Source organism: Gossypium hirsutum, chromosome A09, assembly GCF_007990345.1.
Source record: "Gossypium hirsutum isolate 1008001.06 chromosome A09, Gossypium_hirsutum_v2.1, whole genome shotgun sequence".
NCBI classification, from domain to species: domain Eukaryota; kingdom Viridiplantae; phylum Streptophyta; class Magnoliopsida; order Malvales; family Malvaceae; genus Gossypium; species Gossypium hirsutum.
The window spans coordinates 70,129,640-70,201,728 of NC_053432.1; the positions used below are offsets into that span (position 1 = coordinate 70,129,640).

Genomic DNA, 72,089 nt, shown 5'->3' on the forward strand with positions numbered 1-72,089 from the left:
GGAAGTTCAAGCGAGTCATATCAAGAAGCTCACAAAGGGCCTTTAATCAAAAAGCTAATGGAAGAGCCTTTAAACAGGAAGCTCAACTCATAAAGAGCTGCGGTGTGTCTAGAACACATGCAGGATCACAACTGATCGAGATGCTCCGAAGAGCTATTAATGGGAAGCTCGCAAGAACCATATAATGGGAAGCTCAAGAGGGTTAATAACAGGATACTCTTTCGAGTTGTGGTGTGTCCTCAACATATGCAGGACCACAACCAATATGAAAACCCTATATCCAATCGAATTTCATTTATTCAAACGGGATTTAATACTTTTCGATCATTTTCGGACATGTAACCAATTTCATATGCATGAAAATTACATAATTCTCATACACAACATTCAATTCAAGCATATAAAATGTATAAATTTAGTTACACAAACTTACCTTGACAAATTTTGTGTTCGTAGGCTACTAACCCGATACATTTTGTTTTCGTTGATTCACTTCCGAACTAGGTCTATCCGAATCTATACGAGTAAATTTTACTCAATTTAATACAATTCACATTCAATTCCATTCAATTCACATCTCAGGCAAACTTTTGATTAATTACAATTTCATCCCTAAGCTCGGAAAATGAAATTCATACAATTTAATCATTATTCCAAGCCTAGCCGATTTTTACATATAACATTTACAACCCATGTATTTCACAAAATTTAGAATTTTTCCATGAATTTTAAATCTTTTCAATTTAGTCCCTAAATCATGTTTTCATCAAAATTTCCTTTACAAAAGTTGTTTATCTATCAACAACCTTTTATTTTATACCACAAATTTCATAATTCATCTATATTCATCCATGGAAAAACCCTAGTACCTTGATAACTTTACAAATTAATTCCCAAGATAGCTAAATCAAGCTTTTTACGATATTGGAAACATAAAAATAACTAAAAACGAGACTTGAATACTCACCTAATTGAGCCAAATAAGTTTGCTACCTTCAAGCTCTTCTAACTAGGGTTTCCATGCAAAAATAATTTGGGAAAGATGATAATATAATGATATTTTCTTATTTTATTAATTTATCATCTTTTCATCTTTTTCTTTCCAATTTAGTAAATTCTTTATTAGATTTTCCATGGATGAATCATCATACTTATTTACTAACTCCACTTAATGGTGTAATTTCCATAAAAAGACCTCTAATTTTGAATTCCGTAGCTATTTTATCCCTTTAGCTACTAGAACTCTACTTTTGTATTTTATGCAATTTGGTCCTTTTTATCGAATTAGACATAAAATCAGTAAAATTTCTTTATGAAATTTTAATGTAATGTTTTAATCATAATTCAGATCATGAAATAATATTAAAATAAAATTTCTTCTTTACTCGGATTTGAGGTCCCGAAACCACTGTTTCGATTTCACTAAAAACGGGTTGTTACACGTGAGGGCTTGGCCCTTGGCAACATCGACAATATAGAAGAATGAAAAATTGTATTCGTCAGCTGGTTGCTCGGATCGACAAGCTCATTGATGGTTCTTATATAGAGTTTAATGTCGATATGTTGAAAATTTCTCGTATCAAGCTGGGGCATTTTTATGCTAAAGAGGAAAGCTACTGGGCTCAAATATCGCTTATTCAATGTCTTAAAGAGGGTGATAGAAATACACGATTTTTTCGTGTTCGGGAAACTAGCAAGTTAAAGAAAAATAAAATTGCGGGGTTCAAGGATTCAAATGGTAATTGGGTGAGTGATACGAATAACATTTGTAAGGTTGTTTGGAACTATTTTCACAATCTTTTTAAATCGGAGGCTTCCAATCATGATGATAATTACTTGAATTACATTCAAAGCAGTGTCACTCAGAATGTTAACAACATTCTAGCTAGGCAAATTATGGATGATGAGATCCTTGAAGCCTTCAATCAAATGGACCCCCGTAAAGCTCCTGGTATTGACGGGCTTCGGGTACTTTTTTTAAAGAAAACTGGGATGTGGTAGGTAAAGACGTTCTTACTCTTTGTCGTGATTTTTTAGACAATAATAAGGACATTTCAAGTCTTAATGATACGATGATCGTCCTCATTTCTAGGATAAAGGACCCTAATGATATGACTAACTTTTGACTTATTAGCTTGTGCAGGGTAATTTACAAAATTATTTCTAAGGTTTTAGCAAATCGACTAAAGGTTGTTCTTCCCTTTTTTTAATAATGTTTTTATATTTATTGTATTTTTAAAAAATTATCAATGTATTCTTCTAAATTTTTTTATGTTTTAGAATTAAGATTAAACTGAGACAATATATAAATATTAAAGATTTATATTAATTAAGTATAATTAAACTGACATAACATATAAATATTAAAGTTAAATTTATTATTATATTAAAATAATAAAAAAATTGATGGGTTTTAATAAAATTGTAAAAAAAGTCAAACCATAATTAATTAAATAATATTTTGTAATTTATTATAGCTGAATCCATGTAATTTATTTTTAAAAAAATAGAAAAGATGTCCAGCGTCTCATCATTAAGGGGTAATGAAAGTTGGAGGCAAAGGGTACGATTGGGCGATACATTGTACAGGTAAACAACAGCTAGGGATCGCGCGATTTTGAAACGGCTATAGTTAAAAGTTGAACACGACATTGATGATGTCAATCCACGCATTTTGTCCATACAACGGGACTGAATTCAACTACTCTGCTCTGCTGGAGTGACTGAAATCAAGGATTTATATTTTAACAAACAATAATTTATATTCCAATCAACCTACTTATCGCCATCCCCATTCATGTCTTCTTTTCTTCTACCCATTAATTTTTTTTATAAAAATTAATTTAGGTTTGAATCATATAGCAGTGAGATTTAAAATTATCAAAATATGATTTATGATAATTTGAACTAAATTAAAAAAATGCAAAAAGTTTTGTTTTCATATTTAAAATGATGAAAAGTTAATAAAATAAATCTTAAAATTTTATATGAATTTTAATTTAATTTATAATTGTATGCGTGAAATTTTAATTATATTTAATAGTTCTCACATTTATCCTAAAGTTAAATCGTGATAAGTTGAACTAAATTGGGGATTGGAAAAATGGTGTGGTTAAAGTTAAAAAGAATGAAATATGGGTGTTAACGGCACATGCAAAATCATTGATTCCAAAGTGGCGGTCAAACCGAAAAGGACGGCCATGAAGTGTTGGCACCCAAAAGCGCGTCGATGGCGCGACTATTTCTTAATCCTCGCGCTACCTAAATATATATATATCGCGCGGAGCTATTAGTGGTAAATGTAATCGCTTTTTTGGCTTTTTAATCCACTCGCTTTGGATTGAGAGTCTGATTGACATTAGCCGCCATTCTTTGGTGGTTAACAAGCCACCAATGAATCGTTGAAGAAAGCATAGAAGTGGGTGGATTGTTTGCCTTTGGACTTGCGGTTCAGGTCTATTGATTTTGTGAATCGTCCCATCCTTAGTGTTGGTTTTGATTTCATATCTTTTTTAAATTTTGTCCATAGCCGCCCTATGATTTAGTGTGTTCATATTTACTAATTTCGTCATATTATCATTTCATAATATAATTAAAATAATAGCCATTATATTACATCAATATAAAATTAAAATTTATTTTCAGAATATAACTGAAAATTATTAAAATTTAAAGCATTATATCAATACAAATAAATAAGTAACATTTCTTTATTTTATTTTTCTATATGCATTTAAATTTGAATTATTTAAAATCTTGAAAATTATAATAAAATAATTTTAAAACTTATATTAGTTTATTTCTAACTTAATTTTTAACATAAATATATATTTTCAATTAGACATTATACAAATTATGATATTTATATAAATATATGCTCTCTTTTTTTACCTTAGTTAATAAGTTGTATAATAATTTTACAATTTTAATTATAAAAGTTTCAACTATATTTTATTATCAATTATTTACTTTTATGTTTTTACTTTATTTATTATTTTATGCATAATATTTTCCACTTATATTATATATATTATTTAGTATAAAGTATAGAAATGTTCACTAAACTATGGTTCGTATTCTATTTTGGCCATTGAACTTTTAATTTTTTTATTTAGTCACTAAATTATTTGAAATTATTTTTTTTTGCCACTAAATGTTAACTACCGTTTGAAATTTAACAGAAGTGTTGATGTGAGTTTTTTTTTATTGATCTAATAACAATTTTAACTCTTTAGTGTTTGCACATTTTATAAATTTGATCCTAAATATAAAAATAATTTTGATATATATAAATTTATTATAAAATCATATTATAAATATTTTTTCATTTACAATAAAATATTATCTTTTTATTCATCGTTTTTAGTATTTAACATATAATGTTGATGGTGTAGACTAAATCATTATAAGCATTGAATTAAATAATTAATTAATTGAGGGAGAACCCACACATTTATTGTTATGGCCCAAAATTGCCCAGCCCAAGACCCACAAGCAAATAAACAAAAATAAAGACCAAAACGGTTTGCACGGGCCTAATCCCAAAACCAAAAAAAACTCTAAGCCCAATAACCCAAACCACCAAGCAAGTCCCAACAGCCCAAAAAAAAATAATAAGACTCTAGCAGCAACTCTAGCGCCGCAAGCCAACCCCGAGCGCCGCACGTCGCGCAGCCCTTCGCGCTATGCGCTGTGCCACTCGCGCCTCCACGTCAGAGTCCACGCCCACCACGCACCTGCAAACAAGCGCAAAAAGAGCAGCAAAGAAGTTTTTTAGTTTTTTTGTTCGGCTATAAAACCGAATCAAACCAAGTGTAAAAAGGCCCCTTTTTTTTGGATAGATACGAATACAAGAGAAAAACACAAAGAAAATAAATAGAAATCAAAGATCAGATTCAAAGCTTAAAAGGTTGTTTTCCATTTTTTTTCATTTTCACAGTTATTTCCTTATTACTTCTTTTCGTTTTTTTTACAAACGGTTTTAAATAACACAAGAGAGAGAGAGAGAGGAGACTTACCGAGGTCGAGCTCGCATCGTCGGTGGCCTGGGCATGCCGGATCTCCAATGAATGCGACGCCGACCAAATAGGGGAGGAAAGGAGAAAGCACTTTTAAGTTTTAGGGCTTTTGTTTTTAAAACAAGGGTTAAAATTTGGGTTTTCTAAAATTTGCGCGTCCAGTCCTTCCTGTTTTGCGCCATCTTCAATTTAACTTGTTATGCTTTTTCAATTTCTCCCTGAACTTTGCGCGATATTTCAATTCAGTCCGCGCTTGTGCAGTGTGTTTTGTGATTTGGAACATTTGCATTTTCAATCCCTGTGTATTCGCACGCATCGCGATTTAGCCTTTAGTTTTGTTGTAATGTTTTATTTTATCCATTTTAGTTTAATTCTATATCAATTAAGTTTGTTTTTTCCATTTCAATGGTTAATTTTTTTTCCGTTTCTTTTAAAATTATTTAAATATATATTTTGGGTTATTCTAATTATTTTTACCTCATTTCAACGTGGTGTTTTATTGGTATTTATTTATTTTTAATTATATAGTTATTATTTTAAAAAGATTCTTTTATGTCATATTGTTTTAAAGTTACCCTTATATTATTCGTATATATATAGTCTATGTTAAAATTGTTTTGTTTTATCTACATTATTGTTTTCATATTATTTTTTGTAAATATTTTCTTTTATATTTGTTATATATATACATATATTTTTCCCTTAAGCTTATTATATATTTCCCCCTTTTTTAAATTTATTTTCGCATAATTTCTTTTAAGGATCCTATTTTTCTTTATCGTACATTTTGATTATTTTATTTTCATATAGTAATATCTTTGTATATACATTATTCACATTATTTTTTTGTTTGCATATATATATCGTTAGACAAATTAATTGGTTTTATTTGAAATTATGTTATATGTTATTTATTTCGAATTTCTTCTTGCATAGTATATAATTTAATAATCGTTTATATATTATCAGTTTTATGTAGGTATTTCGAATTCTAGCGTGTGTTATTCCTTTGTGGAATTTTTTCATATAGGTTTTATATTTTTTTGCATTATGTCGGTTCCAAATTTTCATATTACTTTATGTATTATGTGTCATTTTTTATTTTCATATTATAGCAACCTATTATTGTTTCATGCAAGTAATCCTGCTTGTATTTCTTGCTAATGCATCATGATTATGATTCTCATATTCTCTAAATGTTTATTGTCTTTTATTTCCAAACAAACCAAACAAGTATATTTTGACACGATTTTTATAACTGTTAACTTGAGCCCCCTCAACATAAGGAAATATTTCATGTTTGGGAGTTTGAGAGATCATGCCCAATCGTGCTGGGTTTCGATTTTTTTGCATTCGACTAAAATACAAAATATCCTTTTGAAATTTCGTCTATGCTTTCTTAAATTAAAACAAGGCAATATTTCGAATTTGGGGAGTTTGAGAGATCATGCCCAATCGTGCTGGGTTTCGATTTTTCATTCGATTAAAGTGCGGAATATTCCTTTTGAAATTTCATTCATGTTTTCCTAAATTAAAATGAGGCAATATTCAGTATTTGGAAGTTCGATAAATCGTGCGCAATCGTGCTGGGTTTCGATTTACCGTTTGGCCAAATAGCCAAATATCCTTTTTGAAATTTCAAATGCATGAATTTTGGAAATTATAAGACGATCTTGTATTGAGGGTTTGAAATGTTATGTCCTATCGTGCTGGATATGATATTTTATTCCTTCTAAGCGAGAGAATCTCAATATCCAATTCAAGTTATCCAAACGTTTTAGAGGAATTGTGTTTTAAAATCTTTTTCAACTTTTCAATATTAGGACGTTAATTGATCAATACGGTACCAATTTTGGGCGTTGCGAGGGTGCTAATCCTTCATCGCGCGTAACTGACTCCTGAATCTGTTTTTTAGTTTTTCGTAGACCAAAAATGTTGTTTTAATAAACCTAAATGCTTTATTAAAATGATCTATCACAAGGTGACCCGATCACACCTAAACAAAAAGGATCGGTGGCGACTCCATTTTCGTTTTAAAGTCGACCTCTGTTTTTCAAAATAAAAATGGTTTCGATAGCTTGACGACTCCACTGGGACATTATAAGAGAGTCAAGCCGTAAAATTGATTATTTTCTGTCCTTTTGTAAAAAATTAAAAGTTTGGTTTTTTAAACATACATTCCTTTTATTGCATGTCATGGGTTTTATGGTCTTTGTCATTTTACTCGTGTTTTGCATTGTTTTTTTATATATCCCTTCGCATCATCTTGCATGACCGTTGTGGTCGCACCTTTTTAAGTGGGAGTGAGAAACTATGCTTTTGTGAGGTTTTCACCTTCGCATGGGCTAGTGGACTGCTTCCGGAATACATTCGTACCTATGTCTTCGTGAGGTTTTCACCTCCGCACGGCCATAGGGAAATATATTCCCCTGAACTGAACTCGATCCGCATGAGCCTATAATGGGTGAGGGTTGAGGAATCTGTTGGTTTAGGTACCCTTTTCTTAGAACCGAGCCACATATAGTGAACTATAAGAGCCCACTTTAGATAGAGCTATGTTGAACCCTAGTGATTACTTAGATTGATGTTTGATTATTTTCTTTATTTCTTTCATTTTATTATTTGATACTGACTTGTTCTGTTTTATCGTTGCTTTAATTGCATGTCATTTCATATTAAAGAGGTGTCATTTTCTATTCGATTACTAAATTAGAAAGTTTGTCATTGAGAACGAATTCATTGATAAAGTAGAAGATAATGCGGCTGTCCCTATATGGTCAGAGAAGATGCAATACGAGAAAGGGGATAGCTTGGCTGAGGGATATACGTCAAAATTGTGGGACTTCACCTGTATCGGCGTGACGCAGAATGAGCTCCAGAAATTAAGGGATATATGGGCCAGTTGGGGTGATGAGATTAAGCAACTGTTTTATCAAAATTTCGGTGACCTACCCTACCTGCTCGACATCAAGGTAGATAAGAACTTGTTCTGGGGCATAACTCAGTTTTGGAATCCCGCATATAGTTGTTTCACTTTTGGCAAGGTGGACTTGGTGCCTACTGTGGAGGAGTATACAGCTTTGCTTCATTGTCCAAATGTTCAAGTCGATAGAGTTTATTCTAAGGAAGCTAATGCTCCACCTTTTGTAAAGAAATTAATGAGTATCACCGGGATGAGTGAACAATGGGTTACAGCCCGAATTCAGCAAAAGAGTGATGGTAAATGTATTCCTTGGGTGAGTTTAAGGGATCTGATCATTGCACATCTAGATATGAAGAAGAAAGTTGACCTTTTCGCCTTGAGTATCTATGGTTTGGTAATTTTCCCTAAAGCTCTAAGGCATATAGATGAAGCGGTTGCCGATTTATTTGATCGACTTAACAAGGGAGCCACACCGGTGCCAGTAATTTTGGCTGAGACATTCAGATCCTTGAGTGCATGTCGGAAAGTAAGAGAAAGCAGATTTATAGGGTGCGCACAGTTATTGTTAGTTTGGTTTCATAGCTACTTCTAGAAGGTGGAAAAAGTTTCTTATCGGGTTTTCTCTAAGAATTACTCCCCGCTAAAGGAAATAACAGCTACGTCCAAGAGAGATGACATATCATAAGAGAATTGGATTGCAATCCTTCGAAATCTTCAAGAGGAGGATGTTGAGTTGGGAGTTCCTTGGTGGATTCCCGATGAGATCCTCTATGGGTGTGGGAGTTTTGATTGGATAACTCTGCCTTAAATTTGGGGAGCCGTTGGATATGCTCCCATTGTGTTGAGGCAATACAGATCAAGACAGTTTATATAGATAATGCATGGGTTAGCTCAGAGTAAGTTCTCGTATAGGGGGACCATTATAAGAAGAGAGTTCGAGAGATTGCTGATGCCTGGAGATAGATACACCGGATGAAGAGATTGGCTATAGGATCAATGACGACTCCTGAATACAGGGGGTGGTTGAGTAAAAGGATCAATGATAATGTCCCTGGGCCGAATTTAAAGGGTATTCAATAGATGGAAGAATACTTGCAAGTAATCCCCTCCGAGCTAGAAATCATCAAACAAGACTTTGAAAAGTGAAATTCGAAGTTAGGAAAGAAGATGGAGCAATTGGAAGAGGAAAAGATGCATTTGAGGTTGGATGCTGATGTTCAGAAACTCGAGGCCGAGAAGCTAAGGAAGGGAAAGAGGAAAGCCGAAGAAGAATTGGACAGTTTGAAGGCTAATTACAAGAGGTTGCGCGTGTCAATGAAAATAGCTAGATCGGGGAAAACTTCGGAGCAGTGGCAACAAGAAGTCCAGAAGGAAAAAGCTAGAGTTAATCAGTGGGAGAAGAGGTTCCATGAAGCTCGAGCACGGGAAAACGCCTTAAAGAAGAGCTTGGTTAAGGGCCAAGATGAGAAGGAAATGTTAGTAGCTCGAGTAGCGCAGCTAGAGAAGGCACTACATCAGCACCGTGGGTGCAACTCCAACATTGAATTATAAGCCAGCCTGAGCAGGATCGAGGATTTGAAAGGAAAGGTAGAAGAGCTCGAGTCTCCATTACAGAACTGTGAATTTCGAATCAAATTCATTGAGTCAAATAATGAATAGTGGAAGGAACAGCTCTGTTGATCGCAAGACCAGGTCAGAGATAGAGATCATATGCTAGGAAGAGCGACAAAGAGTTTCATGAACATAATGATGTCCGGTGAAATGGTAGAAATTGTGATAAGGTGTAGAAAGATAGAGGCTGATGAGAGCGCTAAGAGGTTAGCCCCGAAGAAGAGAGAAAATGAGGTAGGCAATGTGAATATGGGTCATTTAAAACCAATCACAGTTAATCAACCAAGAACGACGGTCACGGGCCAGCAAGCTTCGTCAAGACAGGAGTCTAATACAAAACAAAACACGGAGAAACTCTGGTTTACTCTTATTCTAATAACATACCGGGAGTTGTGCAAAAGTTTATTTGATGCACAAGTCGTATCCCCTGTCTTCTTAAAGTCGTTGCAGCCCCCATATCCCAAATGGTATGATGCAAGTACTCAATGTGAATACCATGTGGGAATGGTGGAACACTTGATAGAGAATTGCCTTTCTTTAGTCGAAAGACTCGTTGACGTGAGAGTTGTGAAGTTTGACGATGCACTTAGAGTAGGAAATCTGTTACCTAATCATACTGATAATAAGGTAAACGCAATAACTGATAGTGAGGAGAAAAAAATTAAGTTGGATGTGGCAGAAGTGGGAACCTTGATGAGGGAGGTTTTGAAGAAGATGATGGAGAGAGGTTTAATCATACGAGACTTTGGGAGCAAATCCCGAGAAGTAGGGAACTATTGTAAGTTTCAAAGAGACGAAAACCATGAGATTGAAACATGCGATGAATTCAGAGCTCTGGTACAGGGTCTAATGGACAATAAAGAGCTAGAGTTCTTTGAGTTTGCTGAGGAGGAAGATGTATGCACCTCAGAGAAGGGGCTGATAGAGAGAGTCTATGATAGCAATCACCCAATGGTGATCATTTCACGACCAAGAATCAATGAAGCTGGAGCAAGAATGACGCTAAGAGTTGTGATTTAAAAAACCGTGGCTTTTCCTTACAAGGATAGCAAAAGGGTGCCTTGGAGTTATAATTGTAATGTGACATCATCAGAAGAGGGGAGTTTGGTCAACACGCAAGATACAAAAGCCGAGCCTGTAAAAGGGAAATCTTTGATGTTTGAACAGGAGGAAGAGAGGGCAAAACTACTGGTTAATGAACCGGTAACTGAGGATGAAGCTAAAGAATTTTTAAGATTCCTAAAACACAGTGAGTATAGTGTTTTGGAACAGTTACACAAGCAGCCAGCAAGCACATTGGTACTAGCTTTGCTTCAAAATTTAGAGGTACACCGTAATGCGTTGATAAAGGTGTTGAATGAAATATATGTCGCTGAAGACATTTCGGTGAACAAGCTAGACCGTCTTTTCAGCAATATAAGTGCCAATAACTTCATTTCTTTCAGCGATGATGAGATACCGTTAGGAAGCATGGGGTCCACCAAGGCTCTACACATCACTACCCGGTGCAAAGGGTATACACTATCGGGGGTATTAATTGACAATGAGTCGGCACTGAATGTCTTGTCCTTTTCTACATTGAACAAGTTACCTATAGATAGCTCTCATATGAAGACATGCCAGAACATAGAAAGAGCGTTCGATGGCACCGTGGGTAGGATTGAGATCCTCCTTCTAATCAGACCCAACATGTATGAGGTAGACTTTCTCGTGATGGACATCAGGCCCTCTTATAATTGTTTACTAGAGAGGCATTGGATTCACTCAGCGAGAGCGGTACCATTATCATTGCACCAGAAGTTGAAGTTGGTAACGGAGGGTCGGCTGATAACCATAAATGCAGAGAAGGACATTATCGTATCTGTTACTAGTAACGTGTCGTACATCGAGAACGATAATGAAGTAATTGAGTGTTCTTTTTAGTCATTGGAATTTGTTAATGCGTCTTTCATTATCGAAGAAGGCAAAATCCCAATGCCAGAAATATCCGAAGCTACAAGGATGGGCTTATGACTGATGTAAGAAAAAGGGCATTGTTTGGAAGGGGACTCAAAAAATACCTCTACGGACGGGTCGAAGTGCCAAGTTTAACTAGCAAGCGGGATCATTTTGGTATAGGGTATAGGCCAAACACCAGACAAATGAAGGAAGAGTTAGAGAGGAATCAGGATAGATGAAGAGCATGATTGAGTGGGGCAGAGATCAAGTGGGAGTCGATGACCTTTCCCTACATATCTAATATATTCGTGTTAAGAGAAATTATTAATCTTGAATCAGAGATGACAAAAGAAGGGACAACTGAAGATGTGATGGGCAATTTGAGCATCAACGCCCTATCTGAGGAGGGAGTGATGGAAGAAGACTTATCAGGCATTCGCCCTTATGAGACTGGCAGTGTTCTAAACAATTAGACCATGGAAGAAATTCCTGTATTTCTTAGAGCTAATACAGAGTAACGTTCAGAACACACTTATTGTTTTAAGTCTAGAAACAATAAGAATCTTTTGTGAAATAGACTCATGTTCAAACATCTTTATTTTTAATAAGAAATGCATTTTTGAATCACATTTTGGGCAAATATTCCTTCATAGTCTCATTACATTCATAATTATGCCGTACAAATAAGCTACTCTTAGATTTATTCTTTGGATATTTCTTTCGTGTTACAATAGGTCCCCAGATAGCAATGACACGAGTGACGCTGTTATGGACCGAGAATCTTCTTTTGAGCATGATATATGTCTAGAGGGATCTCAGAATTTCGAAGATGACGAAGATTATGGGTTATCTCCAGATTTGTTAAGGATGGTAGAACGGGAAGAGAAACAGATTCTACCCTATAAAGAGACAACCGAGAATGTTACTTTGGAAGAAGGGAAAGAAGTGAAAATCGGAACTTGTATAATCCAGGAGGCAAAGCGAGACCTCATTAAACTACTACAAGAGTTCAAAGATGTCTTCGCGTGGTCATATCAGGATATGCCGGGCTAAGCGCTGACATTGCAGTACATCGAGTCCTTGTAAAAAAAAGTGCAAGCCTGTTCAACAGAAGCTTTGAAGGATGAGACCTGATGTTGCAATAAAAATAAGGGAAGAAGTCAGGAAACAATTTGACGTTGGGTTCTTACAAGTGGTGAATTATTCGGAATGGGTAGCCAATGTTGTCCCCGTCCCTAAGAAAGATGGAAAAGTGCGGATGTGTATGGATTATAGAGACCTAAACAAGGCCAGCCCAAAGGATAACTTCCCGCTGCCCCATATCGATACGCTGGTGGATAACACGGCGGGTTACTAATTGTTCTCTTTTATGGATGGTTTTTCTGGATACAATCAGATAAAGATGCACCTACAGACATGGAAAAGACTATATTCATAACCTTGTGGGGAACATTTTGCTATAAGGTGATTCTATTCGAGTTAAAAATTACGGGAGCAACGTATCAAAAAGCTATGTTAACCTTATTTCACGACATGATGCACAAGGAGATTGAGGTTTACGTTGACGATATGATCGCAAAATTCTGAACAGAAAAAGAACACATACAGGTCTTGAGGAAATTGTTCTTGAGGCTGAGAAAATTCCAGCTAAGGCTCAATCCAACAAAATGTACTTTTGGGGCTAGATCAGGAAAACTGCTTGGTTTTGTCGTCAGTGAAAAAGGAATCGAGGTCGACCCTGACAAAGTTAAAGCTATACAACAGTTGCCTCCGCCACACACTCAGACGGAAGTTTGAGGTTTTATGGGAAGACTAAATTACATTGCCGGTTTATCTCACAACTGATTGAGAAATGTGATCTCATATTTCGTCTTCTCAAGAAACACAACCCAGGTGTGTGGGATGGTGAATGTCAGAAAACCTTCGATAAGGTAAAAAAATATTTGTCCAATCCCCCAGTGTTAACGCCACCTAGCCCAGACAGACCATTGGTATTGTATTTGACAGTATTTGACCATTCAATAGGATGTGTGCTTGGTCAATACGACGAGACAAGAAAGAAAGTTAGATGATATACTACCTCAGTAAGAAATTCACTGAGTGTGAGATGAGATATTCGCTAATTGAGAAGATATGTTATGCTTTGGTTTGGACAACTCGAAGATTGAGGCAGTACATGTTGTATTATACGACTTGGTTAATCTCAAAATTAGACCCTCTTAAGTACATGATGGAGTCAGCCGCTCTGAGTAGAAGGATGGCCCGATGGCAAATTTTGCTTTCCGAGTTTGACATAGTTTATGTGAACCAGAAAGCTGTAAAAGGGAGTGCAATAGCAGGTTTTCTAGCCAGTAGAGATTTAGAAGATCACGAGCCTTTGAACTTTGATTTCCCCAATGAAAATCTAATGTATGTGGCAACTACCCAAGAAGACACTCTAGAGAATCATCCTTGGAAAGTGAATTTCGACGGAGCATCAAACATAGTTGGTAATGGAATTGGGGCAGTCCTGATATCCCCAAGTGGAGATCATTATCCATTCACTTGCAAATTGGATTTTAATTGCACAAATAATATGGCAGAGTACGAAGCATGTATCATACGTATCCGTGCAGCCGTAGAGCGCAAAATCAAGGTGTTAGAAGTGTATGAGGATTCTATACTAGTGATCTATCAGCTCAAAGGTAAATAGGAAACAAAAGAACCAAAGTTGATCAACTACTGAGAGTTGGTTCTGGATTTAATCAAGGTCTTTGATGATATCACTTTTCATTACTCTCACGTGATGAAAATCAGATGGCTGATGCCCTGGCTACATTAGCTTCCATGATCAGAGTAAATAAATAAGAGGAAATAAAGCCGATCTAGATGAGTATTTGTGATGCCCCAACTCATTGCTGTAATATCGACGAAGAGGAGGAGATGGATGATCATCCTTGATTTCAGGACATTCTACGATATGTGAAAAATCGTGTATATCTTGATCAGGCAACTGAAAATGATAAAAGAACGTTGAGGAGGCTGGCCGGTGACTATGTCTTAGACGGGGAAATCCTGTATAAAAGAAAGAAAGACCAAGTGCTGCTAAGATGTGTTAACGCTATTGAAGCAAAGAAAATCCTAGAAGAAGTCCATGAAGGTGTCGGCGGGACGCATGCAAATAGGTTCACAATGGCCAGACAAATCATGAGATTCGGGTATTATTGGTCTACAAGGGAAGGAGATTGCATCAACTATGCCAAGAAATACCATAAGTACCAAATTTATGGAGACCAGATCCATGTGCCTCTTCATCTCTTCATGTTTTGACTTCTCCATGGCCTTTCTCAATGTAGGGCATGGACGTCATTGGGCCGATTTCACCGAAGGCTTCTAACGGACATCGTTTCATCTTTGTGGTCATTGATTATTTCACTAAGTGGGTGGAGGCTGCTTTATACGCCAACGTCACGAAGTCGGCGGTCAGCAGGTTCTTGAAAAAAGAAATCATATGTCGTTATGGCATGCCAGAGAGGATCATATCTGACAACGCGATAAATTTAAATAACAGCATGATTGTGGAGGTCTACAGTCAATTCAAATTAAACACCACAACCCGTCACCATATCGCCCGAAAATGAATGAGGCAGTTGAGGCGGCTAATAAAAATATAAAAAGGATTGTGGGGAAAATGGCTGAGACCTACAAGGATTGGCATGAAAAGTTACCATTTGCCCTTTATGCTTATCGAACATCGGTCAGAACTTCTACTGGGGCAACACCTTTCTCGTTAGTTTATGGGATGGAGGCAGTTTTGCCTATTGAAGTCGAGATTCCTTCTCTCTGGGTTTTATTAGAATTGAAGCTGGACGAAGCAGAATGGGTCCAATCCCGGTACGATCAACTAAACTTGATAGAAGAAAAGAGGCTGAAGGCTATCCGTCATGGTCAAATGTACCAGAAGCGAATGATGCAAGCTTTCAACAAAAAAGTTCGCCCAAGAGTTTTCCAGGAAGGGGACTTGGTATTGAAAAAGATTTTCCCTATGTAAAAAGATTTCAGAGGGAAATGGATGCCAAACTGGGAATGACCTTATGTAGTGAAGAAGGCTTTTTCTGGAGGGGCACTGATATTAGCAAAAATGGATGGTAAAAGCCTTCCCAACCCGGTAAATTCAGATTCGGTCAAGAAATACTTCACCTGAAAAAGAAGAAGCCAAGGCGAAAACCCGCAAAGGACGCTCTGAAAAAAAAATAGAGAGGCCAAGGTGAAAACCCGCAAAGGGCGCCTTGAGACCAAAGGGGTTTTGAGTTGAAAACCCAAGAAAGGGCAGCTCAAATTTTGATCAAATGTAGGGCATGTTATGGTCTTGTTCTACTAGAATTAACAAGAAGGAGGAACATTACATCTTGGGGCATCAACGAAATACCTCGGACCTCCTAAACACATATCTGGCTCCCAATGGTTTTCGAACAGTCCGAATAAAGAAGCTCATGCTACGATATCCGGGGCACCTATTTTTCATTTTATACATCTTTTGTACCTTAGCAAAATCTATTATCTTAATTAATTTTCTACCTAGAGCTTCGTTCTCAATAAAGTTTCATCTTGTCCATTTTGATAATCTTTCTCAAGCATTTCCTATTGAAATATTGATTAATGGACTAATAACACTTTCATAAAAGGAGTTCTGCCTAATACTCTAGAAGCTTCTAAGTAGTGCAAGAACCCGAAACAGGTCAATTATTCAGAACCCGCCAAGCTTAAGGGTTAGAGTTACTTGATAAGTAAGAAGTTTAAGTTAAGACAATTGCTTCAGATGTCTATTAAAGATATCAGTTGAACGAAAAGAAATACATCAATAACAAACAACAAGCAATAACAACCTAAACATTAAAAAGGGCATTCTCACGACAATCAACATTCATACAAATGTCATTCATGATACATCTAGTTAGGGGCATTTGATTCATTTCGATCATAGCATCCTAATTATTTGACATAAGCATTACATCTAGTTAGGAGCATTTGATTCATTGCGATTATAGCATCCTAGTTATTTGGCATAAGCATAGATACAGCAAACCAATTTTACAGATCACGTTCCTCAGAGGATAGTGTAGTGGCATCGGTGAATTCACAAGCCTTAACCCCCCAAGCAGTAGGGTAATAGGCTGGAAAATACAGATCTCCCCTAAACAGTAGTGGAGCAAATCGAAGACAGCAAGCCTTAACCCCCTAAGCAGTAGGGTAACAGGCTGGAAAATACAGATCTCCCCTAAATAGTAGTGGAACAGATCGAATACAGCAAGCCTTAACCCCCTAAGCAGTAGGGTAGCAGGATGGAAAATACAGATCTCCCCTAAACAGTAGTGGAGCAGATCAAAGACATCAAGCCTTAACCCCCTAAGCAGTAGGGTAACAGGCTGGAAAATACATATCTCCCCTAAACAGTAGTGGAACAGATCGAAGACGGGTTCCTATACCCCTGAAGATGCAGTGGGTTAAAGTGAGGTTACATGAAGAAATGGAGCATCACAAAGTCAAACCTTGGCAAGACCGGGCAAAATTGACCCATTTGAAGTTTTTTCTCTGTTCTTGTTACACGACAACGAACAAAGAAGGGTAGCTGTTATGGCCCAAAATTGCCCGGCCCAAGACCCAGAAGCAAATAAACAAAAATAAAGACCAAAATGGTCTGCATGGGCCTAATCCCAAAACCAAAAAAAAACTCTAAGCCCAATAACCTAAACCCCCAAGCAAGTCCCAACAGCAAAAAAAAAGACTCTAGCAGCAACCTTAGTGCCGCAAGCTAACCCTGAGTGCCGCACGTCAAGCAGCCCTCTGCGCCATGGGCCGTGCCACTCGCGCCTCCACATCAGAGTCTACTCCTACCACGCACCTGCAAACAAGCGCAAAAAGAGCAGCAAAGAAATTTTTTAGTTTTTTTATTCGGCTATAAAATTGAATCAAACCGAGTGTAAAAATGCCCCTTTTTTGGATAGATACAAATATAAGAGAAAAACACAAAGAAAATCAATAGAAATCAGAGATCAGATTCAAAGCTTAAAAGGTTGTTTTTTATTTTTTTTCATTTTCACAGTTATTTCCTTATTACTTCTTTTCGTTTTTTTACAAACAGTTTTAAATAACACAAGAGAGAGAGAGGAGACTTACCGGGGTCGAACTTGCATCGTCGGTGGCCTGGGCGTGCCGAATCTCTGATGAAGGCGACGCCGGCCGAATAGGGGAGGAAAGGAGAAAGCACTTTTAAGTTTTAGGGCTTTTGTTTTTAAAACAAGGGTTAAAATTTGGGTTTTCTAAAGATTTTTTTTAATGTTTTAAAAAAGGAAATAAAGTAATGGGCATTTAATTTTGAAACAGCATTTGGGGGGGGGGGATGAAAGCATCTGCGTGTTTTGACTTAGTACACGCGCATTTTCCCCTTAAGTGGGAAATTTGCACGTCCAGTCCTTCCTATTTTGCGTCATCTTCAATTTAACTTGATATGCTTTTTCAATTTCTCCCTAAAGTTTGCGCGATATTTCAATTTAGTCCGCGCTTGTGCAGTATGTTTTGTGATTTAGAACATTTGCATTTTCAATCCCTGTGTATTCGCACACATCACGATTTAGCCCTTAGTTTTGTTGTAATGTTTTATTTTATCCATTTTAGTTTAATTCTATATCAATTAAGTTTGTTTTTTCCATTTCAATGGTTAATTTTTTTTTTCCGATTCTTTTAAAATTTATTTTTACCTCATTTCAACTTGGTGTTTTATTGGTATTTATTTATTTTTAATTATATATTTATTATTTTAAAAAGATTCTTTTATGTCATATTGTTTTAAAGTTACTCTTATATTATTCGTATATATATAGTCTATGTTAAAATTTGTTTTGTTCTATGTTATATATATATACATATATTTTTCCCTTAAGCTTATTATATATTTTCCCCCTTTTTTAAATTTATTTATGCATAATTTCTTTTAAGGATCCTATTTTTTTTGATCGTACATTTTGATTATTTTATTTTCATATAGTAATATCTTTGTATATATATTATTTACATTATTTCTTCATTTGCATATATATGTCGTTAGATAAATTAATTGGTTTTATTTGAAATTATGTTATATGTTATTTATTTCGAATTTCTTCGTGCATAGTATATAATTTAATAATCGTTTATATATTATCAGTTTTATGTACATATAAGGTATTTCGAATTCTAGCTTGTGTTATTCCTTTGTGGAATTTTTTCATATAGGTTTTATATTGTTTTGCGTTATGTCGGTTCCAAATTTTCATATTGCTTTATATATGTATTATGTGTCATTTTTTATTTTCATATTATAGCAACCTATTATTGCTTCATGCAAGTAATTATGCTTGTATTTCTTGCTAATGCATCATGATTATGATTCTCATATTCTCTAAATGTTGATTGTCTTTTATTTCCGAACAAACTAAACAAGTATATTTTGACACGATTTTTATAACTGTTAACTTGAGCCCCCTCAACATAAGGAAATATTTCGTGTTTGGGAGTTTGAGAGATCATGCCCAATCGTGCTGGGTTTCGATTTTTTTGCATTCGACTAAAATACAAAATATCCTTTTGAAATTTCGTCTATGCTTTCTTAAATTAAAACGAGGCAATATTTCGAATTTGGAGAGTTTGAGAGATCGTGCCCAATCGTGCTGGGTTTCGATTTTTCATTCGATTAAAATGCGGAATATTCCTTTTGAAATTTCATCCATGTTTTCTTAAATTAAAATGAGGCAATATTCAGTATTTAGAAGTTCGATAAATCGTGCGCAATCGTGTTGGGTTTCGATTTACTGTTTGGCCAAATAGTCAAATATCCTTTTTGAAATTTCAAATGCATGAGTTTTGGAAATTATAAGATGATCTTGTATCGAGGGTTTGAAATGTTGTGTCCTATCGTGCTGGATATGATATTTTATTCCTTCTAAACGAGAGAATCTCAATATCCAATTCAAGTTATCCAAACGTTTTAGAAGAATTGTGTTTTAAAATCTTTTTCAAATTTTCAACATTAGGACGTTAATTGATCAATACGGTACCAATTTTAGGCGTTGTGAGGGTGCTAATCCTTCCTCGCGCGTAACTGACTCCTGAATCTGTTTTCTAGTTTTTCATAGACCAAAAACGTTGTTTTAATAAACCGAAATGCTTTATTAAAATGATCGATCACAATGTGACCCGATCACACCTAAACAAAAAGGATTGGTGGCGACACCATTTTCGTTTTAAAGTCGACCTCCGTTTTTCAAAATAAAAATGGTTTCGACATTTATGTTGGGCAATTTTTTTATTTGCATTTTGTTTTTATTATTTTAGATAAATAAAGCCAAAATTTGTAGACTTATTATAATTTATTTTTGTTTATTTGGTTTAAAATCTAGTTTCTCATATTGATTTATTACAATTTTATTTGGTATATACAAACTAATTTTGTAGTACTATTTACGTAATTTATAAATAAAAATTATGAATTTTTATTTTAAATTTATTTAAAATTGATTTATTCTTATTATAAAAAAACATTATTTTTAAATAATAGAATAGTGTTTTTATTTGCATCATAAATGCAGTTGCCAATGCAAAACGAGAGAAAAAATTGCTGAAAATTAAAAGTAAAAATTTGATTTATCATTTTCCCAATAAAAAGAGATAAAAATAATATGAAATCGTAATTTCATACCATTTCTTCTTACAAATAGAAATGGTGTTTTTTTCTTTTTGGATATGAAAAAAGATGAACTAACACTATTGGTATCCCTTTTGGATAAGTCAAGTGCTGTTTGGATGTAAATACAATGGGCTACTAAATAGTTTGTAGCAGAAATTTTCACTTTCATCTCTGCTTAATCCAGTCTATTCTATCCATTTTGAGCCCAAAGCCGAAAGGATAGATAGATGTCTCTTTATTTATGGGATAATATAATTTTTGACCCTCAACTTGGTAATTAGATTCATTTTGGTATTTGTATCTTTGTAGTCCACTTTGCCGCTTGAACTTGACAACTCGTTTCATCTGGTCCCTAAACTTGAAAAATAAAATTTTTTGATGATGTAGCACTTTGAGATTTTGCTACATTATCACTTGAAAATTAAATAAAATTATATACATTTTTAGATGGTGATGTGATACAATCTTAAATTCCAATATTTTTAATAACTGGATTGACAGTTGAAACGGTCAGAACATCGGTTCCTGATAATCAATTTGATTGGTTCAACCCTTTTGTTTGGATTGTTATACTGATTGATTCTTGATCCAGTCAGACTGATAGACTAATCCAATCCTATTTCAGTAACACTAGTCACATTGTCATATCTTGATAAAATTCAAATTTAAGGATCAAAATAAATCTAATTGTCAAATTTAGGTACCAAAATAAACATAATTACCAAGTTCAAGGTTCAAAAGTTATATTATCCCAATTTATGTTTTAAATAGTTTCCACCAAAGAATCAACGGGTGAAAAGCATTAGGTCCAACAACTTTTTCAGCTAAAAGCGCCCGCGATGGACGTATTGTTTACCAAAGCATTATTTTGCACAATTGTACTACGGTGGATATTATGTGCCAACATTTCTGAGGCTAATATTACCAACGAAATTGTTTTTCCTTCCATTGAAAACCCGATAACAGCAACTCAGGAAAATGTTCATCCCAATAAGGGGGCATACAACATGCAATATCAGCTACATAGTTCACTTCCTTATATCAAACAACAATGAATAAATGGGTTAGCACTCACAAAATTCAGAATAGACTGCGTAAATTTTAGGACCAATCATAAAGTGTTATATCTCAAGTTGAATTTATGATGGGTTGAGTTGAAATTGTGATAGCCTGAAATGATGACATCACATGATTTGTAATAATTACAATTATAGTTCTGATTTTAAATTATTATCAAGTAATATAAACTTCATTTTCATCAAATTTTTGTGTGCTTCGTGTGTTTTAATTTAATTCGTCTAATATTGACTTTCATCGGCTCATATTGATTGGTATAAGATTTTAATATACTTATTTTAACTAATTTTTTTATAATTATATTGAAAAATAAAATATAATCATTTAATTAAGTTATTAAACTTAATTGATAATTTTAAAATTTATATTTGCATGTAAATATATTTCTATGAATGTAATTGAAGTATTTTTGAATGTATAAATAATATATAAGAACATATTTTAAAACATCGGAAAATCCGAAATGATACACCTAAATACACTCACACCAATTTACACAAATACTAGAACAAAAATATATGTCCATCAGTGTGATATTGACTACATTATAATTATGTCATACGTTGCTGTAATATACATAAGAATGCACAAGTGGATTGGTAACCAAAATATATTCAAACATAAAATAATAATAAATTTGAACAAAATCAACACATCATTGGTTTAAACTAAAATAAAATCGGGGAAAGACTTACATGGTTTTACATAGAGTGGGACTCAAACATTAAACCTCAAAAATTTCATGCGATACTTTACAATTAAACAAATGTTGTCTTTCTTATATTTAACTTAGATAGTTTTATGCAATGCTGTTTGAAATGAAATGAGTATGTTATCAGGCTTTGGATCAATTGACCCAAAAACTGGTATAGACCAATTAAATTAGAAAAAAATTAATTGAATCAGGCGGTTAAATTGATTGAACATGATTTTTTTAAAATTTTAATAAGATTTTAATTGAATCGACGAATAGATGAATCGATAGCTTGATCAGTTTGACCCTTTATCCATTTTTAAAAAAAAATGGGTTTTATGTTGTAATTTATATTTTTATAGCATTAGTGAAAAAAAAGAGGGGTTTATGTTATAATCAATTTTCATAATAGTTAAGTTACATAATGGGTTGAGATGATTTATTGTGATGATTCAACTAGAAAGGGTGCAAAGGGTCACTAAACAAGAAAGTTTTAGGAAAATACTTTAACGAAGTGATGGCTCATAGTTGAAAGATGAAATATTTATATAAGAAAATGGGCTTGAAGTAAGCATAGTCTCTCATAAAATAATTATCCCTTTAATACAACTGAATTTAGATCCATGTTAATTACCTCATTATTGAATATCCTATCGTTTAAATTTACTCATAGGTCTTCATCAACTCTTAAATAGAAAAATAATGTTGAATATTCTGTCGTTTAAATTTACTCATAGGTCTTCATCAACTCTTAAATAGGAAAATAATGCGCTTTAACGCATTTAAATTCGTGTCCTCTTATGTTGATAAGAGTATCAATACTAATCGAATTAAGATTATAAATCAAAAGAATTGAGGCATTGTGATTCTTATTGTGATAATCCAGTATTACATATGTTGGTTATTGAATTTTATTATAATTTTAATTTCATTAATTTTCTAATTAAATAACAAAATTAAAAAATACAAGACTCCCTAAAAATGATGGAAAAAAATAGAATAAAAATATTTAATTAATACAAGGTTATAGTGTTGAGTGATGAATAAGGACAACTAAGGTTTTATGATGATCTCTATTCAACACTTTCCCATCACTTGCTTTCTTGTCCTTTATTAAAAATTCACATGCCATGAATTCGAATTTCCCTAATACTTTTAAATTAAAAATAAAATAAAATTCCAGCAAAAGCGCACCAGCTGGTAATAAGAACATGTGTTTTTTTTTCTCTCTACCCGTCTTATATATTGATATACACCATACGACAGGTGGACATTTTTCTTCAGATCAATCAAACTAAACCGTCGGATTAATTGACTTCAATTCAGGCGCATCTTAAAATAGATTTAATAAAGGACCAAAAAAAAAAACCAAGACAAATTTTCATTTCTGTATTTCCTCAAATCAAGTGCATCTCTTATCACATGATTATCAAACACAAACGGATAAAAACCCATAATCATATGATCATCGCTGCAGCTCCATCATTCTGGAGAAGTCCTCGAAGCAGACAAATCCATCTTCGTTCTTATCGACACTCGCTATCATGCGCCGACAATCCTCTAACGTGCACCGCTCATCCCCTATTTTGTCCTTAAAAAACGCCATCAACTCCTCCGCCGTGATCTTCCCGTCATGATCTGTGTCAAATATATCAAAAGTCTCCCTCAGTTCCGGTTCGCAGGCGGGTTCGTCGCAAGCCGGTCCAACCACCTGGTTCATCAACGTTTCCAGGTTGATGTAGCCGTCGCCGTCACCGTCCACTTCGCTCAACATCAAGGAAACCTCGTCCCGGCTGGGCGGCTGCCTTGCGACCTTGCCAAGCAAAGCCTCGAGCTCGCTTCTCGATATAACCCCGTCGTTATCTTTGTCTAACATTTTAAACGCCTGGCAAAGTTCTAGATAAAAATTAGCGGGAAAATCGGACCAGTCACCTGATGTTTGGGGCAAAACACTGGTGGGCGTTACGAAGCCAGCGGTAGCCGTGGAAGGGTACTGATGTTCTTTGAGGGTGGAAGAGACGGATTCGGAGGAGGAAGAGGAGGAAACGGCGGAACCGGAACTATAGGAGGAGGGGTCGAACTTGGAGACGATGGATCTATCTTTTTTATTAGATCGAAAGAGACGCTTGGGGCTGAGCCTATTAATGAGATTCATGATGGCTTTGGAGAAAAAGAAAGAAAGAGGTGGAACAAAGGAGGCGGGTGGAAGGAATGCAAGAAGAAGAAAGAAATTGAGGAGAAAGAGGGGAAGAGGTGGGGGTGCTTAAATGCTTGGAGAAGTGCTGTGATGAGCTTCTCCATTGCAGCTTCCAGGAAGTTTCGTGTGATGAGAAATTTTATGAACATTTATATATTTTTATTAATACGACTTTTCCTTCCTTTCACTGTTAGTAGAGTCAGAATTTTTTAATTACACCCAACCCAACATTCAATGTTTTATTTTTCTATTCTAATTTTCCTACTTAAAGAATTTTTGTTTTTTTACTCCTACTCCTACTCCTACTCCTACTCCTACTCCATTCAACTTGCACCACATGTCTTTTTCCAACTTCACTCTTTTGTGTTTTTTATTCTAATTTTGTCAACCTAAAATTTATGAGAATTTTATTTTACTCACTAAATTAAACCTTTCTATATTTATATATTTTATCAATTTAATTTATATTTTAAAAATTTTCAAAAAAATATTAAAACTTTTTCGATAAATTTATTAAACTTATGTCTAAATTCTTGAGTTGCTTTCACTGTTAGTAAAAATACAAAAGAAAAAAATAAAATTCTTCTTACCTAAAATTAAAATTTACCATTTTTCTCCAAAACTTTCCAACTATTCTCCTGTTTTCGTAGAAACCAAACAAATATTTTTTCCGTCATTTCTCATATCACCATCTACTAAACTACCTCTTCTCGTAATTTTGGTTTGGTTTGAAAGTGCCTGATTTTGTCGTGTCTACTGCTGCTCGAGAACAAAAACAAGACTTTCTTTTTACATGATTTTTATATTTGTGTTTCAAAAAGGGTTTCTTTTTCTTGTGAATTTTCTATCTTCCGTGTATTTTCCCAACTCAAAGAATAATAGTACGGATATTGTAGCAGGTTGGGTAAAGTCTTTAACATCTTTAACAAGGAATATCCAACTTGCATCCTTGTTGAGATTGATTGAAAATATTGGCTAAATCAGTTAGAAAATGAGGAAAGATGTTTAACCTTACATATTATTAAATTAAGTTGTATATTTGTGTGATGCATGAATTAAAATAATAATTGAGTGCAGTGCTAATGTACATTATGCTCTTAGAGAAAGAATAAAATTTAAATTTTAAATTTTAATAAAATTTAAATTTTAAATTTTAAAAATAACATTATTAAGAGAGACAACACCAAACATGGATCATGAAAAGTACCAATATATATATATTTTCAGTGGTAAATAATAAAGCATGCTTTTACCAAACATACAGGATTTCAGTTATACCAATAAACATGATGTGTTGACAACAAGAGATGCAATGTAAGAAAGGGATAAAATGAGATATTTGGAAGTAGTAATCCATGGGTCTCTAGTTTTAAAATTTTTAAACTCGGTTTTATTCAGTTGTAATATGTGCCTTGGATTCTTCTACTACTATAATTCCCGAAAATTATGATAAAATTGTAATTGGAAAATAAAATATGATCGATTATCATCCCGTGTTTAAAGGACAAAATTGTTATATTTAAAGTTGAACTACTATATCATTTTAAAAAAACATTTACCCAATTAAATATGGAAACTATTACTAACTATCATCTTACCATATTTGCAGATAAGCAAAGGGTAAAGATTTTCTAAGTGTACCTCAACTACATATCTACCATTGTATTTGATTTCTCTTTCTTTTTCCGTGTTTAAGAGGTACCTTTCGAGTATGGATGTATTTGGACCTTTGGGTTAAGAGAATAGTATATAAGCTGTAACAATTTTCACATAGTGATTTCTCTAGTTATTTTTTATAATGATTATGGTTTTCTTCAATGAAGTTTTCCATCTAAATTCTATATTCGTTTATTTGTTGTAATTAATCTATATTTATTCCTCAATTTCTCAAGCGTAAAAGTGGAGGTTTGCCACACCAATTCTCACCATTAATGGTGGAGAGCATGGTTGTGCTTAGTGCTCTCCGTTTTGCCAAGGAGTTAGCTTCTACAAAATCATAGTTGAAAGAAATTCCATCCGCCACCCACCATGGAATTGACAGATCTCCTATCTCAATTATTATTGAAGATAAAAAAGTTGAGGCTCTTATATAAAACACATTTTAGATGCTGATAAAATTTGAGGATTTGTGTTATCAATTGAATACGATTTTCTTGATATGGAATTAGTTATTGGATGGGGATTAGATTTGGATGTTTTGTAATTTTTTTATTTTTATTTTTTAAATCTCATTGGAAATTGTTTGAATGGTTTTAGATTTTTTTTATTTAATTCTTAAACTATTTTTTTACTTAAATTAAAATATTAAAGTTATATTTATGGCATGTTTGGTTGGGGTGAACGGAATAGGGTTGTAATGGAATAGAGTTATAATTAGTAATTCAATTATTTGGTTGAATGAAATGAAATAGAACTGTAATAGTATTCTTGTATTTAGTTGAATGAAATAAATGTGTAATAACATAAAGAAAAAATTAAAATGACCAAAATACCCTTTTAAAAAAATAGTTAAATGATTATTGTTCTTATTATTAAATTTTAATAAAATTATTATTAAATATAACTTAATAAAAATTAATTAATTAATTAATCATAATCTAATATAATTATTATTCAATATGTAATATGTATATTCATATATCTTCAATAAAATAGTAAAATATTTAATAAAGATAGTAATTTTTAATTAATATATAAGTTATTTTTTCTTTTATTTTTGACTTTTTCTCTTTTTCTAATTTATCCTCTCCCTCAAATGCTCTCTCCCTCTCACTTTGAAAGATGATTTGTTCATCTTTTTCCAAAAAATCATCTTGTTTCCTTTTTTAATTCAAACTCTCCTTTTCCCTTTGAAAGATGATCTATTCATCTTTTTTTCAGAAAATCATCTCCTCTAGTTTCCCTTTTTAAATCAAACGGAATTGTAACACCCTAAACTCAACTTGGAAGTCCAGCTCAAGTCCTGAGAGTTACATAATTGATATTAGGAATACCACATTTATAACGCAGTAAAAAGAACCATTCATCGTATAATATCCATCTTAGCAATTAACTAAGTATATGATCTTCCCAAACATCATAATATCTTAGAATATCAAAATTCTTAATAGTAGGATTCAAAGGAAAGATAAAAGTTTAACCGAGCTCTTGCAGTGCCGACCCTTTCAAGTCTGAGAACCATCTAAAATTCAATTAGTAACAAAATGAGTTGTGAACTCAATACGTAAAAGATGTTTATTCAGTTGGAACACATTTATAAGATAATTCTCGAATCCCAAGATTCAGTTAAGTAGCAGAAGCAATTTTTGTAACATCCTAAATTAGGGCTTAGTCGGAACAGTGGTTTCGGGACCACAAATCTGACACAGTAAAATTTATTTTTATTATATTTTTATGGTATAAAATTTCACAAGATGATTTCGTGAAAATTTCGTTCGAAAATTTTGACGTTTGGGAACTCAATTTGGTCAAAAGGACTAAATTGTAAAAAAGTGCACAAGTTGAGTTCTACATGTTAGAGGTGTCTAATTGTTATGAAATTTTAAATTGGAGGCCCTTAAATGGTAATTAGACCATTGTATAATTTTTTGGACAAAAATGGACATGAAATGGGTGAAATAGAATATTTTTAAGTTAGGGGCATTTTGGTAATCTAGTAATTAAAATGAATTAAAAACAAAATTAAAAGCCAATTTTTGTCCATCTTCTACCCCATGGCTGAAACTTTCATGGAGAAGACATAGCTAGGGTTTTTCAAGCTTCCAAACTCGATTTGTTGACAAGTTAGCTCGGGTTGGAGATCATTGGAGGTAACCTCACACTATCAAGCTACCTCCTTTAGAGTATTGATGAATGTTAATGTCTTCAAGTGAGTGGCATGTATAGAGACTTAGTTTTATGATAGATGTTGTTATGATTAGCCATATGTATTGGCTTATATTGATTCATTGTATATAGCCATGAGATGTGGCTTGTAAGCCTAATTATCCATGATAAGTTCTAATGCTTGTGATATGATGATGTGTTTATGCTTGTGGGATATGTATGGTTGGTATTACGACATATATACATGATGGGTGCTTCTTGACTGATCGAAATGGTCATAGACACATGGTAAATGTATAATATGGAAATAAGTTGATAATGTTTGAACATGAATTTTGATGTTGATTGAAGCTACTTGATAAATTGATGCTTATGAAAGTTTGGTAAAAGTGGTCATCAAATGATAAGGTCAATGAATATCTTTAGATTTGATATTATATGAGTACGTGTAATAAGTGAATGATAGCATGTTAAAGTTAAGAATATACCTTAGTGAAGTATGTTAAATCATTAAAATGATGCCATGATGTATATCTTTGATGTGTATAAAGATGTGAGAGATTAATGGTAACAAAAGGCTTGGAAAATAGCCTAAGTACTAGTCACACGAGCAGAGACACGACCATGTGTCTCAACCGTGTGGAGGACACGGCCTAGCACACGGGCGTGAGGCCTGGCCTTGTGGTTAAATTTATTTTGCTGATGTCATAAATAGAGAGTTACCGGCCTGAGGACACGGGCGTGTCCTTGTGTCCACATGGGCGTGTGACCCTGTTTCATAAATTTTTTTCTAAGTTTCCCTAAAACTTTTTAAAGTTCTCGATTTAGTCCCAAACTGCCTTTAATGCATATTTAGAGCCTCGGTAGCTCGTGTAAGGTACATTATGCATGTGACTGAATACTTTTAATTTAAAAGAAATTTTATGGCCCGGTTTTGCATGTTTGTGAATGTTTAAGTCTGATAATGCCTCAAACCCTGTCTTGGCGTTGGATACGGGTAAGGGGTGTTACAATTTCAGTTCACATACAAAACAGATCATCTACATATGTAGAAGCAATTTCAGTTTCATATACAGAACAACTCAGATTCAAATGCAATTATTCCTACCTCCATCCACTACACACCATCTTCGGTCATTCCAGCACACTGTTAAGGGCGTTTAATGCCCAACCAACCCTACACACCATAGAGTATGTATCTGTCACGTTTACAGAGACGTAGCTTAGCTGCTAGATAAAAAATGCAACAAAGCGCCAGAATCATATTTATATGCATCGTGGCTTAGCTACTAATTCAAAACAAATTACTTCCTTCTTCTCAATACCATAACCCATAAAAATACAGAATAAAAATATCCACAACATCTGTTCAATCATTCTAATTCATTTCACAAATAGATAATGCAATTCAGTGTCAGAAATAGTCATCATAGTACACATACAGTTATGTTATCCATATGCCAGTCATAGAGCATTATAGAGTCTCCACACAATCATATTTAGATCATTCATACATGGGGGAGGTCAGTGTTAGTGTTAGACAACATTCATGGCCTCAAAAACAAGATTCAGACCCTATTTATATGTCACATGGCCTAGACCCACGCCCATATTCTTTCCCGTGTGCCTCACATGGCTTGGAAACATGCCCATGTCTTCTGCCCTTATGGTTCTAAAAACTAAACAGAGAGTTACACGACCTAGACACACGCCCATGTTGTAACACCCCTAACCCGTAACCATTATCAGATTAGGGTTACGAGGTATTACCAGACAGACAGAACATTTCAGACCAATTCAGAATCACAGACATCACATAACATTAATACATAGGCAATCATCTGCAATCCATCTCTTATGAAGGTCTACGAGACCTAAATCATATTTTTAAGGAAAGTCAGGACTAAACTGAACACATTCATAAATTCCAGAACTTAGAAATTTTTTTCAATTTTGTTGAGGTCACACGCCCGTGTGACTGGGCCGTGTGCCTCACACGGGTACCAGACACGCCAATGTGATCTAGCCGTGCCAAAACAAGGCATACATACTGACTTTCACCCACGGCCAACAGACACACCCGTGTGCTATGACCGTGTGATACTTAGCTAGCTACTGACTTGAGCCCACGGCCATATGACATGCTCATGTGTCTTAACCGTGTGATCTTAAGAGGCTACTGCTTTGCATTCATGGCCACAAGGCACGCCCGTGTTCCCTGACTGTGTGGCACAATGCAGGCTTGGTTTAAGCCAACTTGCCACCCTTATTTGGGTCATTCCTACAAGCAATATTAAACAACTTATATACCAAAATTTTCAGCCAATTCCATGCTCAACACATGCTTCATTATAACTAAATCGTCATCATTCAATAACCTATTCAAATCCATACCAAAACACATTAAAAATCTTATTACAACAACATGCCAAAATACTCATTTCATAACTCACTTATGGCACCTTTTAACCCATGCTTAAACTTACCATTTCCTCAACTTGGCATATTTCAAAATGACCACCACATACAAGGCTATATAACCATTACAAGCATACACAATTTGGCATCACAAACCATTACCAAAACTAAGCACAAACATACCATTTGCTAGCCAACTCTCATGGCATAACATATATACATATCAAAGCTTAAATACATATACATTCTAGCCTATACATGCCATACTTAAAAATATTTACATTTTCAAAAGTACCAAAATAAGTTCGATAGTATGGTGATGATCCTTGACAGTCCCCGAGCTTGTGGTAGCTTCGATATCTATAAAACAATTCAAACGCATACACAAAGTAAGCTTTCAAAAGCTTAGTAATCTCGTACTAAAATTATCAACAGTATATAAACATAAAACATCAATACATATATATATATATATAAATTCTCAAATCATCTATCAAATCTATACCAATCCGATCCATAAGTTCATAATAATTCAATGAAATTCACCTAGATAATGTCTTCTACCACAAAGGTATCATACATACCTAGATCTTCCCATACTTATTCACTTTCATTCTTACCTCTTGCTTGAGTAATTCAAGACTTTCCGTAAATTATTCATACTTTAACATCCGTACACTTAGTGCTGTAAGGGTTAGCCAAAGCTAAAATGATTCTGCACACTTAGTGCCATTTCAGTCAGTCGAAGCTAAGTTGGTATCGTATATAGCCGAAGCTATTCCAACTCGCACACTTAGTGCCATTTGTAGCCGAAGCTATATTAAACTGCACACTTAGTGCCAAGCATAGTCGAATAACATTATGCTCAAATTGTAATCAAATAGCTATACAATTTATGCATTACCAACGCACTAAAACATAGCTTTAACATTATTTATTACGTACGAACTTACCTCGCACTCGGAATTATCGATTTGAATTGTCTACTCGATAACCTTCGACTTTCCTCGATCTAAGTCTGAATTCCTCCTTTCTTGATTTATATGTTTTCAAAATTAACCCTTTTATTCACAATATAATTCAGTTCAATCCATAAACACATATTTAGGGCATTTTACAAACTAGCCCTCACATTTTCACATTTTAACACTTTAATCCTTATTTCACAAATTCACAAAATACACATAATTTGCATATACACAAGCTTAGCCGAATTCTCCTAGTACTCATACTAGTCCACACATTTTATTTATTTCACATTTTAGTCCCTCAAAATAACATTTTTACAATTTAGCCCAAATTGCTCAAATTCATCGAAAATCCAAAAACAAAACATTCAAACCCAACATCAAGCTTTCTTAATTCATCATATAACACCACAAAGCTAATGAATTCATCCATGACATGTTTTCAAATCATCAACAAAATCAAAAATTGAGGCATGGGCTAGTTACAATACTTAACAACGATCACAAAAACGTAGAAATTATCAAAAATCGATCAAAACTCATACCTTAATTAAACCTTGTGTGTGCCGAAACTTAAAGCTCTTCAAACATAGGTTTTATTTTGTATTTTCAATGGATGAACATACATAATGGCCTTATTTTTCATGTTTTGTTATAATAATATTTACATAATAAATATTTTACCATTATAACCTTTGTTAAACCATTATAAAATCACATAATGGATGGTTACTAATGTCCATTCAAACTTCCAATGGTCAAATAACCACATAAGGATCTCTCATTTACAAAGCCATATCAAATAGACACTTTAACAAGTAGCAGGCAACTTTTACATTTTACGCAATTAGGTCTTTTTTCACAATTAAGCACACAAACATTCAAATTTTCATACGAGACTTTCACACATGCTCATTCACATATAATAGGCATGGAAAATAATATTAAAATATTTTTTTTCTAATTCTGAAATGTGGTCTCGAAGCCACTATTCTGACTAGGGTCAAAACCGGACTGTTACGATTCTCCCCTTTAGGGATTTTCGTCCCCGAAAATCTTACCGTTAAAAAGATTTGGATATTGTTGTTTCATAGCATCTTCAGGTTCCCACGTGGCCTCTTCAATACCATGTTGATGCCACATCACTTTAACTAATGGAATTTTCTTATTACGTAACTCTTTAACATCTTGAGCTAAGATTCAGATAGGCTTTTCTTCGTAAGTCATATCAGACTGAATTTCAATGTCAGACAGAGGAATTACATACGAAGGATCGGATCTGTATCGTCGAAGCATCGATACGTGGAATATATTGTGAATCTTTTCTAACTCTGGTGGTAACAACAATCTATATGCTACCGGCCCAATACGCTCGATAATTTCATACGGCCCGATGAACCTCGGACTCAACTTTCCTTTTTTACTAAACCGAAGCACTTTATTCCACTGAGACACATTCAGAAACACTTTCTCGCCGATCTTAAACTCAATGTCTTTTCTTTTCAAATATGCATATGATTTTTGACGATCAGAAGCTGCTTTCAAACTATCTCAGATCACTTTCACTTTCTGTTCAGTTTCTTTTATCAAATCAACCCTGTGAATCTTATTTTCACTGAGTTCAGACCAGTATAATGAAGTTCTACACTTTCTACCGTATAAGGCTTCGTACGGTGCCATTTTGATGCTCGATTGAAAACTGTTATTATAAGCAAATTCAATCAAAGGTAGATACTGATCCCACATACCTTCAAACTCAATAATAATCCATTCAGATTGACCATCTATTTGCGGATGAAAAGCAGTGCTGAAGTGCAATTTTGTGCCCAAAGCCTCTTGCAATTTCTTCCAAAAATGCGAAGTGAATCTTGGATCTCTATCAGACACGATAGATATAGACACACCATGCAATCTCACGATATCAGAAATATATAACTCAGCTAATTTATCGAGTAAGTAATTAGATCGAATCAGAATAAAATGAGCTGATTTCGTCAAACGATCAACTACAACCCAAATTGTGTCTTTCTTTCTCGAAGATAGGGGCAAACCTGAAACAAGATCCATGGTTACTCGATCCCACTTCCACTCAGGAATCATGTTTGGTTGTAACAAACCAGATGTCACTTGATGCTCAGCTTTAACTTGCTGACAGATTAAACATCGTAAAACAAAGTCAGAAATATCTATTTTCATTCTCGGCCACCAGTATAGTTGTTTCAAATCGTTATACATTTTCGTACTTCTCGGATGTACAAAAAAATTTACTACTGTGAGCTTCACTCAAAATCGTCTGAATTAACTCCGGATTTCTCGGAACACAAAGTCTATTTCTGAGTCTCAAACAATCATCAACATCAACTCTGAATTCAGAATCACACTGAGCTTGTTGTGCTATTAATTCATTATCAGACTTCTGAGCCTCACAGATCTATTGTATAAACAAGGGTTTTGCTTTCATTTCGGCACAAAGCAAGATATCATCAGACAGAACTAAATGAGCATTCATTGCACGCAAAGTAAATAACGATTTTTGACTCAAAGCATCAGCAACAATATTTGCTTTTCCTGGGTGATAATCAATAACAAGTTCATAATCTTTTAATAACTCTAACCATCTCTTCTGTCCCAAATTCAGATCTTTTTGCGTTATTAAATACTTCAGACTTTTATGATCAGAAAACACGTGACATTTCTTACCAAACAGATAGTGACGCCAAATATTCAAGGCAAACACAATAGCAGCTAATTCGAGATCGTGAGTCGGATAGTTCTTTTCATGCGGCTTCAACTGTCTCGAAGCATAAGCAACAACTTTTCCTTCTTGCATTAGAACACAGCCGAGTCCATTTAAAGAAGTATTACTGTAAACAACGAATTCTTTACTAGATTCAGGTTGCACAAGTACGGGAGCTTCAGTTAACAGAGCTTTTAACCGATCAAAAGTTTTCTGACATTTCTCAGACGATTCAAATTTCACATATTTCTGAAGCAACTTTGTCAAAGGAGTTGCTATCACAGAGAAATCTTTTACAAATCGTCTGTAGTAACGAGCAAGTCCTAGAAAACTGCAGGCTTCAGAAACATTTCCTGGAGGCTTCCAATCCAGAATAGCAGAAATTTTGCTTGGGTCAACTCAGATACCGGAGGCTGATACAATATGACCCAGGAAACCAACTTCTCGCAAGCAGAATTCACATTTACTGAAATTTGCATACAACTATTTATCTCGCAGAGTCTGTAGCACTATTATCAGATGCTCGACATGCTCAGATTCATCACGTGAATAAATCAATATGTCATCAATAAATACCACAACAAATTGATCTAAATACGGTCTGAAAATTCTATTCATTAAATCCATAAAGACCACAGGTGCATTCGTTAATCCAAAAGGCATAACTAAAAATTCATAATGCCCATACCTCATTCTGAAAGCAGTTTTCAGAATATCAAATTCCTTTACTCGTAACTGATAGAAACTCGATCTCAGATCTATCTTCAAAAAAACAGCAGATCTTTTAACTGATCAAACAAATCATCAATTCGGGGTAAGGGATACTTATTCTTGATAGTCACTTTGTTCAATAACGATAATCTATACACATTCTCATTGTACCGTCTTTCTTTTTCACAAATAGAATCGGAGCATCCCAAGGTGAGAAACTCAGTCTAGCAAATCCTCGATCGGTCAATTCTTGCAACTGAGACTTTAATTCTTTTAGTTTAGTCGGAGCCATTCGGTATGGAGCTATCGAAATCGGAGTAGTACCAGGTACCAATTCAATGCTAAATTCTACTTCTCTAACTGGAGGTAATCCCAGAAGTTCTTTAGGAAACACATCAGGGAACTCGCAGACAACAGGTACATATTCAAATTTCTTTTCTGATACTCTTGAATCAATCACATATGCAAAATAAGCTTCACAACCCTTTCTCAAGATACTTAAAGCTTTCATCGAAGATATTACAGCCGGTAATCCATTCAAATCACTAGATTCAATTCTGACTATTTCATCATTCTTGCATCTCAAATTAATAGTTTTCATTTACAATTCACCACAGCTTCATGCAAAGTTAACCAATTCATACCCAAAATTATATCAAACTCCTCAAAAGGTAATAGCATCAGATCAGCCGGAAAACAATTGTCTCAAAACATTAACGGACAATTCTTGCAGACTTTATCAACTAGAACACATCTGCCTAGGGGGTTCGAAACTTTAATTACAAATTCAGTAGACTCTACAGACAAAGTCTTACTGTTCACTAAGTTCATGCATATATAAGAATGTGTTGATCCAGGATCTATCAAAGCAATAACAGAAGTATCATAAAGAGTAAATGTACCTGTAATCACATATGGCGATGAAGCTTCCTCGCGAGCTCGGATAGCATACGATTTAGCAAGTACACGAGCCTCAGATCTAACAGCTGTGTCTTTCGTTCCTTTTTGACTACCACTTACATTTTCAAAATTTCTGGGAGGTCTACCACGAGAAACATTACCACTCTGCCTCAGATTCTGAACATTATCTTTTCAACTAAATCTGGGAAATCTTTTATAAAATGATTTCTTGAACCACAACTATAACAAACTCGGTTATTACTTTTTCCCCAGTATTCACCAAAGTGTCATCTTCCATATTAATCATATTCAGGCCTTTCATTCTTTGCATTATCAACACTAGCAATAGACGTGGCTGAAGATTTGAAATTCAATTATGATCTAGCATGATCTCTATTCGAATGTCCCACACTAGCCGTTGAACGATTGGTATCATATCTAAACTTCTTGGATCCAAATTGAAATGATTTGCCTGATGATCTCTTTCGTACCTCTCTAGCTTCAAAATCAGCTTTTCTTTTCTCTTTTCCAAGATCTTCCGCTTTACATACTCGTTCAACAAGCACCACAAATTCTTTGATTTATAGGATCCCAATTAGCAAATGAATATCTTCGTTCAAACCGTCTTCAAATCTCTTGCACATTATCACTTGTAAAGATACACATTTGCGGGCATACTGACTCAACCTTACAAATTCTCGCTCGTATTCTGTGACAGGCATACGGCCTTGTTTAAGCTCGAGAAACTCTTTGCATTTCTGATCAATGAATCTTTTACTGATATACTTCTTCCGAAATTCAAATTGAAAGAAATCCTACGTGTAGCGACGTAAAAATTTTGGTTTCGGGTCGCTAATTGTGGCAATCTAGTGAAAAAGTTTGGAAACTGAAGTTCGATTTTAAAATAAAGAGGGAGTCGCCACCGATCCTTTTTCCTAGGTGTGATCGGACACCTAATAAATTTATTTTTAAAACAAAAGAAGGCCGAGTTTAGGTCTACGTTAAAATCAGAGACAAAGTAGGGCTCGGGAGTCAGTTACGCGCGAGGAAGGTATTAGCACCCTCGCGACGCCCAAAATTGGTATCTTTTAAACATGTGTTGTCTTAATTTTCAAAAAGGCTAGTTCAATTTAAATTCCAATCGTGATCCGATTTAAAAGACGAGAACTTTCAATTTTTGATTTTTGAGAAGGATATACCATTTTAACATGAGTCGACAAATTCCATCCAACATAGCGATGAGATTTACGACTTAATGTTAAATCGATATATTGCCTCGATTAGTAATTAAAACATAAAGGATATTCATGAAATAAGAATAAATCAAAGAAGCAAACAATGACATTATCAATGAAAAAAGTTAACATAATACTAGAGCAGTAGCAAAACAGTAATAATAATATTTAAAAGAGAAATAAAACCAAACATGAATAAATATAAAGTACATTTAGTAATAATAATATAAGGTAACATATAAATATGCAAAAATATAATATGTGACATATATACATGATGTGTGAAAATATAATGCCTAATAGACATATATGTGCAATATTACTAAATATATACGTACTAGATACAAGTACACATAGTATAATTGAACATATACAATAATATTAGGAATACTATGGACAAGGAAAATACATTTATACTAATAATAGTAAGATGTATGTACACCAAATAATAATATAATAAGTAGCAATAGGGACAATAATAAATACAAAATCAATAATACGACATACACAAATGATACAAATAAGGAAGGTATATATACGTATGATAAAATAAATGTATTAAAATTAATAACAAATACAATATGGGTAAAAATAAATATATACGTGATATATACGTGATGTGGTACTAAGAAAATATATATATATACAATATAATATTTAAAAATATATACATAAGATGGTATAGAAATATGTACTTGGAAATGTATAAGAACTATATATAAATACTATATGTAAAATATATTAAAATAGAGACATAATATACGTAGATAAATATATATATATATATATAAAACAAATATGTGTAATATAATTTTAGGATATATGCGTAAATGTATATATATTTAAAGAATGCATAGGTGATATACAAATATATTAACAAGATAATGATATTAAACCCTTAATAATATTAAATAACATATACAGGTTAGTATTAAGTAGAATAACAACAATAAAATACTAAAAATATAATAATAATAACATTAATAGAATATATTAGTATAAATAATATTGAAATTAAAATAAAATAATGAGGAAAAGTAAAAAAAAGGATGAAAATCGAAATAAAAAAGGTTAGGGGCAATTTTAAAAAGAAATATATAAAAGAGAAGGACCAATTGGAACACGCTAAAACACGGGAGGGATTAAAAGTGAAAATATCCCGTCCTCTCGAAACGCAGCGTTTAGTGGGGGACCAGAATGAATTCGGAGCAAAACCATGGGGCCAAGTTAAAAATAAAAAAAACCTTGATTGTAAACTCCCAGAAAAGCGGAAGGGCTAAAAGTGCAATTAGCCCTTCCAAAGAAAAACACGCGGATCCTCCCTGGTGCGGGTCGGGTCGACCCGACCCTGGGCCTAAACGGCGCCGTTTTAAGGGTTAAAGGGGGGGGACCAAAACGCACCGTTTTGGTCCCCTATATAAGTTAAAAATTTTTATTTTTTTCATTTGAAACAGAAGAAAGGAAAAAAAAAGGGAAGAGGAGGGAGAGAAAAGAGGGAGCGGGGAAAGAAGAGAGGGGAGGGGAGAGCTCCGGCCACGGGGGTCGGTCACCGGACGGCCACCTGAGCCTCGCCGGCGCCGGCGCCGGCCACCGCGGAAAGGTAATTTTTTTTTATATTTTTTATATTTTGCACTATATATGTGTATAAATATGAGTAGAAAATGACAAAGAAAAGAAAATAGAAAAATATGAAGCCGATTCAATAAAAATTTAAAGTCACCTTCTTTTTTTGATTTCGATTTTCGATCTTGTAGTTCCTCTATTATTTTATCACTGCTTGTGTATTGAAATCATTTCTCTCTTTTTTTACTTAAAAATTTCCCCCCCGTTACAGAAAGCCAAATAGGCTTTTATAGCATTTACAAAATTGTATTTTATTGTCTTGTCTTCTTTCTGGTCCTGCAGGGAATGGGTGAAGGTGACAGAGGTATGGTGGTACAGAGGAGCAGGTGGCCGACATGGTGGCATGGAGAGCTGGACGTGGCAGACGAGGAGGCCACGCGAGGCATGCGGCGCTAGGGTTTGGGGGGCATCTTTCTGCCGAAAATGTTAATGTTGTCTGGGCTGGGTTTTTAATTTTTGTTTTGGGCCATGGGCTACATTGGGCTTGTTATTTTCCTTTGTAATTGGACTGTTGTTTATCTTGTTTTAATATTCGGGCCTGGGCATAAAATTGGGCCTTACAGCTGCCCCTCTTTGCTTGTTATCGTGTAACGAGAACAGAGCAAAGACTAAGAAAGGCCAATTTTGCCCGGGCTCGCCGAGATTTGACTTCTTTTGGTGCTTCCTTTCTTCAAGTAGCCTCATTCTAGTCCACTGCGTCTTATGATATATGCCTTGTAGTTTAAATCTACTCCAATGTGACTTCAATCTGCTCTTTTATCGCTTCAGTGAGATGAGATTCGTGATCTTCTCTTCTGTAACTCTAGCGAGACAAGATTTGATATCCTCGATCAGTTCCACTGCGACCTCAGGGAGACAAGACTTGCAACTTTTGACCGGCTCCACTGCAGCTTCAGGGGGACCAAGTCTGGTGTCTTTCATCAACTTCAATCTTTATTCTTACTTGGCATGTGATCTTGAGCCCAACTCATTTCTCGCAATATGAATTGACTCTTTAAAAACAGACATTAAAAACAAAAACTAAAGATATCTCAACATGTGAACTGAGGCTCAACTCACTTTTCGTAATATGAGTTGATTTTTTTGACAACAAAAATTGAAATTACCTCAGCGTGTCCTAAGGCTCAACTCATTTCTCGCAATATGAGTTGAATTTTGAAAAGCAGAAATTGAAAATACCTCAACGTGTCTTGAGGCTCAACTCATTTCTCGCAATATGAGTTGAATTTTGAAAACAGAAATTGAAATTACCTCAATGTGTCTTGGGGCTCAACTTATTTCTCGCAATATGAGTTGATTCTTTCAAAAACATAATGACGAAAACAGAAATGGAAAATACCTCGGTGTGACCTGAGGCTCAACTCACCTCTCGCAATATGAGTTGATTTTGAAAACAGAAATTGCAATTACCTCAGCGTGTCCTGAGGCTCAACTCATTTCTCGCAATATGAGTTGATTCTTTCAAAAACATAATGACGAAAACAGAAATGGAAAATACCTCGGTGTGACCTGAGGCTCAACTCACCTCTCGCAATATGAGTTGATTTTGAAAACAGAAATTGAAATTACCTCAGCGTGTCCTGAGGCTCAACTCATTTCTCGCAATATGAGTTGATTTTGAAAAACAAAAATTGAAAAACAGAAATTGAAAATACCTCAGCATGTCCTGAGGCTCAACTCACCTCTTGCAATATGAGTTGATTTAGAAAACAGACATAAAAACAGAAATTGAAAGTGACTCAACACGTGAGCCAAGGCTCAACTCACCTTTCGCAATATGAGTTGATTTTTTTGAAAGTAGAATTTGAAAATACCTCGGCATGCCCCGAGGCTCAACTCACCTCTCGCAATATGAGTTGATTTTTAAAAAAACAAAAATTGAAATTACCTCAGCGTGTCCTGAGGCTCAACTCACCTCTCGCAATATGAGTTAATTTTTGAAAAACATAAATTGAACAGGAATTGAAAATACCTCAATGTGTCTTGAGGCTCAACTCACCTCTCGCAATATGAGTTGATTTTCTTGAAAAGCAGAAATTGAAAATACCTCAATGTGTCTTGAGGCTCAACTCACCTCTCGCAATATGAGTTGATTTTTTTGACAACAGAAATTGAAATTACCTCAGCGTGTCCTGAGGCTAAACTCTCCTCTTGCAATATGAGTTGATTTTGAAAAACAAAAATTAAAAGGCTTAACTCACTTCTCGCAATATGAGTCAATTTAAAACATAAACTAAAAGTACCTCGGCGTGCCCCGAGGCTCAACTCACCTCTAGCAATATGAGTTGATTTTTGAAACAAAAGGAATTAAAATACCTCAGCGTGACCTGAGGCTTGACTCACCTCTCGCAATATGAGTCAATTTTCCTTGGAAAGCATGAATTAAAAACATCAAAGTACCAAAACCAGTCCTTTGGTAGAACTCGGGTATCTTTTCCTTTGATTCAGTGCGACTCTCATTCAAGATTTCTTGCTTTTCTGGATTACCTGTATATGCCATGCATGATGTCATCATGATATGCACATGTTTGTCTTTTATGCCTACATGATTATGCAGTGCTCCTTAAGCATATTGGTCGTATGTCATTTTCGCCATGATTGTTGGGGATCTGCGTTCATTGCTTTGATTCTCGACCTTCTCTTCAGGCCTCATACTTGTCTTCGAGCTTTACGAGTAATCAACATTTCTCAGATATCACCCTTTTGCCCTTGGTTAAACTTTGTTCTTACTTTGAAGATCTTGCACTTATCGAATTCTTATCCGGATAATGCTTGACATTTCTTTTGTTTAGAGTATGTCATTTCACTATTTATCATTAAATAAACACATAATGAGATGCATGAAAATGGTCAGGTAGGGATAAAAAAGATATCTCATTTCCTTTATTTCAAATGTGGCAAACAAAGAAAGTTAACCAATGAGAGTAAAAATGTCAAAAAGAAAGAAAAGGCCGTATTCAACGGATACAAATGCTCTAGATATTCAACACATGAACTCTTCCACGTTCCTCAATCAATAATCTTTTCGAGCATGGCTTCTTGCGTAGAAAATTTCGAGCTTTCAGAAGTGCTTCAAATACTGTAGTCTCACTACTTGACCTATCGTTCGACCGCCAGGTTTGTTTCATTAGGACGCCCTCTCGGGTTTTCATCCTAATCTTTTTGTACTAATCAAGACGCCCTTTTCGGGTTTTCGCCCTTTTTTTTAAGATGCCCTTTTCGGGTTTTCATCTTAAGCATAATATTTCTTCACCGCATCCGAATTCACTGGATTCGGTAACTCCTTCCCGTCCATCTCGGTAAGGATTAAAGCTCCTCCCGAGAATGCCTTTTTTACAACGTATGGTCCTTCCCAATTTGGTGCCCATTTTCCTCGCAGGTCTTTTTGTATTGGGAGAATCTTTCTCAGAACGAGTTCTCCTTCATGGAACTCTCTTGGTCGTACCTTCTTGTCATGGGCTGCGATCATTCTCTTTTGGTACATTTGCCCATGACAAATTGCCCTTAGACGTTTTTCTTCAATGAGGTTCAACTGATCATATCGAGCTCGAACCCATTCTGCTTCTTCTAACTTTGATTCCATCAATACTTGCAGAGAGGGGATCTCAACCTCGATAGGTAGAACAGCTTCCATTCCATAGACTAGAGAGAAAGGAGTTGCTCCCGTAGATGTTCGCACAGATGTACGATATGCAAACAAAGCAAATGGAAGTTTCTCGTGACAATCTCTATATGTCTCAGTCATTTTCCCAATGATCCTCTTAATGTTCTTGTTAGCTGCTTCAACAGCCCCGTTCATCTTTTGGCGATAGGGCGAGGAATTATGATACTTTATTTGGAACTACTCGCACACTTCTTTCATCATCTTATTGTTCAGATTCGTGGCATAATCTGAGATGATTCTTTCAGGGAAACCATATCGGCAAATGATTTCTTTTTTCAAAAACTTGCACACTGCAGTCTTCGTCACATTGGCAAACGAAACGGCTTCAATCCATTTTGTGAAGTAATCGATAACCACAAAAATGAATCGATGTCCATTTGAAGCTTTTGGAGAAATTGGCCCTATGACATCCATGCCCCACATAGAAAAAGGCCACGGAGAAGTCATGACATGAAGGGGTGAAGGGGCTACATGAATTTTATCGCCGTAGATTTGACATTTGTGGCATTTTCTGGCAAAATTGATGCAGTCACTTTCCATTGTCAGCCAATAATAACCGAGTCTCATGATCTTTCTGGCCATATTGAAACCATTGGCATGCGTTCCGCAAATTCCCTCATGGACCTCTTCAAGTATTTTTTTGGCTTCAACATCATCCACACATCTCAAAAGCATCTGATCCTTTCCTCTTTTATACAGGATATCCCCATCAAGAACAAATCTCGCTGCCATTCTTCTAATTGTTCTTTTATCGTTCTCATTCGCTTGTTCGGGATACCTTTGATTCTTGATATATTCTAAGATATCATGGAACCAAGGCCATCCGTCTACTTCTTTCTCAATGCTACAACAGTGTGCAGGGACCTCGTATATGCTCATTTTGAGGGGCATTATTTCTGCTTCTCTACTTGCTTTGAACATTGAAGCCAAAGTGGCTAGGGCATCAGCCAGTTGGTTCTCTTCTCGTGGGAAGTAATGAAAAGTTATTTCTTTGAATTCCTTGATCAATCCAGCCACTAAATCACTGTACTTAATCAATTTTGAGTCCCTCACTTCCCATTCTCCACGGATTTGGTAAATCACTAGGGCTGAGTCCCCGTACACCTCCAAGATCTCGATGTTTCGTTCGATAGCTGCACGAAGTCCCATGATACAGGCATCATATTCTGCGATATTATTGGTACAGAAGAAGTTCAGTCTTGCAGTGAATGGATAATGATTCCCGTCTGGTGATACCAGGATTGCTCCAATTCCATGCCCTAAAGCATTTGACGCACCATCAAAACACATCTTCCATGACTTCTCTTTTGATGACTCGGATTCTATTTTTGTGATGCACATTAAGTCTTCGTCTGGGAAATCGAATCTTAAAGGCTCATATTCCTCTGTCGTTCGAGTTGCTAAGAAGTCAGCTATTGCGCTCCCTTTTATCGACTTCTGACTTACATAGGCAATGTCATATTCCGAAAGGAGGATCTGCCATCGTGCCATTCTTCCTGATAGTGCCGGTTATTCCATCATGTATTTTATTGGGTCCAGCTTTGAAATTAGCCATGTCGTGTGATACAACATATATTGTCTAAGTCTCCGAGCTACCCAAACCAGAGCGCAACAATATTTCTCAATGGACGAATATTTTGCCTCATATTCAGTGAACTTTTTGCTCAGGTAGTAGATCGCCTTTTCTTTTCTCCCTGACTCATCATGTTGCCCCAGTACGCAACCCATTGAGTTTTCAAACACGGTCAGGTACAAAATTAAGGGCTTTCTAGGGGTCGGTGGTACTAGCACAGGAGGATTAGACAAATACCGTTTTATCTTATCGAAGGCCACTTGGCACTCCTCGTTCCATTCTCCCGGGTTATGTTTTCGAAGGAGTCGAAAAATTGGGTCGCATTGGTTGGTAAGTTGAGCGATAAATCGGGCGATGTAATTTAATCTCCCTAAAAATCCTCTAACTTCCTTTTGCGTGCGCGGAGGTGGTAATTCTTGGATGGCTTTTATTTTATCTGGATAAACTTCGATACCTCTTTCACTGACAATGAAGCCTAGCAACTTTCCCGAGGTAGCCCCGAATGTACATTTGGCTGGATTAAGCTTTAGCTGAAACTTTCTCAGCCTTTCGAACAACTTCTTGAGGTTCATTACATGCTCTTCTTCTCCTCGAGATTTAGCAATTATATCATCGACGTAGACCTCTATTTCTTTATGCATCATGTCATGGGATAACGTCACCATAGCCCTCTGATATGTTGCCCCAGCATTCTTTAACCCGAATGGCATCACCTTGTAGCAGAACGTTCCCCACATTGTTATGAAGGTAGTTTTCTCTATATCCTCAGGGGCCATCTTGATCTGATTATACCCCGAGAATCCATCCATGAAAGAAAACAATGAATGTTTTGCTGTGTTGTCCACCAACGTGTCAATATGTGGCAAGGGAAAATTATCTTTTGGGCTTGCTCGATTCAGGTCACGGTAATCCACGTACATTCGTACTTTTCCATCTTTCTTTGGTACCGGGACTATGTTAGCCACCCATTCTGGATATTTGGAGGCTTGTAGGAAGCCAGCGTCAAATTGCTTCTTGACTTCCTCTTTTATTTTCAACAGCATTTCAGGCCTCATCCGTCTTAATTTTTGCTGGATGGGCTTGCATTCTGGCTTTAATGGGAGCTTATGGACCACTAAATCTTGATCTAGCCCTGGCATGTCCTGGTATGACCACGCGAAAACATCTTTGTATTCGCGGAGTAAAGTGATCAAACTATGCCTTTCTGAAATAGAAGTCCCAATCTTCACTTCTTGTTTCCTCTCTTCAGTGCCCAAATTTATTGTTTCCACAGATTCTTCATGAGGCAGAACCTTTTTATCCTCTTGTTCCACCATTCTTAACAATTCAGGAGACGAGACATAATCTTCAGCATTTTTTTTGGCTTCAAATTCTCCTAAGCAAACAGCCTTCTCAAAATCAATTTCAAGATTCGTAACGGGCTTATTCATGTCGTCAATATCTGAGCACCTGAAAGTTGAATGGAAAAGGAAGCTATAGGGGGGCATCCAAGTATTGGAAACAACAAACAAATGTTATGTCATGGCAATGAGGCAAATGTAAGGATGGGCTATGAAATGAGAAAATGATTATGAAATTGGTGATAATGCGAAAAATCGTGACAAAATGCATCTTCATTGATATTCATTTAAATGATAAAGAGCGAATGCAAACTCTTACAAAAGAATTCTATTATATCTAAGGACACAATAGAAGGTTGATGTTTAGCATTACTCTGAAGGCTTATAAACTACAAGAAGCTCCTCAGCAATCCAATTGCTCAACATGAAACCAGGAGGGCAAGGGCGTATCCTCGAGACATCTTTACTTGCACTAGCTTCTTTGTCAATGACATTTATACTGACATTCTGAAAATCCCTTTCAATTAATCCCAGCATGTTTCGTGGATCATCTTGTCCAGGGTACATCATTCCCGCAGATATAAATGTTTTTGACAAAGGAGGGTACTCTATTGGTTCCCATTCTGGTTCTCGGCCTAAAGTTCTTGCAATTCTTCTCTCTTGATCCTTCTTCCACTGTCTTCTTCTTTGGTGCATGTCAGGCTGGAACCCCAAACCGTATCGGGCCTTGTGGTGCACTGGCTTTAAAGCCCTCACTATTCCTTGCAGATGTCTCCCTAAACCTCTTCTCGCACGAGCTCCCCTTCCTACGGTCAACTTGACACCCATTTTGGTATTTCTCGACAGTTTTGGCACCGGAATTCTATTTCCCTCAGCGACAAAAGTGGCATTGATGAATTCAAGGGATCGAAAGGAACATTCCACTGCGTCCTTGCTTACTTCCAGGTATGGCGCATCAGCAGAGATAGATGCGACGATGTCTTCTTCGCCCTCGACTGTGACCAAACAGCCATCCATGATGAATTTCACCTTTTGATGGAGGGATGATGGGACTGCTCCAGCAGAATGAATCCAAGGTCTTCCCAAAAGGCAGTTATAAGAGGGTGTAATGTCCATGACTTGGAATTCGACCTCATAGATGTAGGGGCCCACTTCCAAAGGGATTTCGATCTTTCCCATGACTTCGCGCTTCGTCTCGTCGAATGCCCTTACCATGGAATGACAGGGCTTTAAGTAGGACAAATCTATCGGTATTCTGGAAAGTGTAGCCAATGGCGTAACATTTATCGCTGACCCATTATCGATGAGTACGTTCGGTATTATGTAGCCCTTGCAGCGGGTCGTGATATGCAGCGCTTTCACCGAGCCTCTACCATTTGGCGGTATCTCATCATCACTAAAAGAGATGAAGTTGTCCGCATTCAGATTGTTTACCCACCTATCAAGCTTTTCGACAGATGTGTTGCTGGCCACGTAAGCTTGATTTAACACCTTCAATAAAGCGTTCCGGTGTGGCTCTGAATTTAATAGTAGAGATAGAACTGAGATTCGTGCTGGCTGCTTGCTCAATTGTTCCACCACACTATATTCGCTGTGCTTAATAAATTTCAAGAATTCTTGAGCTTCTTCCTCATTCACAGGCTTTTTAGTTTCTTGCATGGGTGGAATTTCTTGCTCGACTTCGACCTCGTACATCACTGCTTTCCCTTTTTGCTTCGAGTCGCTACTTTTCTTTACCGGTTCAATTTCTTTAGAATAGCATCGTCCACTTCGAGTAAAATGACCTACCTCCCCAACATCTTCAATTATGGCTTTGGACTTTTCAACTTCCGGTGTAACGATATTAACATCATATCTCCACGGTACTGTTTTGTTGTCCTTATACGGGAAAGGAGATGGTACTTCAATTACCATCTGTGGTTTCAAGGGCTCTCTCATCGCGTCGTAATAAATTACCAACGGTCGATCAGCACTATAAAGGGGCCCTGATGATTGGCTATCAGAGACGCATACTTCTCTTTTGTTGGCATCTTCACTCTTGTTAAGGACCTTGATCTCCTTATTATCCATCCGGTCTTGAAGTATCCTTTTAAAGTCCTCGCATGACTGAATGTCGTGCCCAACAATCCCATGAAAATTGCAAAAACTTTGACCTTCTTCTCCAAAAACTCTATCAGAGTGACAGAGCAATCCTTTCTTAACCAATATCTCCCAGATTTTCTGCAGAGGCATCCTTATTTCTGCCACACATCTTCTGACCTTCCATTCATCCTCTTTCCCCACTGTGCTCACATTCCCTTCGGTATGGTTAGGGAACGGGTTCCCCGTGGCGTTACTAGCACTATCAAATCGTAGGATACCCGCGTCAATGAGTCCTTGAACTCTCCTTTTGAAAGCGAGACAGTTCTCAGTAGAGTGCCCTTGGTTCCCTGCGTGGTATGCACAACTAGCATTTGGATCGTACCACTTTGGGTATGGAGGTTTAAGGGGTGCCATGTAATGGGGAGAAATTAGCTGTTTTTCTAAAAGTTTTGGGTACAATTCCCCATACGACACAGGGATGGGGGTAAATTGCGGTCTCTCGGGATTATGCCTTGATGGTCTTGGTTCGTTTCTGGGTTGGCTTTGGGTGGGTACCGTGTTTTGTGGGAAAGTGGTGACGGGTCTTTGGTTGTTCGTGGCGTATACGGGGCAGGACGGATGTGGTGCTTGGTAGTAAGGGGTTTGAGGGGGATAATGGAAATTCAAGGGTGGATAATCTCGAGGTCGGGGTTGATTAGGATACGAATTGGGAATGTAACGACTCCCAGTTCCCACCATGAGGGCTTCTGGCTCTTTCTTCCTTAAGGGTGCTGCTTTTCTTGAGCCTTCTGATCCTTCCATTCTACCGCTCTTGACGGCATTCTCTATGAGTTCACCAGATATTACAATATCTGCAAACTCTTTCGTGGCACTTCCCACTAATTTGTTATAAAACGACGCCTTTAAAGTATTGATAAAGAGAACGGTTATCTCCGTTTTTGTTAATGGGGGTTCCACTTGAGCTGAGACGTCTCTCCATCTCTGCGCATACTGTCTAAAAGTCTCTGATGGCTTTTTCTCCATCATTTGCAAGGTCATACGGTCTGGCACCATATCCGATACATGCTTGTACTGTTCGCAAAATGCTGACGCCAAGTCCTTCCAAGATCGAATCTTTTCTCTACTAAGTTGATTGTACCACCGAAGAGCTGTCCCTGTTAGACTATCTTGAAAGCAATGTATGAGTAGTTTGTCCTCGTTCACATAACCGGTCATTTTTCGACAGAACATAATGAGATGTGCTTTTGGGCACCTTGTCCCATCATACTTCTCAAAATTAGGCACTTTGAACTTCGGGGGCAAAATTAGATCAGGTACCAAACTGAGTTCCTTGGCACCTAGTGCGGAGAAGACTTCAGTGCCTTCTATTGCTTTGAGTCTTTCCTCTAGACTCCTATATTTTGCGTCATGGTTATCCAATTTCAACTTGGCTACCTCTGCTGGGTCATCCAGATCTGGAACTAGTGGATTGGCAGGACTAGCCCCTGGGTTCGATGCTAACATTCCTTGCCCCAAATTAGTGGGTGGAGCAGGATGTTGTTCTAGGCCTGTAGGTTCCCTTTGGGGGTATCCTCGTTGCATTGCGTGGACATGAGGTGGAGTAAATCCTGGGGGATAAAGTGGGCCTTGATTAGCTCTTGTATGAGGTGGCTCTACGACTTCAGGACTCTGCATAGGTCCCTTTCCTTTGACCAAAGTGGTCATCATCTCCATCATTTTAGCCATCTGATATCTTTGCTCGAGAGATTCCTCTCGAGTTCTCACCATTAGGTCTCTCGTCTCTTGTTGTGATTTGGCCAGTTGCTCTTGTAATTCCTTTTGAGCCCTTTCCATCCTTTCAATTCTCTCATTGAATTCATTCTCCATTACTCTAGCTTGTCGGCGCGTTTTATACGGATGACGTGGTTCCAGTCTTGAAGTCTTGCAACTGCGAATTGTACGTTTTAACCTCAACGAACGAGTATGGGATATGCAACGAATGAATTGATGCATGAATGTCAAATGAATGTTAGTTATGAATGAAATGCAAGAAATTGGTGTTGATTTCAAGATAGCCCCATATTTAGGCATTTCATTTATCAACATAGTCTATTACACAAAGTTCTCATTTTTCCAACAGTTACACAAATTTCCTAGCCACATTGCCTTGCTTCTTCACTTGCTCTAAAAACTCTGATATGCTCGATCTTTGGCTCGGAGGGAATTGGCAACTGAGAACTTCGGGTTCATCTGATAATTGAACAACTTGCATAGCCGCTTTACGAATTTCATTGATCAAAAAGTCAAGTTGCATTTCTTTTTCTTTGAGAGTTCCTTCATACGCGTGAATGTCCCTATCGTACTGCTCACTCTTTTCTTCTAGAGCCTTTAAGAGGTTATCTAATTGTTGTTGACGAGATTGCAGCATATTTTCTAGATCTCGTGTTTTCCTTTTTAATTATTGATGTTCAGACTGACTATTCGCCAATTTTGCAGCCACTATTTCATACTCGGCGTTCTTCCTTCTTAACTCTATCACAGCGCGCGCAGCCTTTTCCTCCTCTTTCTTTGCTTTTCCCTTCCAAAACTCCTTTCCTCCCTTGATATTGCTAATTCCTTCCTTCCATTCTGCTGTCGACTTGCCCAACCCGCTATTCTTTATAGTGTTTCTTAATTTCTTGTTTTCCAAATGAAGGTCCCTTAAGTCGTTTCTCACAATCTCGGCTTCTCTTTGTACTTTTTCAGTCCTGGACCTTTCAACCTGAACTTCAATATTCAATTGATAGTTTTCTTCTTGAAGGGCACTAAGGTCCCGAGACATCTTGGCCTTTTCTCGTTCGAATTCTTGTCTTGCCATTTCTAGCTCAGACGGCGTTTCCTCCGAGAAAGGATTCTGGATGGTGTAGTTTATTGATGAGATTTGCTGACTATTTACCCGTTGCTTCCTCCATATGTCGTAATCTTGGGTAAGGGTATCAGCATACAAAGCTAATTCCATGAAATGAATTTCCTTCCAATACTTTGCAGTGTCTCGGACTCTCTTCATATATCCTTCACCCGCGAAAGCGAACTCGAACTGTGCTAATCCTCCAGTTGCGGGGAGGAATTGTCGTGAAGAAAACTGCCTTTGGACTAATAGCGGGGCATATCCAACTCCTCCCCATAACTCGAGTAGAGGTACCCAATCTTGGCTTCCACATTTGTATAGCAGAACTGAAGGACGAATCCAGGGTGCTCTCCATGTTATATTCTCGGCGCGAAGATTCTGAAAAACTGATACCCAATGTTGCTCGGTGACTTCCTTCGGCCATTCTTTCTTGAGGTAAGCTTCTAGCGGAGAGAATGTTTTAGAAAACATATGGAACGGAGTGCGCTCTACCTTCCAGAAGTGACTCAAAATCCAAACATTGAGCAACTGCGCGCATCCGATAAATCGTCCCTCCCCTTTTCTTCGACAACTACTCAGGGACCTGAAGGTCTCGGCTAGGATGGTCGGGACAGGGTTGATTCCTTGTTTTAACCTTTCGAAAAAATTAACTACTGCAACTTCGAGATGTCCGAGAACTTTTGGAAAAATGACCAAACCGTAAATGGCCAAAGCGAATAGATTTACCCTTTTCAGCATGTTGGGATGGTTCAAAGCCAAATCTCGTAGGGAGGACCATGGAATGCAAATGGTTTCATTCTTCTTCTTTATCTATTTTTCAGCCCATGCATTAGTCATGTCTGTCAGGCTCCTTCACATATATTTTGCCGAATTGTACATTGTCGATGCGGAGTAAAGCAGCATACTCTTCTATGGTTGGAGTCATGTCTTCTTGATTGAAGGTGAAACACTGATAAGCTGGGTCCCAGAATCGAACCATGGCTTGAATCAACTGTTCGTCTACACGGATGGTGATCAGGTGAGCTATATCCCCATACCTCTCAGTGAAAATGTCTCTAGTGTCTGAACCCCACTGATTCCAAATTCGAACCAAATCCTCAAGGTTATTTTGGCGAACATTTACAGTTATATGTTCGGGCAAATTCGCAATACACCCTTCCACTAGACTATCCCCCTTTTCTCTCTGAATTTTTAGAGACCAGTCCCGAACCACGGCACTCTTCTCGGTTATTTGTGTAATTGACTCCTCCATCAGAAACCCGTTTTTTGGCAACCAACCTTTAGTCAACACCTTCTTAATATGATGCCTATGATGCATGATGAAAATAAAAGTGAAAACAAACAAACTTGGTTAGTAAACAGGAAAAATATAATTTGCAAAACAAATTAAACTACCCAATCCAATTATTTTGCATAAACAGTGTAAATGAAAGGCAAAAGGCATCTTCCTGTGTACTTATTTTGGTGACTATAAGCGGACAGAGGTTCGGCATGGCTCTAGTTAGGTGGCTCGTATGGTTCATTATATGCGGTTTTGGTTCTAGATAGGTACTCGAATTGCCCGTACTATCATCTGCTAAGATTAACACGGAGCCTCGGTCATAGCCTATCACAGGCTCACGAGTTCAATTCGAGGGGTTACATTTACTTATGCCTATGCGGAGGGACAAGTTAACTCACGAAAGCATAAGTTATATGTAACCCGAAAGTATTCACTAGCCTGTGCGGAGGGACGAGTTAACTCACGAAGGCGTAGCGTTTACTTTCACTTAAACGGACAGAGCCCGGGTAGAGAGCTCATGTTATGCGAAAATGCAAGTACACGGTGTGTGGGGAACAACTCATAAACTTTTAGGTTTCACTTAAAGAAACTAAACCAAAATTAAAACCATAAAAATTGAAACACTGAAAAAAACCAAATAAACAAGTTAGAAGAAATATTTATAGCACGATACAAATGCATGAATTTTGAAAACGAGATTTTCGGATCATGACCAAATATTTACTTTGAACAAGGAAATTTGAAAATTTTGACAAAATGTGTTTAATTCCAGACACGACTCTCAACAAGGTGGTCCCCAGTGGAGTCGCCAGCTGTAGCGACGTAAAAATTTTGGTTTCGGGTCGCTAATTGTGGCAATCTAGTGAAAAAGTTTGGAAACTGAAGTTCGATTTTAAAATAAAGAGGGAGTCGCCACCGATCCTTTTTCCTAGGTGTGATCGGACACCTAATAAATTTATTTTTAAAACAAAAGAAGGCCGAGTTTAGGTCTACGTTAAAATCAGAGACAAAGTAGGGCTCGGGAGTCAGTTACGCGCGAGGAAGGTATTAGCACCCTCGCGACGCCCAAAATTGGTATCTTTTAAACATGTGTTGTCTTAATTTTCAAAAAGGCTAGTTCAATTTAAATTCCAATCGTGATCCGATTTAAAAGACGAGAACTTTCAATTTTTGATTTTTGAGAAGGATATACCATTTTAACATGAGCCGACAAATTCCATCCAACATAGCGATGAGATTTACGACTTAATGTTAAATCGATATATTGCCTCGATTAGTAATTAAAACATAAAAGATATTCATGAAATAAGAATAAATCAAAGAAGCAAACAATGACATTATCAATGAAAAAAGTTAACATAATACTAGAGCAGTAGCAAAATAGTAATAATAATATTTAAAAGAGAAATAAAACCAAACATGAATAAATATAAAGTACATTTAGTAATAATAATATAAGGTAACATATAAATATGCAAAAATATAATATGTGACATATATACATGATGTGTGAAAATATAATGCCTAATAGACATATATGTGCAATATTACTAAATATATACGTACTAGATACAAGTACACATAGTATAATTGAACATATACAATAATATTAGGAATACTATGGACAAGGAAAATACATTTATACTAATAATAGTAAGATGTATGTACACCAAATAATAATATAATAAGTAGCAATAGGGACAATAATAAATACAAAATCAATAATACGACATACACAAATGATACAAATAAGGAAGGTATATATACGTATGATAAAATAAATGTATTAAAATTAATAACAAATACAATATGGGTAAAAATAAATATATACGTGATATATACGTGATGTGGTACTAAGAAAATATATATATATACAATATAATATTTAAAAATATATACATAAGATGGTATAGAAATATGTACTTGGAAATGTATAAGAACTATATATAAATACTATATGTAAAATATATTAAAATAGAGACATAATATACGTAGATAAATATATATATATATAAAACAAATATGTGTAATATAATTTTAGGATTTATGCGTAAATGTATATATATTTAAAGAATGCATAGGTGATATACAAATATATTAACAAGATAATGATATTAAACCCTTAATAATATTAAATAACATATACAGGTTAGTATTAAGTAGAATAACAACAATAAAATACTAAAAATATAATAACAATAACATTAATAGAATATATTAGTATAAATAATATTGAAATTAAAATAAAATAATGAGGAAAAGTAAAAAAGGATGAAAATCGAAATAAAAAAGGTTAGGGGCAATTTTAAAAGAAATATATAAAAGAGAAGGACCAATTGGAACACGCTAAAACACGGGAGGGATTAAAAGTGAAAATATCCCGTCCTCTCGAAACGCAGCGTTTAGTGGGGGACCAGAATGAATTCGGAGCAAAACCATGGGGCCAAGTTAAAAATAAAAAAAACCTTGATTGTAAACTCCCAGAAAAGCGGAAGGGCTAAAAGTGCATTAGCCCTTCCAAAGAAAAACACGCGGATCCTCCCTGGTGCGGGTCGGGTCGACCCGACCCTGGGCCTAAACGGCGCGATTTTAAGGGTTAAAGGGGGGGGACCAAAACGCACCGTTTTGGTCCCCTATATAAGTTAAAAATTTTTATTTTTTTCATTTGAAACAGAAGAAAGGAAAAAAAAAAGGAAGAGGAGGGAGAGAAAAGAGGGAGCGGGGAAAGAAGAGAGGGGAGGGGAGAGCTCCGGCCACGGGGGTCGGTCACCGGACGGCCACCGGAGCCTCGCAGGCGTCGGCGCCGGCCACCGCGGAAAGGTAATTTTTTTTTATATTTTTATATTTTTTATATTTTGCACTATATATGTGTATAAATATGAGTAGAAAATGACAAAGAAAAGAAAATAGAAAAATATGAAGCCGATTCAATAAAAATTTAAAGTCACCTTCTTTTTTTGATTTCGATTTTCGATCTTGTAGTTCCTTTATTATTTTATCACTGCTTGTGTATTGAAATCATTTCTCTTTTTTTTTTTTACTTAAAAATTTCCCCCCCGTTACAGAAAGCCAAATAGGCTTTTATAGCCTTTACAAAATTGTATTTTATTGTCTTGTCTTCTTTCTGGTCCTGCAGGGAATGGGTGAAGGTGACAGAGGTATGGTGGTACAGAGGAGCAGGTGGCCGACATGGTGGCATGGAGAGCTGGGCGTGGCAGACGAGGAGGCCACGCGAGGCATGCGGCGCTAGGGTTTGGGGGGCATCTTTCTGCCGAAAATGTTAATGTTGTCTGGGCTGGGTTTTTAATTTTTGTTTTGGGCCATGGGCTACATTGGGCTTGTTATTTTCCTTTGTAATTGGACTGTTGTTTATCTTGTTTTAATATTTGGGCCTGGGCATAAAATTGGGCCTTACACTACGTAACTTGTTTACTCGAAACCACAGATGTCAAAGTTTTCCACCAATGATACGCCGTGTCTCTCAGCAGTGAACATCACCTTTAATACATTCTTCTAAACTCAAAGACAACTCATCAAACACTCTTATTGTGTTCTTTAACCAAAACTCAGCTTTTTCTGCATCATCACTTGTTGTAGCTCGGAATTCTTCAGCTCCATATTTTCTAATCTTATCTACTGGTAGTCTACTAAACTGTACCGAATTCAGTCGTGGCATATCAGGAGTTTGAGGATTATTAACCGAGGGTGGAGGTTGTTGTACAGCCAGATTGGTTCTAATGTATTGGGTGAACCAATCATTCATCATCTGTTAGAAGGCTTGTTTAGCCTCACCATCACGACTACTCGTAGTCGGTTAAGAATCAGCTTGCACTGTCCCTTGCACGGGAGTAGGCGCATTACTTTTAACATCGTCAGCTACAGCTCTATCGGGATCCATTTGCTATATAAAAGCACATTTCAATGTCAGGATTCATCACACTATCGCTGTTTTAGATATATGGCATGTATAGCTAGACTCACACACGCTATGGTAGTCCTAGAACTGACTAAACCTGACTCTGATACCAATAAAAATGTAACACCCCTAATCCGTAACCGTCATCGGATTAGGGTTACGAGGCATTACTAGATAGACGGAACATTTCAGATCAATTTAGAATCACAGATATCACATAATATTAATACATAGGCAATCATCTACAATCCATCTCTTATGAAGGTCTACGAGACCTAAATCATATTTTTAAGGAAAGTTAAGACTAAAACGAACACATTTATAAATTTCAGAACTCAAAAAAAATTTTCAATTCTATTTAGGTCACACACCCGTGTGACCAGGCCGTGTGCCTCACACAGGCACTAGACACGCCCATGTGATCCAGCCATGCCAAAACAAGGCATACATACTGACTTTCACCCACGGCCAACAGACACACCCGTGTGCTATGGCCGTGTAATACTTAACTAGCTACTGACTTAAGCCCACGGCCATATGATCCGCCCATGTGTCTTAACCATATGATCTTAAGAGGTTACTGCTTTACATACACAGCCACAAGGCACGCCCGTGTTGTCTGACCGTGTGGCACAATGCAGGCTTGGTTTAAGCCAACTTGCCACCCTTATTTGGGTCATTCCTACAAGCAATATTAAACAACTTATATACCAAAATTTTCGGCCAATTCCCTACTCAACACATGCTTCATTATAACTAAATCATCATCATTCAATAACCTATTCAAATCCATACCAAAACACATTAAAAATCTTATTACAACAACATGCCAAAATACTCATTTCATAACGCACTTATGGCACCTTCTAACCCATGCTTAAACTTACCATTTCCTCAACTTGGCATATTTCAAAATGACCACCACATACAAGGCTATATAACCATTACAAGCATACACAATTTGGCATCACAAACCATTACCAAAACTAAGCACAAACATACCATTTGCTAGCCAACTCTCATGGCATAACATATATACATATCAAAGCTTAAATACATATACATTCTAGCCTATACATGCCATACTTAAAAATATTTACATTTTCAAAAGTACCAAAATGAGTTCGATAGTATGGTGATGATCCTTGACAGTCCCCAAGCTTGTAGTAGCTTCGATATCTATAAAACAATTCAAACGCACACACAAAGTAAGCTTTCAAAAGCTTAGTAAGCTCGTACTAAAATTATCAACAGTATATAAACATAAAACATCAATACATAAATATATATAAATTCTCAAATCATCTATCAAATCTATACCAATCTGATCCATAAGTTCATAATAATTCAATGAACTTCACCTAGATAATATCATCTACCACAAATGTATCATACATACCTGGATCTTCCCATACTTATTCACTTTCATTCTTACCTCTTGCTGAAGTAATTCATGACTTTCCGTAAATTATTCATACTTTAACATCCGCACACTTAGTGCTGTAAGGGTTAGCCGAAGCTAAAATGATTCCACACACTTAATGCCATTTCAGTTAGTCGAAGCTAAGTTGGTATCGTATATAGCCGAAGCTATTCCAACTCGCACACTTAGTGCCATTTGTAGCCGAAGCTATATTAAACTGTACACTTAATGCCAAGCATAGTCGAATAACATTATGCTCAAATCGTAATTAAATATCTATACAATTTATGCATTACCAACGCATTAAAACATAGCTTTAACATCATTTATTACGTACGAACTTACCTTGCACTCGAAATTGTCGATTTGAATTGTCTACTCGATAACCTTCGACTTTCCTCGATCTAAGTCCGAATTCCTCCTTTCTTGATCATATGTTTTCAAAATTAACCCTTTTATTCACAAAATAATTTAGTTCAATCCATAAACACATATTTAGGGCATTTTAAAAACTAGCCCTTACATTTTCACATTTCAACACTTTAATCCTTATTTCACAAATTCACAAAATACACATAATTTGCAAATAGACGAGCTTAGCCGAATTCTGTTAGTACTCATAATAGTCTACAAATTTTATTTATTTCTCATTTTAGTCCCTCAAAATAACATTTTTATAATTTAGCCCAAATTGCTCAAATTCATCGAAAATCCAATAACAAAACATTCAAACCCAACATCAAGCTTTCTTAATTCATCATATAACATCACAAAGCTCATGAATTCATCCATGGCACATTTTCAAATCATTAACAAAATCAAAAATTGAGGCATGGGCTAGTTACAATAATACTTAACAACGATCACAAAAACGTAGAAATTATAAAAAACCGATCAAAACTCATACCTTAATTAAACCTTGTATGTGTTGAAATTTAAAGCACTTCAAACATAGGTTTTATTTTCTATTTTCGGTGGATGAACATACATAATGGCCTTATTTTTCATGTTTTGTTATAATAATATTTACATAATAAATATTTTACCATTATAACCTTTGTTAAACCATTATAAAATCACATAATGGATGGTTACTAATGTCCATTCAAACTTCCAATGGTAAAATAACCACATAAGGATCTCTCATTTACAAAGCCATATCAAATAGACACTTTAACAAGTAGCAGACAACTTTTACATTTTACACGATTAGGTCTTTTTTCAAAATTAAGCACACAAATATTCAAATTTTCATACGAGACTTTCACACATGCTCATTCACATATAATAGGCACGAAAAATAGTATTAAAATATTTTTTTCTAATTCAGATATGTGGTCCCGAATCTACTATTCTGACTAGGGTTAAAACCAGACTGTTACACATGTCCTTGCCCATGTGCCTTACACGGCCTGGGCACATGCCCATGTCCCTAACCGCATGCTTTTAAATCACAAACAGTGAGTTACATGGCCTAGAAAGATGCTCGTGTCCGTTGCCTATATGAACCCTACACTAACATGGCCACACAATAACATTTTTACAATTTAGCCCAAATTGCTCAAATTAATTGAAAATCCAAAAACAAAACATTCAAACCCAACATCAAGCTTTCTTAATTCATTATATAACATCAAAAAGCTCATGAATTCATCCATGGCACATTTTCAAATCATCAACAAAATAAAAAATTGAGGCATGGGCTAGTTACAATACTTAACAATGATCACAAAAACGTAGAAATTATCAAAAATCGATCAAAACTCATACCTTAATTAAACCTTGTGTGTGTCGAAACTTAAAGCTCTTCAAACATAGGTTTTATTTTCTATTTTCGGTGGATGAACATAGATAATGGCCTTATTTTTCATGTTTTGTTATAATAATATTTACATAATAAATATTTTACCATTTTAACCTTTGTTAAACCATTATAAAATCACATAATGGATGGTTACTAATGTCCATTCAAAATTCCAATGGTCAAAGAACCACATAAGGATCTCTCATTTACAAAGCCATATCAAATAGACACTTTAACAAGTAGCAGGCGACTTTTACATTTTACGCGATTAGGTCCTTTTTCAAAATTAAGCACACAAACATCAAATTTTCATACGAGACTTTCACACATGTTCATTCACATATAATAGGCATGGAAAATAATATTAAAATATTTTTTTCTAATTCGTATATGTGGTCCCGAAACTATTATTCCGACTAGGGTCAAAACCGGACTGTTACACATGTCCTTGCCCATGTGCCTTACACGGCCTGGGCACATGCCCATGTCCCTAACCGCATGGTCTTAAATCACAAACATGGCCTAGAAAGATGCTCGTGTCCGTTGCCTATATGAACCCTACATTAACATGGCCACACATGGCCTGGGCACACACCAATATCTCTGGCCGTATGGCATTAACAACCACGTTTTTCGGAGTCTAAAATTCATGAAATTAAGGGTTTTTGGTATGCACCTGATGTAGTTTTGATGCAGAAACAACATAAGGGACTTTAAAAGCCTAACACAGCCATCCAATTACACAATTAAACTAGTTAATTGGTAATAATTCCTGATTAGCTATATCGAAAGTTTTTACATGAAACCTTCAACGGAATTAATATTTACTGAAATCTCAACGGCGATCGTTGGAATTGGCGTGTCACTGTTCGCTACACCCAATACTTTCGCCTAATAGTAAAACAAACCATCATCAATCAAAGATTCTGATAATACATTCAAACATTCGATTCAGAGCAAGTTACGAAGAACAAAGGAAAAAATCGTGAAAACAAATGAATTGACAACGACTTACTCAACAGCCTTTCGATTGATGCAATTTACTGCGTATAACTTCGGCTAGGCCGTATTTGCTTACGACCACAATTAGAATGAAGCAAAAGTAAAAGAATTGAAAAAGAAAAAGAAAAAAGAAAGAAAAGAAGAACAATAGAAAAAAATAAAAAAAAAAGAATAAGAAGAAGGAGATGGCAAATTAAGATTCTAATAACTTCCCATCAAACTTCTTACACTTAGCAAAAATGTTCTCTATTGCATACTCCGGGATTTGAACATAGGACCTAACGGAATACAAATACTTAACTAGTGAACTAATAGGCTCATTCTTGGCATAAGTTTACACTTAATTAAACTTAACTATATAATTTATGATTAAGGGTTGCTTTTAAAATAACAAAAATATTAATGATGCGACTCAAACTCTAGACCTTAAACACGATAGTAGAACACAAAGTCATAGATACAGAAATTAATTACTATAGAATCTCACAATTAAGTTCTCAAATTTTAGAACGTTATAGGAGTGTTCTTTGTTTGGCAAAAAACTCTAGATTCCAAAAACGATCATCACTGCCTTTGCCGCCACACCTCAATTGTGACCAACCCAGAAGAATTCTCCTCTTTTTCTTTCCCATCTTAGTTTTTTTTCTTAAAAATTATCACAAAATTTTAGATCTATAGAAATTACTTGTGGCTTTCGCCACTATTTTTGTCGTTATCTGCTGCTTGCATGTCAAAAAATTTCTTCTGGCATTTTGTCATTTGTTGCCATCAATTGTCGATGTTCACTCTCCTCTTTTGTGTCTCATTCTTTCAAAAACCCAGAAATTAGAAATCCTTTTTTCAGTTTCTGGTCGTCAACCACCATGCCCATCGTTTCCATCCACCATTCACCACCAATTGAATACCCAGAAATTTAAAGAACTTCTATCTACAATGACTGTGAATTAACTCAATCAGAGTTTCTCTTCAATTTGCTATAAGTTTCCCTCTTGGGGATGTGTTGAATGATTTTTGTTTTTATCATTTTTTCTTTTCCCTTTTAGTTTTTGGCTGTGTTAAAATGGAAATAATAGAAAAATATATATTCTGAGTTGCTTGGAATAGCTTTTCAGAGGATGAAGTAAAGAATGGCTATCTAGGGACTTTGAGGATAGTTCTGTAATAAGCTATTTTGTTGAATAACACTCGACCAACCAAACGTGCTGTTAGGTTTTTTGGTTCTTTTATATTTTTATAATTTGGAGTAAAATGATATTTTTTTAAATATTAAGGGTTAAATTTGTTGTATTTTACAAAAATTAAGAATAAATTGATAGAATGTGTAAACACTAAATGTTAAATTTGATATTCTAACAATAAAAAGAGCTTATGTTTGCCTTTCGTTATTAACTAATTGTCACCAAATGTGCGAACACCTGGACTGGAAATACTGCAACAAAAAGATATAAAATAGGTAGTGCTGTCCACAAGTATACAGGTCAAATTGTAATATAGTTGGTTTATAATGAAACACTTAGAGAAGTATTTCGAGAACCGTACCAAAGAGATTGCCAAATAGAGAAAATCACTATTAAATTAATCACAGAAAATAAGTACTAATCTAGTCAAGTTACGAATTAGTAGTGCAAATCCAAAACAATAATAAAATTAATAAATTAATTTAACTTAAACTAAAACTAACCCTAAGTTAACTGTCGGTTTCGACTATGGGAGCCCCTTAGCCTAGAATCAATTGCAACCCTAATTATTAATTAAGTCAATAATTACCCTTAATTAAGTATTTACAAACCTTAGCTAAGAATACCCTCTCGGTCTCCCCTAGGCATACGAATACCCTCTTGGTCTCACCATTGACACAAGTTCTACTCAACAAGATACCCTATAGGTCTCACCTGTCTAAATTTTCTACTAGGGGTGTTACTTCCTAGCATACTAATTCCCATGAATAAACACTTAATTTTAGATTATTATTTACTCAATCAATAAATTAACAAAACAACCAAATCATGTGGGATTAATATTAAACACAAAATGTATTCAAATATTCATACAAACATTCAATTAAAACATTTAATGAACGAAATATAAAAAGAAGAATAAGAATAAGAGAATGCTCGTGAATCAATCGATGAAATAATGTGATTCTGAACATCCTCCGCTCACGATTGTTTAACTTCGAAATAGGATCTTCCAATTAAGCGAACATAATGAAAAGTAAACTAAAAACTAAAGAAAACAGTGTAAAGAAATATGTCTATCTAGGTTGACTTTCTCTAATGTGGTTATAATGTGACTTATATAGGCTACATTCAAGGTATTAAGTGCCTAAAATACCCTTGAAGCAAGTACAGTTTAATTAGGAAACAAAACCCTAATTAGTTGTCAAAAACATGGCCACTCTTGTCCAGGTTTTAATTGTGTTGTTACAACGTCAAAGAACCCCTCATTGCGACGTCATCTCTGTTTCGTCCTTGGTAGGTAATTTAAATTTAGGATTTTCGTTGTAAGATTATTTATTAATGAGCAATAAAGTTTGTCTCTAAAATTAGCTAATTTTAAATTTATGGTTAGGACAAATCCAGTTAAGTTGTGACACTCCATACCCGGATTCGGCGAACGGGTTGGGTAAGGGTGATACATTCACCACACAATACAGCAAAATAGACTTTTAACGGCATTTTTAGCGGTGTTTGTACAAAAAACGCCGCAACAGTTGTACATTAGTGGCGCTTAAATAAAAACGCCGCTAAAGGTTAAAGCTATAATGGCGCTTGTAAAACAAACGTCACAAAAGATCACTATTAGCGGCACATATGTAAAAAACGCCGCAAAAGATCAAGCATTAGCGGCGCTTCTTGAAAAACGCCGCTATAGGTCGACCATTAGCGGTGCATTATGAAAAACGCCGCAAATAAAATAAGCACAGTGCCGTCGTTTTATCTTGAGCTTTAATGGCATTAGCGACGCTTTTGGAAAAACTCCGCTATAGATAGCATTAGCGGCGCTTTTATAAAAACGCCGCTATAGATTAAGCATTAGCGGCGCTTTTTGAAAAACGTCGCAAAAAGTTTCAGCATGACCCTGACCTTTTTTGTTGTGCATTATTGTCATTAGAGTTTATGGGTTATGGTTTAGGGTTTATAGTTAATAGTTTAGAGCTTAGAGTTTAGGGTTTATGGTTTATAGTTTATAGTTTGAGATTTATGGTTTAGGGTTTAGGGTTTGAGATTTAGGGTTAGGGTTTAAGGATAAATATGGTGAACTACTTAACTTGTGTATCTTAGATTTTTTTTATAATATAAATCTAAATAAGATAAATATAAATTATTATTATAAAAGAATATATATCAAAATGGGTTAAATCCCAAAAGCATACATGAACAATGGTTTAGTGTGCAATGGGTTAAATCCCAAAAGCATAAATTATGAACACAATATTTATTTGAACCTTAAACATTTTAAAATATTGTTTTAAATAATTTCTTATATAATCGTAAAAAGAGATAGTATTAATCTTAAAATATTGAACTAATTATCATTATAGTTTAAGGTTTATGGTTTAGGGTATATAATTTAGGGTTTAAAGTGTATGAGTTACTATTTTAAGGTTTATGGATCATGGGTTTAAGGTTTATGGTGTATGGTTTAAGGGTTGGAGTTTAATGTTTAGAGGTTAGGGGTTAAGTGTTAGGGGTTTAGGGCTTAGAGATCGATTATGTTTTATGATTCAGGGTTTAGGGGATAGGGTTAGGGGTTTAAGGTTTAGAGTAATTAGTGTTTTGTAATTTATATATTAAATAATTTCTTATATAATTGTAAAAGAGATAATATTAATTTTAATATATTAAAATTATGATTATAGTTTAAATTATGTAAGAGATAATAGATAAATTTTATATATATTAAATGGTTTAGGATTTAAGGTTTACTTGAGATTTGTTAAATGATGAAATTTTATACAATCAATGAAAATGCTTTTATATTTAAAAATATTTAATCTAAACCATTTAATATATTTAAATATTAGATTTAAAAAAAACATTGGATTTAACGGCGCTAGGGTATAAACGCCGCTAAAGGTTATTCTATTATACTAGATGACATCGTTTTTTTTGGATTTTTAGTGGCGTTTTAGGTTAAATCGCCGCAATAGGTTTGATTTAGTGGCGCTAGGTTATAAACGCCACTAATGGTTATCTTGTTTATATCAAAACGGTGTAGTTTTTATGGATTTTTAGTGGCGTTTTTGGTTAAAACGCCGCAATAGGTTTGATTTAGCGGCGCTAGGGTATAAACGCCACTAATGGTTATTATGTTTATATCAAAATGGTGTAGTTTTATTGGATTTTTAGTGCATTTTAGGGTAAAATGCCGTAATAGTTTTGCCCTTAGCGGCGCTTGGAGATAAAACGCCACTAAATGTTATTCTGTTTATGTGAAAACGCCGTCGTTTTTTTTTTGGATTTTTAGTGGTGTTTTAGGGTTAAACGCCGCAATAGATTTGCCTTTAGCGGCGCTAGGGTTTATTTTGTTTATATCAAAACGGCGTCGTTTTGTTTGGTTTTTAGTGGCGTTTATGTTAAAATGCCGTAATTGGTTTGCCTTTAGCGGCGCTAAGAGAAAACACCGCAAATGTTAATTTATTTTGTGCTAAACGGCGTCGTTTTGCTCTATTCTTTTTTACCCACACCGAGTTATTCATTTTCCCCCTTCTCCCTGGTTTATTTCCCCCATTTTCCCTACTTCGGATCCCTAAAATAATCACCCCTTCTCCTTAATTAATTTCCCCCTTTTCCCTAATTTGAAACCCTAAAATAATTACCCTTTTTTTCCCAATTCGAAATCCAAAATTCCCAGTAAATGTTCAGTTAAAGGAAGCGGTAGTAAGAAAGGGGAAGGAGCACATTTGAAGCTAGGACAGTTTGAAAGAAATTCTGGTAAGTTCTCTTTTGGACTGTTTTTGTTATTTTCATGCTAAAAAATTCATCATACCGGTGTTGATGTTTCGGTTTTGGAGCTATCGAAGGAAAAGTCTTCGTTCAATGGAAGTAAATGTCCTTAAATTCATCATAAAAATACTGTTATAAGTTGTAATACTTGGAAAGTTTTTTGTTTTAAGGTAACAAAGACAGCCAAGAAAACTACCATTTTACGTTTATACTTATGGTGTTTCATTTTTTGCTTTCTTGATTTAGAGCTTACAATAGTAAAACAAGAACAAAAATGGGGGGTAGAGTTAGTTTAGTGGACAAAAACGATGGTCCAACTCCAAAGTAAAAAGAAGGTAGCGACTTTAGTGGGAGTTTGAGTTGAATGAATGGATTATGAATATATATCAGAAAAATATATGGGTGCAGAATATACCGATTGCCATCTCGAATATTTGGATCCCCTTTCGTTTATTATAAGGAAGCATGCACTTACACATCCCAAAGCCAAGTTCTATTTCTTTCTCGATCATCTTCCTCATTTTATCATTGCTATGTTAAAATCTCCTCTTACCTCCTACACCACCAAGAACTCTTCACTGACTTCAGTATTGAGAGTATTTTGGAGTATAGACTCCGTCACCCCATAGTTCAGTTCTTATTTACAAGATCTTTAACACCTATCCATGAACTTAGTTATCCTGCTTCCAATCAATCTAATATTATAAAGACCTAATTGATAAAATATGCTTCACGTTAGATTGAAGTTGATATCGGATTAATAAAAATTTTTAATTGATAAAATTTTGATACTTTAAAAACTCAATTAAAATGTTTTAATATTTAGGTGAGTTTATAGATGTGTTGCAAAATTAACTCAAGTAAATATATATATTTAATAACAATCATATATTGTAAATTAACTCATTATTTCTATAGTGGCATTGGGATAAATCTTTGAACCATCAAACAAAGGGGAAATTTAATGGAAAATCAAGATAAAGTTACAGTTTGTTGGTTCATGTCAGTGTGGGGGTCGGTTGCCCACGTTTCAATACTTACCCTTTCTTTTCTCATAGAGTTCTATGGCCTTACCCTAGCACCTCAAAATCATGGAATATGCTTTCATTTCAAAATTTTGAAATAAAGGTCCAATTTCAAGTGCTTGAATCTTAGAAGAAATAACCTTGTTTGAAATTATTTTTGGGGTTAAAATACAATATTAAAATACTCATCTGATATGCATGATCTTTAAATAAAAATGAAAATAGTAATATTGGATACTTGCCATATTTTTCATACAGTAGCTCAAAGTTGAGTACCAGCTCGTTGATTTTTGCTCCAAAAATTGGATCACTTTGATTATTTATGGATAGGTTCAAAGTAATATATAGTATCCACATATTAGCCTCAATTCCCGTATCTATCAGCAAGTCTTTTAAAATATAATAACATCACGTTAATTTCATTTTTCTTTTACAGTTTAATAGGTATAACAAAATTTTCTCCCTTTAATAATAATAAAAATTTCTTTTACATATTAGCCTCTCTCCTATTGTTATCTTAGAGTATTTCAGTGCAGTCCGAGTTAATGAAATTCTGCTGCTGTCCAAGTTAGTCCAGTTTTATTTCTAACTGCATTGGTATGATTTAAACCTCTCTAAAATGTTGTTGTATTACACAATGATGTCGTCCTGTTTTTTATGATTTAATGATGTCCGTTTGGAGCATGTTAAAACTATCCGAAATTGAGGACAACCCTGCTGTTCAATTGCTAAATTTTAATTGTCGAAACTATTTTTTAAAGGAATGTTTGAAAAATGGGGATCGACTTTTGAAAAACGAAAACGGGAGTCGCCACCAACTTTTTTAGGTGTGATTGGCTCACCTTATAAAACGTTTTGGTCTACGAAAATTAAGAAAATAGGTTCGGGAGTCGGTTACGTACGAGGAAGGATTAGCACCCTCGCAACGCCCAAAATTGGTACCAAATTGAATAGTTTTCTGTCTTAATGTCAAAAATTTGAAAGGATTTAAAAATAAGATCCCTTTTTTAAAACCAGAATTATTTAAGTTGAAAAATCGAGATTCCTTAGCTCCGAAAGAATACAAACATCACATCCAGCATGATAGGACACGATATTCTTAAACTCTTGTAACTGAAATCATCTCGTGATTTACAAAATCTATTTAGAAGGATACTTTAGGCATTTAGACAAACGGGAAATCGCAACCCAGCATGTTAGGGCACTATTTCCCGAATTCCTAAATATGAAAAATATTGCCTCATTTTAGAAAAACTTTTGGATAAAATATGACAATTAAATGAAATATATTTTTTTTTAAAATAATGATTTGAATAAAATTTTTAAAAATAATTTACTAAGAGTAATACTAAAAAAATCATTAAAAAATGAAAGAGTTTGATATGATACTAAAATTATTTAAAAAAATTAAAATATATAAAAAAAAATCAGGGAAACATGGATTAAATCAAAATAAAAAGGGTTGAAAAATGAAGATGAACAAAGAATAAAATAAGAACAAACCGTAGAAAATAAGAACGTAAGAGGGAGAGAAATTTGAGTGAAAGCTCTAAAAAATTTTTATTGTTTCCCAAAACTCCAGTGCGTTTACAATGAAGGGAGAGGCCTCTATTATAGTTGAACCTCCTCAAATCCAACGGTACAGATCAATTACATTAACGGTTAAGATTAAAAGGTATCTACAAATTAAATCTCTAAGATTACAAAATCATATCTTCTAAGATTGCATATCATATCTAAGATTGCAATCATATCTAAGATTGTATCATATCTAAGATTGCATATCATATCTAAGATTGCATATCATTGAAGATTATATTTCCATATGAGTCAAGCTTGTAGATGGACCTTAAATCTTTTCAAGTAATGGGCCATTCCGATCGGGCCAAATTATATTTGTAATTCTGGACTGAACTTGGACTTCGTTTTTTTTGGGTTTATTATTTTTGTTTTTGGACTAATTTCTAGGCCCGGGCAAAATTGAGTGTCTACATTAATGCTGTCGAAAGCTAGATCTTCAAGAATTGTTTTTATTTTAATGTGACTTAACGATGCTGTTATTTTGTCTTGTTTATGTCCTGCTATGTTGATGGATTTATGCTGTCCAAAGAAGGTATCATGAGTAAGTGAAAATGGTTTTCCGGAATTTTGGAAGGGTTGATCGGAGTTTAAACGAAAGAGAATAATAAACATTCTTTAAGTTAACAACTCATGCCTTCTCATCTTTAAGGTTGCTAAGTGCCCTAAATGCACATTGTTTGTGAAATTGAGATCTCACTTTTTTATTTTATAAAATTGTGCTAAATTTCATTCGGTGTTATGGGTTATTATTGCTGAATTTTGACTGTTGAATGACATGTGCTTTGATCTTTAGGTGCATTATCTATTGACAAAAGTTGCAGTGAAGCTGATTGTTGAAACACAGGTAGACAGTTCTTGCTGTAGTCTGTTTTTTTTTAATGTCTATTATAGCTGTTGAGTTATAAAATCTAGTTTTTTCATGTTACAGGATTGAATTTATCTTCGGCTCGAGTCAAATTGATCTTGGACTCTGATCTGTTACGATCTTCGGCCTTCTCGGGCTCACGTTTTGTCGGATTCACATTTTCTGAAGTTTGGATTTTTTCTGATTCCCTTTGTTACAGGTTCGGGTTTTCTCGAACTCTAGTTAGAAGTTTTGACTATTTAATCCAATTTTTATTATTTATTTTAGTTTTGATTCTAAAATTTTATTTTTATTAATAAAAATAGTTATTATTCAAAGATATACCATTAGTTATTTTTATTTATTTAATAACATATTATTAGTTCATGTCATATAAAACAATTAAGGTATTATTTTATAATATGATATTTGCTTACTTATAAATTTTAGTAGTTTCAATTATAAAAAAAAGTGTAATTAAATATTATCAGATTTAAAATGTTTTATTTTTTATTTTTTTGCTTTAATGTATTTCAATATTTATCAATTTTAAAATGATTTATTTATATTTAATTTATCAATATTTTAAATATATTTCAATATTTCAATATTTATCAATTAATATAATTTCAATTATCATGTAAATTTTAAATAAATTTAAAATTTTCTATTATATTGATCCAAAATTTAATTTAATTTAAAAATATATTAAATTTGACACGCTTTCAATGCACAGCATTTTTTATATTTTGTCTTTTTTGCAATGCTATAGCAACTTGAATTAAATTAAATTGTATTTAAAGTTTTATTTTAAATATTTTATTTTATTTCACTTTAATTTAATCACGACATATTTATTTTAGATTAATTTATTTAAATTTTAAATTACATATTTTGGATTAATCAGGACACAATTTTTTTAAATTATGACACAAATTTTGCAATTTAATCACGACACAATTTTTTAAATTACATATTTTGGATTAATTTATTTAAATTTTATTTAATTAAAATAAAATTTTTAAAGGGAAATAATATTTATCTTAATGTTTATTATATATCATATAATAACTTACATAACTTACAAAACTTACATAATACATAAATATATATCATAAATATATATCATATCATAACTTACACAACTAACATAATACATAAATATATATCATAAATATATATCATATACTAACTTACACAACTTACATAATACATAAATATATATCGTAAATATATATCTTATCATAACTTACACAACTTACATAATACATAAATATATATCATATCATAACTTACATACCTTACATAAATGTATCTCATAACATAACTTACATAACTTACAAAGCTTACTTAACTTACGTAATCCATAAATATACACTTGAAAATCCCCCTGCCTGAATTAGTTTACACCTATTAGATAACTTATACTTGATATATATTATCTATTTTAGTAAACGCAATTTATTGTTAACTTTAGATTTCAAGAACTACGAAATGGATAGGAGTTGGATGAAATTGTCAAGGGTAAGCAATGCCTATCGAAATGGAGTACAAACTTTTCTAAATTTTGCTTTACAAAATGCAAGCCAAAAGAATATGATTCTTTGCCCGTGTAAGAAGTGTGACAACATCTAATTGTTAATGGCTTTATTCGGGGGTATAAAAAATGGATTTTTCATGAAGAGTGTACATCTAGTGGAACTTCTTCAACAATTAATCTGACTTATTCTGATACTACTTATCATCAGTATGTTAGACAAGATGACATGGAAGGTATGTTGCGGGATGCATTTAATATGCATAGTCATGGTGAGCAATCGTTTCCACCTGACTTTATTGCATCCGATGATTGTAATATTGGTGGAAATGTTTTTTGCGAAACAGGAACAAGTGCACCTGATGAGGAGCCAAATGAAGAAGCGGCGAAGTTTTACAATTCACTTAATGAAATGAACAAAGAACTTTACGAGGGATCAAAATATTCCTTCTGCATTCGTCTATTTCACTTAAAATGTTTGAGAGGGTGGACTGGAAACTCTTTTACAATATTGCTAGAGTTTCTGAGAGAGATATTTCCGTTTGGCAAAATCCCCAGTCTTGTTAAGATATGAAGAGACTAATAAAAGATTTGGGCCTTGGGTACGATAAAATTCATAGTTGCCCAAATGACTGCATGTTGTACTGGGGTGATTAGAAAAACCAACAGTCCTGTCATGTTTGCGGTAAGTCTCGTTGGATGGATAGGAATACAGAAGATGTGAATACGGATGAAGGTGGGGCACAATTAAGAAAGAAGCCAGTCAAGGTTTTGCGATATTTTCCCCTAATACCAAGACTTCAAAGGCTTTTCATGTCGTCAAAGACAGTCGATTCTATGAGGTGGCATAATGATGAACAGCCCGATGATGGATTATTAAGGCATCCTGGTGATTCTTTAGCTTGGAAATCGTTTGACAGTAAATTTCCAAGCTTTGCAAGCGATCCTCAGAATGTGAGGCTTGGGCTAGCAGCTGACGGCTTTAATCCTTTTAAAATCATGAGTACTTCCTACAGTACTTGGTCTGTAGTGCTTGTTCCTTATAATTTTCCTCCATGGATTTGCATGAAGCAATCTTCTTTTATATTATCTATGATTATCCTTGGAAAGAAAGGTCCCGAAAATGATATTGACATATATTTGCAGCCACTTATTGAAAAGTTAAAACAGTTATGGTCGGGTGTTGAGACATATGATGTATTGAGGAAGGAGAACTTTAATTTACGTGCAACTTTGTTGTGGACAATTGATGATTTCCCGGCTTATGCTAATTTATCGGGTTGGAGTTCTATAGGACGTTATGCTTGTCCTTGTTGTGCTGTGCAAACTTGTTCGAAGTGGTTGTATAATGGGAAGAAGTTCTCTTACATGGGCCATCATCGGTGGTTAGATGGAAATCATAAATTTAGATTTCAGAGGACTCTATTTGACGGTACTGAAGAGTACAGAGGAGGTCCTGAGTAGGCCATTGGATCTGAAATCTTGTTTATGTTAAAAGATATCAATTTTAGTTATGGGAAAATGAATCAACCACCTAACACGCAAACAAAGAGAAGATCGAGGGATGAATCTGAGGATGAATCTGATGAAGAAGATGATCCTAATGAGGCAGACTTGTGGAAAAAAATGAGTATTTTTTTTAGTTGCCTTATTGGGAGCACAACATTTTACGCCACAATCTTGATGTTATGCATATTGAGAAGAATGTCTACGAGAATATAATTGGGACATTTTTTAATTTCAATGGAAAATCAAAAGACAATCTTCAGAGTCGACTTGATTTAGTTGACATGAGAATTCGGCGTAATCTTCATCCTCAAGTACTTCCGAATGGGAAATATCGGTTGCCGCCTTCTATTTTTCCAATGTCAAAGGAAGAGAAAGTGTTCTGTATGGTGTAAAAGGATATAAAGGTCCCAGATGTGTATGCGTCAAATATATCTCGATATGTGAGTCTTAAAGATCGAAGATTATATTCATTAAAATCACATGATTACCACATCTTGATGCAAGATTTACTCCTAGTTGCTTTACGATGCTGTATGTCAAAAAATGTAACGTCTTGTATAACTGAACTATCCAATATAATGAAAGCTATTTGTGGAAAAGTTTTGGATGTTGAAGAACTTGAAAAAGTACAGGATCGAGCCGCTTTGACTTTATACAATTTGGAGAAGATCTTTCCACCTTCTTTCTTCACTATTATGGTGCACTTGGTAATCCATCTCCCTCACGAAGCAATACTTGGTGGACCGGTTTTTTATCGATGGATGTATCCTATAGAAAAGTGCTAATTTATTTGTCAAGTATTCGTTCATTCACCTCTATACATTTAGTTACAACTTATTTATCGTGTTTAGGTTCCTAAGCAAATTAAAATCTTATTGTCGCAATAAGCGTTATCCAGAAGGATCAATTGCTGAAGGCTACTTGGCAGAGGAGTGCATGCCCTTCAGTTCTAGATATTTAGAAGGTGTTAAAACACGATTGAATAGACCAAGTAGAAATGCTGGGCTCAATGATCATAACTTCGCCGAAACTTATTTATTCCAAAGTTATAGAGAACCAATCGGCAAAGTTGAAATTGCAGAATTAGATGATATATAGTGGATACAAGCACATCGA

The 72,089-nt window shown here is 35.1% G+C and overlaps 2 protein-coding genes and 1 long non-coding RNA gene across 3 annotated transcripts; 1 reads left to right on the forward strand and 2 right to left on the reverse strand.

The window, feature by feature from the left end:
* Positions 1 to 4,412: 4,412 nt before the first annotated feature.
* On the reverse strand, positions 4,413 to 5,326 carry LOC107890315 (uncharacterized). The gene is made up of 2 exons (XR_001681915.2): positions 5,019 to 5,326; positions 4,413 to 4,736 (listed from the first exon to the last, which is right to left on the reverse strand). It is a non-coding gene; the product is annotated as an uncharacterized lncRNA (long non-coding RNA).
* Positions 5,327 to 10,056: 4,730 nt separating this feature from the next.
* LOC107890098 (uncharacterized) lies at positions 10,057 to 11,475 on the forward strand. The gene is made up of 2 exons (XM_016814609.1): positions 10,057 to 10,506; positions 10,597 to 11,475. Exons 1-2 carry the CDS (start codon positions 10,057 to 10,059, stop codon positions 11,473 to 11,475), a joined length of 1,329 nt encoding a protein of 442 aa, XP_016670098.1.
* Positions 11,476 to 23,326: 11,851 nt separating this feature from the next.
* On the reverse strand, positions 23,327 to 25,198 carry LOC107889393 (probable calcium-binding protein CML35). The gene has a single exon (XM_016813800.2). It carries the CDS (start codon positions 24,115 to 24,117, stop codon positions 23,428 to 23,430), a length of 690 nt encoding a protein of 229 aa, XP_016669289.1. The 5' UTR covers positions 24,118 to 25,198; the 3' UTR covers positions 23,327 to 23,427.
* Positions 25,199 to 72,089: the final 46,891 nt, after the last annotated feature.

Excerpts from the sequence above, each read along its gene's own strand:
- LOC107890098 (XM_016814609.1), top strand. The coding sequence starts at position 10,057 with ATGGTGGAACACTTGATAGAGAATTGCCTTTCTTTAGTCGAAAGACTC. Across the intron at positions 10,507-10,596 it reads ATGATAGCAATCACCCAATG|GATAGCAAAAGGGTGCCTTG; the intron begins GTGATCATTTCA and ends TTTCCTTACAAG.
- LOC107889393 (XM_016813800.2), bottom strand. The coding sequence starts at position 24,117 with ATGAATCTCATTAATAGGCTCAGCCCCAAGCGTCTCTTTCGATCTAAT.